The sequence below is a fragment of the Poromitra crassiceps genome, assembly GCF_964638095.1.
Source record: "Poromitra crassiceps genome assembly, chromosome: 17".
NCBI lineage: Eukaryota > Metazoa > Chordata > Actinopteri > Beryciformes > Melamphaidae > Poromitra > Poromitra crassiceps.
The window spans coordinates 30,807,055-30,879,143 of NC_139635.1; the positions used below are offsets into that span (position 1 = coordinate 30,807,055).

The 72,089-nt window shown below is 42.6% G+C and overlaps 5 protein-coding genes across 5 annotated transcripts; 1 reads left to right on the forward strand and 4 right to left on the reverse strand.

Moving 5' to 3' along the window:
* Nucleotides 1-19,272: 19,272 nt before the first annotated feature.
* On the reverse strand, nucleotides 19,273-35,456 carry snap47 (synaptosome associated protein 47). The gene is made up of 6 exons (XM_083653714.1): nucleotides 35,337-35,456; nucleotides 34,697-35,220; nucleotides 33,532-34,031; nucleotides 32,726-32,850; nucleotides 22,566-22,753; nucleotides 19,273-19,671 (listed from the first exon to the last, which is right to left on the reverse strand). Exons 2-5 carry the CDS (start codon nucleotides 35,191-35,193, stop codon nucleotides 22,607-22,609), a joined length of 1,269 nt encoding a protein of 422 aa, XP_083509840.1. The 5' UTR covers nucleotides 35,194-35,220; nucleotides 35,337-35,456; the 3' UTR covers nucleotides 19,273-19,671; nucleotides 22,566-22,606.
* A 600-nt stretch (nucleotides 35,457-36,056) lies between these two features.
* Nucleotides 36,057-38,158, forward strand: jmjd4 (jumonji domain containing 4; the record flags this gene model as incomplete). Its single annotated transcript, XM_083653337.1, has 6 exons — nucleotides 36,057-36,309; nucleotides 36,417-36,582; nucleotides 36,693-36,818; nucleotides 36,913-37,180; nucleotides 37,559-37,705; nucleotides 37,823-38,158. The coding sequence occupies 6 exons, from the start codon at nucleotides 36,057-36,059 to the stop codon at nucleotides 38,156-38,158; spliced, it is 1,296 nt and encodes a 431-aa protein (XP_083509463.1).
* Nucleotides 38,159-38,529: 371 nt separating this feature from the next.
* iba57 (iron-sulfur cluster assembly factor IBA57) lies at nucleotides 38,530-40,819 on the reverse strand. Its single transcript, XM_083653507.1, has 3 exons — nucleotides 40,510-40,819; nucleotides 39,399-39,748; nucleotides 38,530-39,007 (listed from the first exon to the last, which is right to left on the reverse strand). Exons 1-3 carry the CDS (start codon nucleotides 40,689-40,691, stop codon nucleotides 38,616-38,618), a joined length of 924 nt encoding a protein of 307 aa, XP_083509633.1. The 5' UTR covers nucleotides 40,692-40,819; the 3' UTR covers nucleotides 38,530-38,615.
* Nucleotides 40,820-46,133: 5,314 nt separating this feature from the next.
* LOC310791738 (putative transferase CAF17 homolog, mitochondrial) lies at nucleotides 46,134-49,556 on the reverse strand. Its single transcript, XM_083653394.1, has 3 exons — nucleotides 49,163-49,556; nucleotides 47,665-48,014; nucleotides 46,134-47,270 (listed from the first exon to the last, which is right to left on the reverse strand). Exons 1-3 carry the CDS (start codon nucleotides 49,519-49,521, stop codon nucleotides 46,879-46,881), a joined length of 1,101 nt encoding a protein of 366 aa, XP_083509520.1. The 5' UTR covers nucleotides 49,522-49,556; the 3' UTR covers nucleotides 46,134-46,878.
* Nucleotides 49,557-60,037: 10,481 nt separating this feature from the next.
* gjc2 (gap junction protein gamma 2) lies at nucleotides 60,038-61,282 on the reverse strand (the record flags this gene model as incomplete). The annotated part of the gene is made up of 1 exon (XM_083653341.1): nucleotides 60,038-61,282. The coding sequence occupies one exon, from the start codon at nucleotides 61,280-61,282 to the stop codon at nucleotides 60,038-60,040; it is 1,245 nt and encodes a 414-aa protein (XP_083509467.1).
* Between the last annotated feature and the right edge of the window lie 10,807 nt (nucleotides 61,283-72,089).

A 72,089-nucleotide genomic window follows, 5' to 3' on the forward strand; every position in this document is an offset into this window, starting at 1 on the left:
TGAAATTGGCTGTAGTGTAGTGTGAGGGCCTCAAACCCAAGGCCGCCCAGGAGAACGCTTTCCTCACAGACTTATTAACTGGGGGCAGTGGATTCAAATCTTCCTCCTGGTTGATGGATGCTTCTCCACTATATCCGCCTATTGCGAATATACACACAATCACTAGAGAAGCCAGCAAAGTGATTGCTTTAGTATCAGATGTCAGCATGTACTTGGAAAGTGTTGGATTCTCCCATTGCAGTCCAACATGTATTCCCGAAATCATTCCTAATAAATGATTTGATTACAGCATACCGTATATATATATATATATATATATATATATATATATATATATATATTATTATTTTATATTATATATATATATAATATAAAATAATTTCAGGCATAAGGCATTGTGTGGCTGTTGTACCGGCGCTATTACATCTATGTGCACTTCCCCAGTGGCATCGTATAGCCAGACTCTCAGAATAAAAAGCATGTGAGGGACAGGCCGGGGATCAAGGCAGTCTCCAAGGTCTCCCAACTGCCTGAATCTAAACTTAAGGTCATTCCTCTGCTGCTCCGCCAATTACGCACGCACGCAGCTCTGCGGATTCTCAGCCAGACGCTTTGGCTGAATTGTTCCAGCACATCCTCCTGTGGGTTTACATTGGAAATATGGGCTGCCAACGACTGACATTTTTTCATCAACCACCAATACACAGAAGAAAGCGGGGAGGACAAGGTACGGCGCTAGGGATTGATTCTGCGCATGCCAGTTTAGTGGCTGTCTGATATAAAGTTGCACTGTGGCTGGGGTTCGCTACCTCTTTTCTTTCCTTAACCCTTTCCTTCCTTTTCATTGCTTTGCAGCAATATTTCTATGTCACTTTAAAGCTGGAAGTGCAAAGGTTACTCTTGTACATCTGAATATTGAACTGAGATCAATCACAGGCATTCATCATTTATCCTATAAGCGTAGGCTAAATCCTTTGATGAGGAAACTGATTATTGTAGACTATTCAATTACTTTTCAAAGCTCGTAGGCCTATGTAGGCCGATGTCTAAAACATGAAACTAATGTACGTTAAAGGGCCACTTTGGCCATTTTCAACCAGCTTTGTGTCATTACAAAATCGTAGTATATAGTATATGCAAATTAACCATTTTTTACTTCCCTCCATCTTGCCTGGACCGAGAGCTCCCCGTTCATTCACAGAACTTCCTGGTCCAAATGACGTCATGGTGATGTCATTCGGAGCGGTTTTGCCATGGCGTCACTATTACTGTCACTCTCACTATTGCTACTGTATCACTATTGCTATATCACTATCATTAGTGCTCTCTCTACCTTCATTTGCAGGACCCAGGAAGTTCTGCGAATGAACGGGGAGCTCTCAGTCCAGGCAAGATGGAGGGGATTTAAACGTTGTTCACTTGCATACTGATTCTGTAATGAAACAAAGCTGTTTAATCATTTCTGTATCTTTGAGGAAACCGGTAATTACTCTCTGTTACTTTGTAATGACTCTGTTAGTTTGTAATTACTCTCTGTTACTTTCTCAGGCATTTTTTCTGACATCAAGCGCATTAGATACTGTTTGGCTGGGTGAGTCATCTGATTGGTCAGTATGTGTGTTCCGTAACCCCTGCTCCCTGTAGAGAATCCCATTACAAGGAAAACGGCGGTGATTGTTTTTTGTGATGGGAGGAGGGATCGAGATATGTCAAAGCAGTGAAGCTCAGACGCACACCATGTTGGAAATTATGAGGAACACCTCCGTGTGGAAGTGATATTAATTACCAGACATAACCAAATAGACTGCTGTGTTATTCATGACGTCAATCCAGCACAACTGTCAGAGGTACGCTTCTGATTTTCAAAATACATGCACAAACCTCTTATCTTATAACACAAATATCTATTAGATTACACTCTCATATCTGGCCTTCATTTCAAAAGCTTCCAGTAACTTGATCAGAAACGGCAGGAGTCCAGGGACCATTGCACTCTATAAAGTACTGAAGAACGTCATGACCACAGATCTGAGACCAGTTTGTATGGTAAACTGAGAAGGTCATATGAATTGTGAAGAGATCCTAGATCAGCCCTCTAATTTTTTGGCAAATTCATGAATACAGGCTCAGGGTATGATGAGTGGAATTGTCGTCATGCAGCGATCATTTATATGCACACAGTTGATCCTGGACAAATGTAAGAATGTCCTGGACACATCCTAACTCTCCACAAACTGCAGTGTTGGTTTGGATAAAGAATGATTCATTTGAGTTGTTGCTTTGTTCTCAGATTCTAGAGTTTGTTCCCATTATTATTTTTCCGTGCAACCGCGTTTTAACCAATGCTGCTGAACCCAATACACTTTGAATCTTTTTTGTGCCCAAGATAAAGTTGGACAAGAATGATTCTCTTCCCATCAATGCAAGGCAACATTACTGTGTCACGACACCATTCGTCTCACGTGGTCAGACCCAACGTCTTACGTCAGCGTGCACGCTTCCAGCGACGGAGGGTCGCTGGAAGTCAGCATTTCCGGGTTTTGCCGTAGGAATTCCTACGCTAAAATCAGATTGGCTGGGCTGTTATGGAAGTCCGGCTCTCTGTGTGCTTTGTTGCATCGTTCAAAATGTACCGCCCGAGTCCGTGGTTGGTCAATTTATATGTCTGTCACGCAATTTGTTTTGGTCTTAGGGGGTGGTCCTTAACCACTTTTCAAGAGTTGTGCACCAGACGTAGATATCTACGACTAAGAAGAGTGGGATGAAGGTTGTTAGTTGGGAGGGCTATAGCTTGTCTCTCGCCAGCTCGCGCTCCTTGGTTCACCAGTGCTCCATCTTGGCGAACATTCTCTAGCTCAGCTTAAACATTGAACATGCATAACTCGAAAACAAAAGACCGTTACAAACATAGGAAACGTGATAAACTGTTGACTCTGCTGTCCCACCTGGCAGTCGCCATCTTTGCTATAGGGTTCAGAGATCAGAGAGGGTGAACTCCGACCCGGACGTCCTCTATATCGAATTCAGCATCCCTAGATGTATATATCTATGTTGTCAGCATCTACGTAACTACGATAAGCTTCACCCACTTTTGATTGACAGCCATTAAGACCAATCCATTGAGCGAGATTGACCATGACAAGTCAGGTGGCATCGAATTATTAGGGCCTAAAAAACAAAACAAATAACAGTCTTTATCAACTAACAACTACTTGTCTCCAATTTCCAAGTCCGAATGAATGCTCAAGTCAAGTCCGAGTCATCAGTGCTCAAGTCCAAGTCAAGTCACAAGTCCTGAAAATTAGTTCAACAAGACTCTGATTCGAGTAAGAGTCCTGGACTCGAGTACTACTGTACAACACTGCTACACTCTGACATCTGCCATTTTTCTGTGTAAAAGTATGTATGCTAATGCCACACACATTTGCTCTCACAGGTAAGAACATGAGCTGACAACGAAGTCAGTCTTTTAATAGGCTACATGCTGTCACTGTCAAGGAAATATTTAGGTGCCATTCAAGAGGATTTTAAAGGATAAGTTCACCAAAAAAAAAAAAAAAATCAGTCATTACTCACCCCCATGTCGATGGAAGGAGGGGGTGACGTTTTTTAGTCCACCAAACATTTATGGAGTTTTACAGCAAAACACCGTTGCAGAATTCTCCTAAACAATTGAAGTGGATGGCGTCCAACTCTCAAGTTGACTTGAAAAGACGTCATTTACACAGAAATCTTCATGGTAGCCAGGTTCTTCAAGAACACGGGTGGCAGATAGGCCTATTGTAGCCTGCTACAGTGAAGATTTCAGCTAAAAACCAGAATTATGCCAGGTGAGCAGTATGGAGGCTTAAAAAAAAAAAAAAAGTTAGAAAGTTGGACTCCAGCCACTTCAATTGTTTTCTGGAACAGTGTTTTGCTGTGAAACTCCATGAATATTGTTTTGTGGACTAAAAAACTGCACGCAACCTTCCATCGGCATGGAGCGAGTATATGTAGATGTAGTAGATTGTCTCCTCCATTCCTCTGTCCAGTTTTAAACATGTTCTATCTGAAGTCCTTACTTCAAGCTGCTCCTGCAGTAATGTCTAGTTTTTACCTTGCCTTTCTCGGCCTGTTCATTTGTTTTTAGGTCATATGTTTTTACGTTCTTGATCCTGTGTTATTTATTACCCTTTGATGTGGTATTTATGATGTATTTGGTTGTCCTTGTTTTTTGAACTGTTTCTGCTCTTAAGTCCTGTTTTTATGTTTCCCTTATGTGTACTGTAATTATGTGTACTGTAACTAGACTTGCAACTGCTACCTTCTTGGCCAGATCACATTCGCAAAAGAGATCTTGTATCTCAAATGTTTTTATCTGGTTAAATAAAGGTAAAAATATATATATATATATAATAAGGACTGAATTTTCGTTCTTGGGTGAACTTATCCTTGCAGAAAAAAGTCTTGCATGAGGCATATACAGTATACTAGTGTAGCCTATATGTGAAGTCAAATCCATTGGTGCACAAAAAAAGTTAATTTCAGCCCCCATTTAAAAAATGGACATGCTCTGTCCCTATTGACGGCCCCCAGACAGACTGTGTCCATTTTGATTTATGGAGAGGAAATAGTTGCGTTCTCCTTGCGGGTGGGCCTGTAAAACCCATGTCCCCCTCACTCTGGCCTGGCGGCCTTGTGTAAGCTGCAGCGTAAGCCCAAATCACAGGTCACTATCCCCAATAGTCAGTTGCAAGTCTTAAATTACGGCTTGGTCACTGCAGAGAAATATTCCCAGATGTAGCTTCAGTTTGAGGAGTGAACCAGAGTGAAGACACTTGATCACCCCAAAAACTCCAAGGAGGATGGACTGTTTTGTGTGTGTGTGTGTGTGTGTGTGTGTGCGTGCGTGCTCCTTTCAGTGGACAGAATGGAGTGAATCTGTCGACTGTTGAGAGACTGACCTTGATTAAAGCTGGAAAATCTATTCAAATAGCAAATAAAATGCATAGCAGTTACCGTGGCAACAATCTCCAGTTGATACTCCCAGCCGATGGATTCGACTCTAAAGCAGAGAAACTAATTACAGATATTGTTTATTAAGTGGTTGAATTGGTTTAAGCTATGTTATGTTATGTTTTAATATATTAAGTTAAGTTTATGCTTTATCTTCGTTTCATCTGCCAAGGATCTTGGCTGACAGCCGAATGGCCCAGACGCTAATTGAAGATCACTACACACCTACTTAGGTTGATCTACAAGACAATGAACATGAAGTATTCAGATGTTATAGGGAATAATGTGCGAATAGATTATGACATATATAATGTAATAATAAAACCAGACATAATGTCATAGTTGAACACTCATTTACTGCTTTCCCGGGTTCGGAGTCCATTTTCTATGGACTGTGAAAAAGCAGGATGTGTCCCGTGAATTCCCATAATCGATGGTGGTTATGACCTCCCCCAAGACCTGGAGGAGAACATATCAGCAGCAGGTGTGCGCATATAAAACCTCATTCTGAAATCACAGCACATGACTTCGCAAAATGAAGAGACCAAATAACTTCATTCAACACCTGGAAAGAATTACAATAATACAGCACAGTGGGCATATGAAACTAAAACAATCATCCGAGGAGGTTAACAGGGGTCTATAGCCACGAAGAGAAATATTATCGTAAAGCGCTCCAAACCGGTTCAGATGTTGCGCGTTGCCTACAACAAAGGAAGTCATTTCCCTCATATGATCAAGTCCAAATTACTGCTTACACAAAGCTGTGACATCTATCTTGGCCCAATTGTCGGTGAGACGTGATGTAATTGCGATTAGGTGGTTGGTTTTGGTATCACCTCAGAATAATGTTCTCATGCCGTCATTGAGCAATGTGTTTGTGTGCTCCTATAGGACCCCGGACCCTAACGGGAGGAAGCCGCTTAATAGCTCTGTAACTGATCTAACAAGCTCAAAATTTATTTTTCATTTTCCCCTCACAAAGGTCCGTCATATCTCTCCGGAAAACAAATTGTGAGGACCAAACTAATAAATTCTAGTTTTTATACATCATGAAATGTTAAACCGCTATAAATCAAGTTAACAAACTCGCGACAATGGGTGTGAGCAAGTGACCCACCAAAACTCTGGTGTTTCACTTATTGGAGTTCCACTGGAGTGAATTGAAGTACTGTACTTTAGGTGCAGTGTATACTGTATCTGTTGCACTGGTGTGTAGGCTAACTGGGTTTTAAAGCTAGAGTATGTAACTTTTACATATAAATGAATGTCTGTTACATTCAAGCCATTGCCAAACGAGTTCCCACAATGCTGATTAAGCCTATCACCGAGATAACTCTCTCTGTATTCCACAGTCAGGGCCGATTTTACCAACGGGCTTACCGGGGCTGAAGCCCCGGGGCCCGGGACATCAAGGGGCCCCAAAAAAAAAAAAAAAAAAAAAAAAATTTACATTGAAAGTGACATTGTTAGAACATTGGACTTCACCACTCTAGTCAAATGCTTTGCCACGGCAAAAGTCAGGAAGAAGACATTTCAGGTACGAACAGACTTGAATACTGCTTGATTGATTTGTGCAATAATTGAATAACCATTAGGGCTGTGGCGATTCACTTATCTCCCGATTCGATACTATCACGATTCTTGGGTGCCGATTCGATTTATATTGCGATTCTTAAGTATTGCGATTCTACGATTATTGCGATTCGATATTACGATTTATTGCGATTTTTGTTTATTTTTTTCTTTTATTTTTTCAGTTTGTTTGCTTTTTTACACTAGATTAGAACATGGTAAAAGTTGAATCATACACTAGAGACTGTATATTATATATCATGAGTAGGGCTGGGCGATATAGTTAAAAACAGGGGCGGACTGGGATCATAATTCAGGCCGGGCATTAGATACCAAGCAGGCCAGGCCGATATGGGCCAACGCGCGTGAAATTTGGGCCGTTTGAAGCCAGATTTGGGCCGTTTGAAGTCCAATTTTACAATGAGATGCACCCACTTTAACCCTGAAGTGTAATTATTACTTCAGACTAACTAATAAAGTAATAAAACCACTAGTAAACCAGTAGGCGGCGCCTGGCCTGCTGTTCAGTGAGTGGCCTGACTGCAAGCACCCAAAAAAAAAAAGTTTTTTTTTTTTTTTTTTTTTTAAATTTGCGATTATCGATTCTGGAATAAAAGATCGATCCAAAAAATCGTGACATTAAAAATCGCGATACTTAGGTGAATCGATTTTTTCCCCTACCCCTAATAACCATGTGTGTGTGCACTGTAATAATAACAGCAATAATAAATACTAAATAATAATAATAAAAGTGCTTGTTGTGACATCTCAGTGGCAATGTTTTCTTTCCAATCAGGCTGTTTATGAAAGAACATGATGGCTAAACCTACAGTTTGTGTTTGTAAGTTAGAATGCTGACAGGAGAGCAGGTGGTGACATGAAAGTTAGTGAGAAAAGGAGAAGATACTGAATAATGACATCACAACAGTATAATCCTAATGTTGATTTAAAATTAGATATTCCTTTAAATACGGCTAAAAAAGGTAAAAAAAAAACACTCAAATTTTTTTCGGACACTCCCTTCCGCTTGAGGGGGGGGGCCCTGCAGAGATGAATAGCCCCAGGGCCCATGAAGTGTAAAATCGGCCCTGTCCACAGTAGACCATGTTCAATGTGGTATCGTCCAGGGACATTCCCGCACTGCGCACCAAGTTACGCCCGGCCGAGTCGGCTAATTTTTGGTTAGCCTTCTGCTAACCTGAATGGGGATAAATAATTCAGTTGTGCGCCTCTCTAGAGCCCTTCCAAATGTTATTGGACCGAATCTATCAATTTCTGAAGTGAAACGACTAATTTCGCTATTTTACAGCCTTTATTTTTGATCCACTACTGTTTAAAACCCATCCAACTAATTCACTCCAAAGTAGAGGTTTGCCTGGTAGGTTTTACTCAAAAGTGGCAATGTCAAGGTACCAGTCTGCTGTAGAAAACTGGTTGTGGGGACCTATGCATGCAATAGGTCCATGCAAATATCTTTTATATATAGTACATAGCATGTATTATATCTATATATGTATATATCAAAATGCTGCTCGTGCAATATACTGCTGCTACTTCTCATAACGTTTTACCTTATTTTTACTCTTTTACGTATCTAATTATATACATATATATTATTTTTTATATATAGTACATAGTATGTATTATATCTATATATGTATATATTTAAAATCTGCTGCTCCTGAAATGAATGCTGCCACACTCCTCGCACTTTAATGCCGCCAGCTGTGAGCGAAACAAAATGAACTTTAAGTGGCTCCTTGTTGAGTGAAACATGCACCTTAAACTGTTTTCCTTGCTCTTACACCAGGTATTATGTTGTTTTTATGATGTCTCTAATTTATGTTTTTATATTGTTTTCCTTTCTTAGTACTCAGTTGTTTTTATGAGATTTTATGATTTATAATATCCTAGTTAATCTAGTTGATTTATCCACCAGGACCTTGAGTTCATATTTCGTTCCCTCTCATGTTTCATGTTTTGGAATGACAATAAATATCCTTGAACCTTGAACCTTGAAAAGTACAAAAAACAAACAAAAACAAACAACGCCCAAAAAACATATTTTAGATGCTTTCCTGTCAAATATTTCATTGTATCCTTGGTATCTCATTGCTTGCACTGTCTGCTGTTTTACTCAAGGAAACATCTTGAAATAGAGAGTAGGATCTGGTCCACATACCAATCACGAACTTTTATTTTATCATCACAATCATGTTGCTATGTAGACTAGATTGTCATGTTATTGTTATAATCGTCATAACAGATTATGTTATTGTGTAAGAGGTCATGCATGGCCTAATGAATAGATTGGTCACACTCTGAATGTAGCTCATAAAATACATAGAAACCAAAAACACACCGCTGTATAATATGTATGGAAGTTCTCATCCAGAATCCAGATGAACAGTTGAAACAGGTGTGTAGCCTATAAGATGAGATGCCTCCAGGGATTTGGCTTGAGTGATAGCGCGATAGATCCAAAGCATTCTTTTATATCAGTGATACTCAACCCGAGGCTCTAGAGCCACATGTGGCTCCTTTATGGGTAGTTGTGGCTCTCTTAAGTACTATACTTTAAATAAATAAATAACTAAAAATCAAATAAATTAATGGGAGGAAAGGGACTTTTTTTGGATTGTGGCTCTTGCAAAGCTTTTGTTTTTGTCAGTGTGGCTCCTGAGTAGGGCAAGGTTGAGTACCACTGTTTTATATTGTACTGCTCTTTATGCTTATTCTTATTCTCAACCGTTTTCATATCAAGGACCCCTAATTTAGCCCACATTAGGGCCACAGACCCACATTTGATGAGACCCAAATCTGAGAATATTTTTTATTGTCACATATGATTTAGAATTTAGAATTCCATGACTATGATCAAAACAGTCATTCTTCTGCATCGGTGTTGTTGACTTCTTCGAAATGAAATAACGGAGAAGTTTCACAATTCATTCATTTGCTGGGGAGTGGGGACCCCTTGGAACCGCCTCAAGGACCCCCTGGTGGCCCCCGGCCCCCACGTTGAGAACCACTGCTTTTAAACTAATGGACATTGCAAAGGCTTAATATGATCATATCAGAATAGTCTCCAGTCACTCAATGGGAATATGGACTACACGGCGGCCAGCTGTCCATTGAGAGGGAAACGGTCATCCTGTTTTTCAGATGTAAGCAATATTTAATGATTTAGCCCTCTAATTTGGAGATTAAAGCTGACCACTAATGGCAGCACACCGCGCCGTGACTTATAGATCTCCCCGGTCCAGAAAACCACAGGGGAGGAGAGGAGGGAGGAGAGTGACGCACTTTACCATATATATAGGCCGGGTGATTCCACCTCTCTCTCACCAGAATGGAAAGAATGCCTTGATAGATCCACCCCATCAAACACACACACGCATGCACACACACACACACACACACACACACACACACACACACACACACACACACACACACACACACACACACACACACACACACACACACACACACGTGTGCACATGCACAGAGGGGGGGGGGGGGGGGGGGTGAGGACTTGAATTAAGATCATAAAATGAATGTTCAACTATTCAAGGAAAGCTTATTAAACATATGCATTTCATTAAAGTCATCAAATGAAAATGTGAGGCAAATAAAAAATTACAGTCACTGTGATGCAAATAAATTGACATCGTATATTTGTTCAGCATCCATCCCATACGACAACAATATTGCCGCATAATTGTCAGCAATGCTATGACATAACACGCAGGATGCGTCAAAAAAAGGTTGACGCAGGCTGCAAAAACAATGACACAATATCCTTGTGCAATCTGCTAGCACTCAATTCTGACATGGGATGATCTAATCAAAGAACCTGGCATGACTTTATTATGACCGCCGATGCAACACTGTGACGTCTAGTGGCCAGCAGAGGGGAAGTGTTGGGCTTTCATGTGAAACGTTGTGTGTTCAAACCCAACGGTGGCTTCTTCTGTTTGCACACAGCACCAGAATGCCAGTATGTCATGGTCAGTTTATGGTCAAATGGTTCATGATGAATGACAAATGATGTTGCACTATGAAACCAAGGGCTGAAAAACTCCGAACCACCATATAACTCTATTGTCCCAGCCGACCTTATACGGTCAGACGCAGTCTGGGATTTGTTTTTGGGATAAAGTTGGACTCCTCCTCAGAAGAAAAGAACGCAAATATTCAATGCTTCTGACTCTCAAAACATTGGTCTACCACAGGTGCAAGTTTTCCATACCAATTAGCAAGTGCTCCACCCACAAATTTTCCATCAAAATAAACTGGGAACACATAAAAAATGCACATTAAAATGGGAGTGATTGTCTTTGATATTCAATGCTTTAATTGAAACCAGGCAGCAGAATTACAGAGCTCTGTTTTGACGGCTCCATGGTTTCCATCAGTAAAAAGGGGATTCCTGACTGATATCCTGAGGAACACTACATTTCCTTTCGAGGGAAAGCACGTCATTGTTTTCCATTAGCTTCATGGTCAGTCGGCGTGGCATTATAGTCTTTTTTTTTCTACCTGTAATGGACACTGGGTCAAAGGTTCACACTCTCCTTCTGTCTGCCACTCACACATTTTGCACATAAGTTCAGTAACCACCTCACATATGGCAGGGCTGGGTAAACATCTGGTAATCTTTGTTTCAGCTTCTCAATAGCTCACCAGGCTATGGTCTCTCTGTGTGTACTCAATCTTCTCCAATTACATAGTTGCTGGCGGCTCCCCTGAGGTTACGTGGACAAACCGTTTGGGATTGCGGAAGGAGTTTCCGCAAAATAGGTGTTGTCCAAAAATTCCTCGCAGTTATGGAAATAAACCCACAAAAAGAGAAAGAGATATAGAGACTGGGAAAAATGGAGAGACAGGGAGAAGGAGCATGTGTGCATGCCCAGTGTTGGCCCAGTATTTGGGTATATCTATCAAGGAGTTCTTTTTCTTTTTTGGTCTTCAAACTCTAGGATGAAGTGAAAGATCTCTAGTGATAAAATCCTTCAATAGGCACTCAAGTAAAAACAGACAAAGAACATATGGGAAGAGGGAGTGAATTAGGGCAATAAACATCAAGAAATGCCTTTTTGAGTTCTGATGATAAAAACCTTTTAACAGCTGCTATGTTTGTCACTGTGCTTAGGGCAGTGGTTCTCAAAGTGGGGTCCAAGGACCTCCAGTTGTCCTTGAAGGGGTTCCAGCGGGTCCCCAGCAAAAAGGGGAATCATTTGTTTTCACTATAATTCCATCCATAAGTAACAGAATGTATGACTATTTCAGTCATGGGTTTCATACACTTTCTGTAATAAAATATCTAAAAGCAAAAATATTAGATGGGGTCCCTGGAATAAATTCTGATCAAATGGGGGTCTGTCTGTGGTCTAATTTGTGACAGTTTAGGGGTCCATGGTTTTAAAAAATTGGAAAACCACTGGCTTATGGAAAGAGCATATGAATTGAGAGGTTTCACTCTGTTCCTAAATTAAACCCATTTCAAGCCCAAAGATGGTTATAACTATTGGTTCCGTTTATGGTTGTAGTCACTCGAAAAGTCACAGCCAATGCTATTAGGCTGGCGGCTTCCATTTGGAAGTTCTCAAAAGCCCACGTCACAATTATTCCAACCTGACCTTGCTGGTCCGCACCCTCATTACAGCCCAACTCTATTGTGCTGGCCCGGTTTGACAATGTCAAACATGCTCTGTCTCGCGTTCTGTTGAGACAAACCTGTGACCGGCTCTGTCTTTTAATTCATTTGCATTTTGAGAAAGCGGCGCATCTGGACAATGACTTCACAGGTCCCACTGTCGAGGCTGTTCTTACCATGCTGGCAGAGAGCCAGGCGAGGCTGCCGGCTCCAGGGCTCCGCTTCCCCAGTCCCACCCAGACGCTGCGTGCGCCGTCATCCTGCTGAAATGTAAACCCCAGATTCAGCTGTGTTTGTTATGATTGCACCGGCCCTCAGTGAACACACAACGCTGTCACAACGTAGCTATAACAGCGGGGCAATATTTCAACAACAATCTATTTGGTCAGCTGCAATTACATCACTAGGTGGTCAAACGCATAAGTTTGCAGGAATGATAATTAGGATTATTTCGCCGGGCACTCTTTTAGCGAGGCAACGACTCGCACAGTGCTTATGCCCTAACACCTGGACATTCAATACAGAAGTTTAAAGTCAAGTACTTTTAAGTATGTTGTCACAGTGTCGGAACTTGACCCCAGTGGCCTGTGTTCACAGCAGCGCCGTCGCCGTCGTCGTGCAGAAACCTTGTATCTCCAAAAAGAAAACAATTTTTCACAGGGAAGGGGGGAAAAAAACATTCCCATTTGAACATAGTGTTATAGTAATAATAACATGTAATAACCAGTAACATAACATCGTTCGCTGGTCCAAAGTACCTGAAACTTTCACAGGTTATTTTTGGGGAGCCCATTTATGGGGGGGGGGGGGGGGGGGGGGGGAATAAAAAAAAAGAGAAAAGGAAATGGCCGAATTTGGAGATACAAGTTTTCCGCCCGACAGCGACAGCAGGGCCTTCTGTACAGCATTGTCTCTTTTAATCACGCAACTATAAACAATCGTTTAGATTGAATAGTAGCGTTGCCCTTCAGATCACTGGCCTGCTACACTAATGGCTATTGACTTTCCAGAGAAAATCTATTTCTATCCCGAAACAACCCCAGTCTCAACCCCACGAGGTGAGGGGGGGGGAGAGGGCACATCCTCAACTTTAATCCCACCGCTGGCCCAGCAGACCCAACTCTAGTGCAACAACCTTTTATTCTCCGTCCTCATGTCAGTGCGTGACTCAAAGTCACCATTGCTCATTTAGAGCGGACCTAATATGAAGATATTCAATGTATCGCCTGTTGTGTGCGGCCGAGCTGGGGGTCTCTGCAGCGTGGCATCACTCGGGTGGGTAATTTATTGTGGGAGCTAAGTGTTTCCATTTGCAGCAAGAGCCACTAAAAACAGTCTCGCCGAAGGTTTCTGGGGGGCCCACTCGTAAAAGTACTGATGCGGTGTGAGCTGGCTCCTGGCCTGACAACCTGTTTGGGGAGCTGTATAGATGGGATTTTAATGAATACATAATCCAGTCATCACAAAAAGGACTCCTCACACTTGCCAAAGGTACACTTCTCGAACCATTGTGTTTTTATTCACCCGATGCAGAGGAGTGCGATGCATTTTTTAGTAGAGGTTTCTGAAGGAAAATAAGACCTGCAAAGACATTTTTCTGTTGGCGGTTTCCATTACTATGCCTTCTGTGAATTTCCATATGCAGGGATTAAAATGTGGGGCAGACCTTTCACTTTAACTCATGACTAAGACAAAATATATGACCTTGAGTGCAGTGAAAGTGAAGAAATGGAGAAAGAAACACTAATTTATGGATGGATGGCTAGCTCTACAAATATAGGCCAAAAATGTATAAACAGGTATATTGTATATTTATAAAGTACTTATTACTCAATACACAGCACAATATCCCAGCTAATAGCCACGTGTAATTTTTTTTACTTATCTTCACAAGATATAGAATAGTCAGAATGTATTGAAAATTTTGAAATAGATGTATGTTGTTGTTGATGATCAATTAAATCTCACTATCAGCAACTCACTAGTCACTACTACCCTCTATTGAATCTAATGACCACAGGAGTCCTATAAGAGATAAATCCTATAAATATATAATATATTCCTATAAAGAGTATAGTCATTACAAAATAATAATGTTGTATGTTGTAAGGCAGGGGTTCCCAAACTTTTCAGACAAAGTACCATGTACCAAACCAAATTGGCCAGGGACAATTTCCACTGCGGATACCAACAATCCCCCCATAAATACAATTAGATGATTTAACCATGCAATAGCATCAGAAAGGCTAAATAACAACATAAGGCTGCGCGCATGCACGCATGCACACACACACACACACACACACACACACACGCCAACCTTCGCCAAAATTATTATTATTTAGTCACTTTCCTGATAAGCTAGCATGACATGGTTGGTACCAAATCAATGCCTTAGGTCTTCTAGTTTCATATGATACCAGAAACTTCACTCTGGCTTTAAAATTGAGCCCAAAAGTAGACTTTCAAGATCGTGATATTTCCCAAATATCACAATATTTCCTAAAATCGACCCAAGCCTACTCCTCAGGGTCAATGTGTATAATAAAAACGGTTGTCTGCAAATGCATGTAAACAATGCATCATGATTATTTGGCAGTGTTTCATTTTTCTGCTGAACCTGTCTTGAATGTAGACCTACTGTACATGCACTAAGGTAGCAGGTAATACAGTATACTACTTATACTAGACAAACAACCCCTTCCATAGAGTTCAGGTATGTTCTAATATGGAATTTCACCTGGGGTTGATTTGGCCTGAGACAGATACTACTGTATTAAGCCATTGCCCTAGGTTTAGTTTGGCTGCCTAGCTGTTAACTCTGTCGGACAGAAATGAGAAAAGTTTGTGAAACAAAAACCAGAAAACCAACGTGCACCTCAAAGACCAAAGAAAACATAACAATAATGATATCATCATGCTGCTCAGCATCTGGGAAAGTACCATATTATCAGCCATACGGAGGGGCATTTCGGGTTCGACTGAGAAGAAAAAAAGAACATATTTCAAGATTTCAACAGCTTTTCCCCCGCAACAACACATGAATGAAGGATGGATAATCCCTATGAAATTAAAAGAGTCAAAAGTTACAAGTCCACAGCTAAACGTATACACATCTGTCTGTAGAGCAGGGTGCCCAAACTTTTTCATCTTGGGACCCAAAAGATACATTTTGTGTCTCCCTGGTACCCAAACTCACAAAAAACAATACGGTAATGAGTTGCCATGATGACCAGTTGGCGACCCACCCCCCCCGTAGTTTGGGAAACACTGCTGTAGAGTAATGATGATCGCTCGCTAAAGAAGAGAGAATAATCACATGTGGAAATGTCACTACACTGATAATACTGTAACATTCAGATCACAATCACAGCCAAAGACTAATGTCAAAGTGGTGTGTCATAGGCCTATCGCTTTCTGTGTGAGACTGCATACGCCTCCCCTGGTTGGACCCAAGCACCTTCCTTCCAAGAAGGTTTTCTCCCAGATCTAACATTAACCAACAGGCCTGATTTCCTGAAACCAGAAACTCCCTCAGCAAAAAGGGAACCCAGCAACACCTGCACCAGTGGAGGCCAGCCAGGACGTGAGTCAAAAAGCAGCCCATTACACTCAGACATGCTCTAATAGTACGCTGGAAGTGAAAATATGTATTTCTCCGATTTCCAGTTCATACGTTTCAGGTCCGCTGCAGGAATCGACAAACTCCTCGTGAATTGAGATGGGCAAACTGATGGATACATACTGCATGCTGCTGTCCAATATATCATCAAAATAAATACACAAGCCGACTCTAAAAGATCAGCGAGGATAATCAATCAACTGTTATATAAGCAATTCCCCGCAAAACAGAATTATCCTCGACAAGAGGAGGGAAGTGATTTAATTACAATTAAAATTGAGTGCCGCTTTCCCGGGGATGACAAATCTAACCGGGTTTATATTACAATCACATGGCTCCTTATTTTGGAGCGGCGCGCAACCCACATCGTGCCCTCACATCCCACAGACTCTGAGCTGCCTTTTCCCAGAGAGACTTGATTGATTGGCCATCAATTGAGACACGCTCCTCGGATGAGAGCGGTCACCGCAGGACCATCGAGTCAACAGACTTGGAAGTCAAGGCCAGCAGAATCCCTTGTGTCTCCATACCATCCGTTAGGAAGGCAAAGCCGGATCTCATGTATCTGTGGTCAGACAAGACCGCCACCACTTCCTCGTATTGCAAGGCTGCTTTCAAAACCACGCCAGTGTGCACTCTATTTCCCTAACCTTTTTTTAGGGGTTTGGAATTCACATAACCATGTGGTATGCTTCTGGAGTTTGGGACTTCCAACAAATCTGACTGTTTATCACTCAAATCAACAAAAAATAAACACTCCACGGTGAAAACATATTCAGCCATAGTGGAAGATCTTTCCATAATGTCATATCTAGGCATCACTTTCATGGTGGGCCATGTTTATTACGAGCGATAAGTTCATACTAACTGGGACCAGACCGTTGAGCGAGGCTGTCGGTCTTCTTTCAAACCCCTTTATGTAAGCTTCTTCCTGATTCATAATTGAGAGTGCCCAACCGGTTGCCAAATCAAATGAATCTGGTCCAGTGTTGACACTGTAGTCCCCCCTCGTGTGAAAGTGGTCCGACAGCGGTGGTCAGCACATGCCAAGGTCCTGGTGCCAACAGGATGTTATAATAGTTAGTTTACAAAGCAAGCCACTTCCATGCCACGGCATGCACGGCAGCTGAAACAGTAAATAACTTCCGTTTCTAGTTTGCATGCGTTTTGATATTCTCTATGACAATTTGTCACATGGGACGCCTTGTTGTGACGAGTGTTGCCTATTGCCTCTCTGTGAAGATGTCGAGGAAATGACACATTTCTCATGTCGGTGTTAGTAAAACAGAGGTCAAAGAAAATACTTTCAAATGATCCTAAAGTAAAGGGACCTAATGTGCCGCCGATTATATTATCGTTCATTTATTAATTTATTAATGAGGCCATCAAAAGTGGTACAGTAAAACTTCAGTTAATTCACACAGCGAGTAAACATCGAAGCTTATGGGGAAAATGCATAAAACAACATAAAACACAAGCAGGAGATATATTACTTTGTGCAGGGGAGATAAAATGCCTCATCTCAAAACAAAGACACAAAAAAAGAGTCAAAATATTCAACAAAGACACATGTGGACAGAATCTAAATGACAACTGGTCAGGACACAGCATGGTAGAAGCAATAGAATAACAATAAGATCCATAAAGTGCAAAAGGGAGTTAAAATAAAGTGAAAATAGCCGTAAGACAGGAAATTAAACCCTAGGGGGCAGTCATGTGTGGTAATGAGTGTGAGTGTGCCTGCAATAGTAGACAAGTAGGGGGAGAGAGAGAATGTGCATGTTGAGTTGCTGAGGCAAATATATCAAGCGATTTGGTTCCTCACACAGGTTCTAAAGATTATATGAAACAGCCGAGGGAGATAGTTTCATTGTCAATGTCAATCTACAGTAAATGATGGTGACTAGTAAAGTACTTAGGAAGGTGCAGCTTGTCTCCTTAGTGATATATGAACTTGTGGAATGTATGTATGAAATTTTGAAGGACATGGGAAGGGATTCTGGTTGACTTACCGTATGTATTTTAAAATCAAATTAAGATTTGGTAGATTTATGCCGTTGATATTAAGTTGACAAAAGGGTGGTGCTGAATAATCAATTGGTCCAACTAGTCAAAGTGGCTCATGTGAAAACCTCTAAGTATAATCTATTCTCTAAAATATGGATCCCGAGGAGATTGGGAGTACAAGCAATACATCATCGGTAAGCGTATATCAAACTATAATAGTGTTAAAAGACCAAACCAAAAATATTATGATGTTCTCATCTAATCTGATTGTAAGTAGTAAGTAATAAGTATAATGTTTCATTACTTCTAGGAATGTGGCTGATAAAATGTTTTATTTTTATTTTTTATTATATAATATTTCCTTCAGCATTAAGATAAGTGTTTATGTGTCAAGATAAGGTTGGTATAGAGTGCCAAAGTGAACATCACTTTCTGCTTTTCTCAGTGTACCAGCGTGTGAAAAAATATGAATGGTGGTGAATGGAGAGATGCAGTACTTTTTTGATCCCGTTTCAATTGTGCCACGGGATACACAGGTAAAGTTTTGTCAATTTAAAATATAACTATGCATGTCAAGAAAGTCGTAGTTTTTCCTGAAACTGAAACGTAAGGTTTAGTTTTGTCAATCAACTACATCTGGTGTCGCACATTATACGTCACACCATCAACAACAATGGACTGGCGGGAGAGACGTCACTTACGCGACTGGTTGTGCGTAGTCTTTCTGATTTATAACTTATAGTGCCACAGTTTTACCACAAACTGCGACTTTCTCAACTTGCAGAGTTATCTTTTACATTGACAAACATGACATGTGTACTCCCGTGGCACAATTCAAACGGGATAAAAAAGGTAGCGTATCGCTCCGTTCACCACCATTCATATTTTTTCACACGCTGGTACAGGGAGAAAAGCAGGAAGTGACGTTCACTTTGGCTCTCTATCCACCTTATGTAGAAGAGACAGTCTGGCTTGAGAGACTAACAGGAAGTGTAAACACAAAATCTGAGGTTCCGATTGTGTTTACACTTCCTGTGACTCATAAACCTAGTCTGACTCATATATGAGTCAAACTAGGTTTGACCAGGTGAGTCAGACTAGTTTGAGCAGGTAAAACAGCCGGAGTTTTGAACAGGAAGTCGTGACACAATCGGGTCAAGTGGGCGGGGCTACATAAGGTGAACAATCTGCAACAAGCACAGATCCTGTACAGGCCCCACGGCGTGTATTCCGCCCTCTAGAGGCCATCTGACGAAGCGTATTACCTCACTAAGCGTTACCTGCCTGCCTGCCTGACCTGAATTTGACTCGTGATGACCTCGGCTGCACCGTGGGGAAAAAAACAAGACGCAGGATGCAGCAGCCAGGTGATTAATGTAAAACAAGTTACATATATTTCAAGTTCGTTAACAGTTCATTACAAGTTCACAATCATAACAGACCACAGTAAAATTACACAATTACAATATGAATAAATACGTATGTGCAAGTCCTTTACAGATAATACAGAATTATAACAATACCAACCATGCTGGAGGTATCAATCTCTAGCAGTACATACATTTGTACCATTTACCATATAGTATTTATGTTTAAATAATTAAGTAGAGAGAACATGTGTGTATTGTGTCCTGTGTTTAAATAATTAAGTACAGAGAACATGTGTGTATTGTGTCCTGTGTTTTTAAAGAGTCCCAGGATTGAGTTACATTTCCATTTGATGCAATACACAGCAGCAATATTGAGACATGCAACATTTCAAGCCATACCAGTGTCCAGGAGGGATAACAGACACCTGGGAGCCGTGGACCTGAGAGAGAGAAGCATCAGGCGATAAAATGAAATGAAATGAATCAGAAACGGGGATGTTAAAGTAATACAGCAGTTCAAATTTTGTTTTAAGTCTAGCTCTATTTGCTACTTACAGCACTAATGATGATGTTGATTGGTAGAGATATTTCTCAGCACAGTCCATGGGGTCACGCTTCTGTATGTACAAGCTGACTGAAGCTCACTAAAAGCTCATCCACACACACACACACGCACACACACACACACACACGCACACGCACGCGCACGCGCACACACACGCACACGCACGCGCACACACACACACACACACACACACACACACACACACACACACACAAAGTACATTTCAGTGAGCTTCAGTCAGCTTGTACATACAGGAGCATGACCCCATTGACCTTGCTTTCATTTTTGTCCAACTTTCCAGAGCTACTATGAGTGCGTTTACATGCACACCAATAAACTGATAACTGTGAGCAATCAGTTTATGGCAATAATCTGATCTCTGCGTTTACATGCACTTTAATAATCCGACAATAGGAAAAACCCGGGTTTACATGATTCAGTCAATTAGTCGGATTTCTCTCCAGAAGGCGGCGGTAATTCAACTTTTTACATGCAACTTGTACATGCGCAGATGTATACACCCACAAGAAACCTGATACGCTGTATACAGGCACTCAAAAGACAGGTTATTGGCCAAAAACCTAGGTATGTTTATCGGTTTATTCATAACCCGATAACGGCCATAAACGGATAAAGCTTATCGGTTTATGCTGTTTACATGACCATTTGAATAATCAGGTAACTCCAGAAATCCGCTAATAAACTGTTTATTGTCTGCATGTAAACGCACTCAGTGTCATCATTCATTGGCAAGTATCAAATAGCGCTAGACTTAAAAAAAAATGTGAACTACATGAATCCCTGAATGGCATTGGCAATCTTAATCTATCAGTCTATCTAACTATAAAATTGAGTATGTGGGCAACGTTTGTTTGTCTGTTTGTGTTCGGGCACAGCTATGCCGTTTTACCTGCGATTGGGCCGAAACCTTCAGGGTGTGTAAAGGTCACCCGTGCGGGTGACCTGACGGAGCCGGATTTTTAAATTATTAGGCTAATTAGCTAATTATGTGTGATGTCATCGGGGATGTCATCAGTGATGATGTCAAAAGTGATGTCATAAGTGTGCACACACACACTGAGGTGATCGTGTTTGGCCCCAAAGAACAAAGGCTTAAAATCACTGCACGCCTTGAGTCTCGATCCCTGAAGCCTAAGGATCAAGTCAAAAATCTTGGAGTTATTATTGATTCCGATCTCAACTTTAACTCCCACATTAAGTCAATTAGAAAATCTGCTTTTTATCATCTTAAAAATATAGCAAGAATTAGGGGATACATGTCCAGACAGGATCTAGAAAAACTAATTCACGCCTTCATTTATAGTAGGTTAGACTACTGCAATAGCCTTTTTTCTGGTCTCTCCAAAAAAGAACTTAGGCAACTTCAACTCATTCAGAATGCTGCTGCTAGAGTTCTAACGAAGACTAAGAAAGCTGATCATATCACTCCAGTTCTTAAGTCCTTACACTGGTTGCCAGTGTGTCAGAGAATAGATTTTAAAATACTGTTATTAGTCTATAAATCACTTAATGGCCTAGGCCCAAAATACATAGCTGAATTGCTCCCACGCTACGAACCGTCTAGAACTCTTAGGTCAACAGGGTCCAGCTTATTAACTGTCCCTAGGATCAAATCAAATCACGGGAAGGCTGCATTTACCCACTATGCTTCTGCTAGTTGGAACAAATTGCCTGAAGACCTCAGATCTGCCCCAACCTTACTTACTTTTAAAAATAGACTAAAGACTTTTATGTTTACCGTCGCTTTTAACTGCTGACAGCTACTATGCAAACCCAATGAGTCCTCTATAAGTTTTAGCTCTTTCTGCAACTGCCGCGCCTGTTGCTTATTGCACTTTTTATACTCTTTTTTTTAAAGTTTTGTTGTGATGCTTTTAAATGTCCATTTTATTTCTTCTTTTCGTTTATTTTCCTGTGTGCTTAATGAAGTTGCTTAATGCACTTTTTATACTCTTTTTTTAAAGTTTTGTTGTGATGCTTTTAAATGTCCGTTTTACTCTCTTCTTTTATTTTATTTTCCTGTCAACCATTTTATGTGAAGCACTTTGAATTGCCTCTGTGTATGAAATGTGCTATACAAATAAACTTGACTTGACTTGACACACACACACGCACGCACGCACGCACGCACGCACGCACGCACGCACACACACACACACACACACACACACACACACACACACACACACACACACACACACACACACACACACACACACACACACACACACAGAGAGAGAGACAGACAGATGATGTCATCAGTGATATCCAGGGCCCGAAATATATATATATATATATATATATATATATATATATATATATATATAATATTTTTTACCAGCCAAAATAATATATCGCATTTTTGTCACATATACATCAAGGATTCTGCTAGGCCTTTTTTCAGACGGCCAATGCAGCCGGTAACGTTCCAGAATTCCGGCCATATCGAATATTTACCGGCCACTATTAAACAAAGGACGTTATAAAATAATTGTTTAAAGAATCCATTTGCGTCACGTGTGGTGTTTTTATTATTATTATAATCATTTGTATTGATCAATTAGAAATTTCAGGTGACCCCATTTGAATTCCATGCGACCCAACCTTGGGGTCCTGACCCCAAGGTTGGGGTTAGCCTGCCATAAGGAGAAGGTTGGGGTTAGCCTGCCATAAGGAGAAGGTTGGGGTTAGCCTGCCATAAGGAGAAGGTTGGGGTTAGCCTGCCATAAGGAGAAGGAAGAAACTTACAGTGCATTTCTCAGGAGTGACATGTTGCCTGCTTGGGGGCGCTAGAGCAGTCTCTTCATGCGGCAGGTGTGCTTGTCTATGTGCATGGTGGCCTGGTCTGTGGAGTCGCTCAGCACGTCCAGAGCCTCATCTTGCCGCTCCAGCTCCGTCTCCGCCTCCAGAGCCAGGCTCTTCAGCTGCATCAGCATCTGGGCACAGAGACACATACAAACAAAATGAGCTTTCGGACTGGAGGAACTTTCTCATAGTTCTAAGAAGGAACTAGGAACGATCATAGTTCTTACAACACTGTTTTGAGGGACTTTTTTTTAGCTCCTACTTCAGGGTAGGTACTCTCTAGTGTCAGCACAAGAGGAACCTTTTCAAACTTCTAGAAATGCCTGGGGCAGTTTAGCCTGGTAAACCAGCCGGTTCACGTGAACTCACATTTCATTTGGTTCTGCGGGACCGTCTGGCCTCAAGCCCTGGGAGGGCTTTAAGCAGAAACTGCAAAGTGGAAGAACCAATCAGCGACTGCGCTCAGTGCCCTGTGATTGACAGCGCAAGTTGGCCAATCAGGAACGCCACTAGCACTGCACTAACAAAACAATAATGGCCGCCTCCTTGCCAGTCCGTCTCGAGGAGTAATGTCAATGTTTGTCAAGTTTAAACAGCCATAAAGTGCAGTTATTGCAGACAAGAGGGACCCAAACACAACGCACACAGCGCTGAAAAAAGCCGACCTCCGCGTCTGCAGTCATATAATGATGATATGGGTAGAAAACGGGAGGAAAACTGTCTATTTACATGGAGTAACATCACGCTGCCATTTGGCCCCGACGGAGCGCCATTCAAGGACTGGCTTGGACACTATTTAGATCACAGCAACGCCTAGGACGCTCAAAATCGCACCGGAGAACACTGGGTGAGTCGTCAGATAATAATTAATGTGAGGAGAGGGCTCCAGGTAAAAAAAAAACGAAATTCTCCTTTAACTCATTGAATGCCAGCCACTTTTGGAAAACGGATGCTCCCAGTGCCAGCCCTTTCAGAGCGTTTTCAGTGATTTCTCGAGGCCCACAGAATATTGTGTGATATTACTATGTAAACACCGAACACGCCCAAAGAACGATGAGACTCTATTGTATCATCAGCAAAAAAAAGTTTATTGATATCATTTTCCGTTCTTTAGTTATCAGCCGGAGAAGATAGGTTGATTTCACCAAAAACAGACGTTTCCATCTAGAAGCTGAGATAATGAGCCTTTTGTGAAATGAAGCATTTCAAGCAAATCACTGACTCTGAAGCTAATATTTTCTGACCTGAAACATCTGAACAGTAATTTCCTTCAATAAAACAGCACCCCCACCCCCCTCAACTGCAAACTCCTCCTCCGTGGGAGTGTCTCTGGTGGCTCTGCTCGCTCTGCTGCGTGTGTCAGGCGAGTCCCAGCTTTTTCACAGCGTTCCGCCGTTTTTGTCGCCGGCTCCCAGCGCTTCCAGCTGAGAATAATGTAACTTTTCAGAAAGACGCTGGTGTCGGCAACTAATCATGTGGAGGGGCTATCGCAGCGGAGACGGAGGGGCTCAATTGTGGCAGCAGATTGGCTGCTGTTCACAGGCACAGCTAACGTTATGCTTCATGCATATCGATGCATACCGATGCGGTTTCCGTTTCCCCATGACTTCTTCTCTGTTTTTCCCTCACCTTTCCCTAATCTGGAGAGCACTGTCGCCACCTAATGGGTCCGTAAAATAGCTTATACACATTCGACATCGCCCATATTTTTACAGGAGATGCATCTGGCTTTGATCCACGTCCCACCGTCAAAAAACGCAATTGACGACTTTAGTCGTCATTGGCACTCTACGTAACTATTTGAATTGATGACGATAGTCGTCATTGGCACTCAATGAGTTAAGGAGTTGTCTGTCAAGGCAAGTACATCCGCCCAACCTCCACCCACTGCTAAACACTGGGAGAAAGCTTGAGGCCAGACGGTCCCGCAGAACAAAATGAAATGTGAGTTCACGTGACCGGCTGGTTTACCAGGCTAGGGTCGGTTAGTATCAACACTAACTTTAACTTGCTACCTTTTTTAGCAAGCTAACGTTAGCTAGCTATTTGTTAGCCAAAGTGCTGTGCAGTGGTGTGAAGGTACTGGCAGTTAGCATGCTAACCCCTGGCCTGGCTTACGTCACTTCAGCGTTCCTATTGGCAGTGCAAATGCGAACAGGAGAAGAAGAAAAAAGCCCTTGAATGTATGTAGGTCTCGGGGGAGTGAGTCACTGAAAAAGCATGCTGGAGTACCTGCAGTCACGACAAGATGAGAGGAGGGGCCAAATTCAAAATAGACCAATGCAAAATGGAAAGAGAGCAAGACAGCCAATGAAGCTGCAGCACTAAGAGACCAGCAGGGCAGGGCTAAACAGGGCGAACACATCTCCACGCAAATGTTTCTGTTGTAATGGGCAGGGACTGTCAGGGAGCCCCCAAAACGGTTTGGTCCGAAATAACCTAATGTGTGTATATTTGTATTTTCCTGTTGGTGATCACCATTGAATATATACATACGGTATACTTAAGCAATATAGCATGAGAGCAAGTGTGTTGTGGCGAATATATCCCGCTGATAAGCTGTTATCCCACGAGGCCGCAGGCCGAGTGGGATAACAGCTTATCAGCGGGATATATTCCACAACACCACGCAGCTCGAGTGCTATATTGCTTTTATAAAACGGTTTCCAAGTATAATAATATAATAATAATAATACTATAAGTTCGACTGGCAAGAACGTGCGGGTGATTTGATTGGATCGTTCTGGAGACTGAAGTTGACATTGGCCAATCCTGGCGCTTGCTGAGAAGCTGAGAGCTTTCTGGAAAGCCGACAGGCAGCTTGAGCGCAGCGCTGCATCCTCAGCGCTTGCTGAGAAGCTGAGTGCTTTCTGCAAAGCCCGACACCAACTAACGTTACGGGGTTAAATGCGGGGTTAACAGCCTTTTTTTTGCAAAGAAGACATTAGCCCGCATCTATTCTTGTACAAAACATAATTTTCTGCGAAGTATTAGTAAAGTTATAAGCGAAGATCGATTCACAAGGATCTGACAGCTGTCTCCGCCATTTGTTTTTTTTGAAGTAACCAAAGGCTTTTAGTAAGAGAGTTGCCATGGCAACCAATAACCCATGGCCATGGGTTATTGGAGTGGGTTATTGGAATTATACAATGGCTGTGAACCAATCAGATTGCTTGATTTGAGAGAGCCGTTTTATAATATGTATTATTAGTCCATGGGCCAGACCAGATATCGGTACCATCTGGGTGGGCAAAACCTTACCTATAGTAAATTGTTTATAGGGTCAATATAAGTAAATTAATATATGATAGCCTTTCCACAGGAGTAGCTTTTCATATTTTTTTTTACATTTTCTTATTTTCCCCTATTAGCGCCTGTAGGAGATTTTGTTGCTGCTTTGTTCCTATTCTTGTTTTATATATATATATATATATATATATATATATATATATATATATATATATATATATATATATATATATATATATATATATATATATATATATATTAAAAAAAGGGTGTGATCGAAAGCATGCAGTATATTTGGAAGCCTATTCCACTTTTGAAATCATGAACACAACACTCTTTTTAAGGTGATGTCTATGTCTAGGTTCCCCAGATTCCATTTGTAGCATCTCTGTAGCACGTGAGGTGTGTGTTCAGTGAGGCTGGTGACTACTAGGACCATTATTCTGTGACAGAGGCCTTGACCTCGTAAGTCATTTTGTTCAAAGTACTTCAAGAAAAGTCTACACATCACAGAATAGAAACTGTTTACCACCGATAAGTTAATTAACTTGATGAATTAGCTACTACTAAGTAGCTAGCTGTGCACCTAGGCATGAGACAGGCGTCTATATTGTAGTTATATTAATGTAAAAAAAAAAAAAAACATAGACTCATTGGGGTTTTTGATGGTGACTGTTTTAAGTGGATGTGGAGGAGTTACATATTACATGGTAAGGAGGATCATCTAGCTCAGTGGTTTTCAAACTTTTTGTGTGCCTGAGGCACACCAAAGGGCAAGACAACATCTCAAGGCACACCTATATCCATGCAAAATAGCCTCTATAAATGTGTTATCACTCTTATAAATTATTTACTAATGCCAAATAAAATACTTGTGTAAGTACTTGTGAAATATTTATTAACTAAATAATTGAGGAATTCACTTGAAACTTTTTTTCTAAAAATTATAATAAAACAAGCGATTTATTGGCTCATCCCCTCGGGCCACTGCCATGGGCCCTAGCTAATGGGGATGGATCTCTCCGCAAGACAAACAAGGCAGCTCTTGCCAGAGAGTTGGAGAAGAGTGTTGCTCCAGCAGAAGTCATCCCAGAACCTTCAACAACCATCATCGATGGAATGAGCTTGGTACAAAAGATGAAAGGGAATGACAAGACATTTGCACAGCTGGCAGAATCAATCCTAGCCAAGGTCCTGCATGAAGGAGGTAAGAGTGAACGCATAGATGTTGTCTTTGATGTTTACAAGGACATGTCGATCAAAGATTCAGAAAGGGCAAACAGAGGTGCAGCCTTGGGGATCCAGTTCAAGAATATTGTTTCTGGCCACAGCATCCAGCAGTGGAGGAAACAGCTCTGCAGCGCTGCCAGCGAAGCCAGTCTGATAAAATTCTTGGTTGAGGAATGGAAAGGACCCAAGCACAGAGATAAACTAAATGACAAGGTCCTATTATGTTACCTGTGAAGAGGTCTGTTTCAAACTCAACAAGAAGCAATGGGAGGAGGTAACACAGCTCAAATCCTCTCAGGAAGAAGCGGACACTCACATGCTATTGCATGCTCTCCATGCAGCAGAGTCTGGCTTCAAGGCAGTGATCATTACGGCAGATGACACAGAAGTTCTGGTGCTGAGTCTGGGTTTGAGCAAGGACATCCCATGCCCAATGTACCAGAAATGCGGAACACAGAACAGAACAAGGTTCCTGGACATCACCAAACTATGCCAATCACTTGGTGATACTATTGCTGGTGCCTTAATTGGCATGAAGGCGTTCACCGGCTGTGACACTGTGAGCGCATTTGCAGGACGTGGGAAAGTGGGCACCCTGAAACAGTTGAAGCTAGACAGAACATACCAAGAAGCATTCATGGAGCTCGGCCGTGTTTGGGATGTCTCTGATGAGCTCTTTCAAAAGCTGCAGGAAATCATGTGTCGAATGTATGTACCCTCTATGCGCACTACAGATGTCAACCTCCTTCGGTACCAACTTTTCTGCACCAAACGTGGGGAGGTCGAGTCCAGCCAGCTTCCACCATGTGAGGATTGCCTATTGAGGCATTCCATTCGTGCAAACTATCAGGCTGCAATCTGGAGACGGTCTCTTCAAACCCAGCCATCTATACCAAGCCCCAAGGACCATGGGTGGACCACAGATGATGAGGGGCATCTTGATATCCAGTGGATGCGTGGTACCCCAGCACCAGATGCCATCTTGCAGTTGCTGTCCAGCAAGTGTGTGAGGTCATGCAAACCACCAGAGTGCACATGTATCAATACTGGTTTGAAATGCACAAACCTGTGCAAACTACAAACATGTGCCAACCAACACATTGAAGAAGAGCCTGCTCCACAGCTGACAGACTCAGATGTGGATGATGATGATGATGGTGCCATCGTGGGAGGCATGGTGTCTCAGGAAGGGTAGATTGGCCTATTGTCCTGAAAGACTGGAAACTAGTGCTGCACGATTCATTGAATGGCAATCGCAGTCGCAATCGCGATGTTATGTAATGTTATGCGTTTGTCGGTACAAAAGAAATAAGTCTGCAGATGCACGTTACCTCGCCTCTAAAAAAAAGAGGTGTCGTCTCCTAGCTAGCCAGTCACATGACGCCTTCATGGTCCCTTGATAAAGTCTGCAGATGCACGTTACCTCGCCTCTAAAAAAAACAGCACATTCCTAGATACTGTTTATTATATCGCAATCGCAAATCGCAATATTGTCCACCATAATCACAAATCGCACCTTTCCCCCAAATCGGGCAGCACTACTGTAAACATTTTGAATGTAGCTGTTTATATACCGTAACACAAATAAAACTATTTTTGAATGAGAAGCATGCCAGTTTACTCTCTTTTTGACTCAGAAATGTGCCAATTTAGTAGACAATTAGGTATAGTATATCTATCTAGTATAGTATAGTATGGTATGTATAGTATCATAGTATGTCTATATCTAGACATATAATATTAACAGTCAGTAGTCCATACACACCCCAGGGAGAAGATATAATGAAAGAAAGACGATTCCAGGGAAGGCACTTTGCCAGTTTTGAATGACAGCAGTCCATAATTTAAGAGGGGATAAGCACTAATAAGCTACCAGTCAAGGTCTATCATATAAAAACATAATCTAGGTATGTATATGAATTAAAAAAATCAAATCACAAATAGAATTTGCCCACCCGGATGGTACCGATATCGATATGTACAATTTTGAGCTGTGTCCCATTCCCTCGAGAAGTCATTCTTCTACCTTAAGGGCCAAATTCACCCCTCACGATGGGATAGCATGGGTACATTATACCTTTTCTGAATCCTTATAGTCCTGTGAGTATCCCAGTGTTTGTTGTTTGTATCTCTGATGTTCCTAGATGCCACAGTGCTGAAATAAAGACTATAGTTTAGACGAAAATTGTGGAAAAACGAATGTCACTGACAGTTTGAGGAGCTCCTGTGACCTCTGTATTTGTCAGACAGACACACAACTGAGCTTAAATGAAAGCTAGGAAGCTACGCTTTAAAACTTTATCAAACATGTTCTCATCAAACATGAGTAAAGGTCCTCAAAACGAGCCTAGAATAGGATATGCATCAGCACCTAGAATCCAAATTATTGTAGGGGCTGGCTAACTTCATGAGCTGATAACCGTGAGAAAGCTACCATTCTGCAAAGGCTATCATACTAAAATATCATCTATGGATATATACATGTTCAAAAATCATGATTAGAATTTGCCCACTTGAGTGGTACCGATAAGTTAAATTTTGGGGTTTGGCCCATGGACTATATGTGAGTGTATCTGTGATAATTATTGAACACCATGCAACTGACTGACTTTGGTTAGTCCGACTGTGTGTTGTGCATACATACTTACATTGTGTTGATGTGTTTACATGTGCGTGTATATAGGATGGAGATCCCCCCCCCCCCAATGTAACTTACCACCAGGGATAGCATTACTATGTGTATGGGTGTTTGTATTCATATCCGCTTACTGTGTGATTTTCCGACTGGTTTTTCATGTCAAGTGAGTGGTTTGATGTCATGTGATCGTATCACGTGACTTGCATCATGTGTGTATTTAAGATGGCGTCATGCCGCCTTGTCACTTTTGTCTGATGGAGAGCAGTGGGTTTGCTCGAAACGTCACCTCGGCGCAATAAACAAAGTCACTTTGGTGAAGCCCTGCAGCGTGCGAGCGTTTTGACCCCTCTTTCATGTTTTGCTCACTTTGGGCTCGGCACCTGTCATATCTGGCCAGGATGTGCATGCTTGTTCTCAGCTGACACACAAACAAACACAAACAAACACACACACACACACACACACACACACACACACACACACACACACACACACACACACACACACACACACACACACACACACACACACACACACACACACACACACACACACACACACACACACACACACACGCACACATACAACTAGCATGAGAAAGTACACATCATCAATTTGAGTACTTGCACACCGCCCCCCAGTGAACTTGGACAAACAAGGAGCAGGCCAGGAATAAAAGAAGAGGAGATTCAATCTGGAAATCTATGGAGAATGGGGGAGCAGTTGGGAGTGTGGACCTGAATGGGGGAGAAGTTGGGAGTGTGGACCTACTGCTTTTGGACCATATGAGGAGAGGTGTATTAAGCTGGGGTCAGTGAGTTAGAAAAGGAATATATATATAGAGAGAGAGAGAGAGAGAGAGAGAGAGAGCAGTTGAAAAGAAGTCATTTTATTTGCAGTTCTCTCTTGCAGCCTTGGCCACAGACAATGAGCAGCTGCTAAATGTCTGCAGACAAGACGGCAACATTACAATTCAACACCGAACCGTGATGCAATAGCGGCTACTCATGTGGCAGGTATATGATAGTTATGATTTCCAGTGTTTGATACTTGAGAATATGTTTGAGGAGAGAGGTCTTGGCTCGTCCGCGGGGCTCATTGATATCAGACGGACAATAACGTTTGTTTTCGACTTTCTCCGGGTTCAAGGAACACAGCTGCGTGGTCCGACAACTGTGTATGTTCTGGTTGATGGAACAACTTAAATACACCAAGATGTGCCAAGCAAAACCTAATAAACACTCACTCCAAACCCCACCACCGTGGTTTCTAAACTAATATTATGTTATCCTACACATGCTCACACACACACACACACACACACACACACACACACACACACACACACACATTGACATTATGGCAGTTTTCACTGGCGAGTAAACGCGGACATTGCAACTGAGCACAGGAACCGCTCCAGACAGCAGTTAGAAAACAGATAGTATGTCAACACACACCGAAGGGCAACTGTATTCAACTTTGTAACTTTTGCAATTTAAACCAGGGTAATATGACCGAATCGTGCCCAGCAGTTACATTTAGTTCTGGTGTGTCATAGAAAAAAACACTGACAATGACTATTTTTAGCTGCTGCTTATACAACGGCTAGAGGACTTAAGTCATGTAGAAAACCGCCAAAATTAAACATTTAGGCTAGATTTAGTAGAAAAATATATGATCTAAAACTGCCCGTGTCGTGCGCACGAATGGGGTAATTTCGAATAACTTATTTTTAGGGACTGTGAATTTAATACACACACAAATTAATCAAATAAAAAATAAATGTTTCATCCTACTGAGTGAAGCAGTTAGGAAAATGTTAACGACTAGGAATGTTCAACTTCAAACGATAATCCTCATTTGCATATGCTTGGACAAAGGGGGATATTTGCTAAAGCACTTAGGGCAGGACGTTAAACTGTGAGAGCCTCTCTACAACTTGCCTCACTGTAGATCCTAATCTTGACATGAATTACATTAAGAGTAGGGTGTGTGCAAAAGTGTAGCATTAAGTCAAAATTGGTAGCCTTTGAAGTTTGAACTTATCGGCAATAGACAATACGGCATTGATATAGAAACAATGGACAAGCAAAACTGCATGACTGACCCGGCACTGTCATTGCTATGATGAATTTGTTTGATAAATGATTATATAGACAAAAACGATAGTGAACTACACCAAGAAAAAAAAAACATGTTGACATTGTTATAATGTACAATAATTAACTAAGGATCAGTCATAAAGTGCCTACAATGCCTCATTCAAGATAGGTTTTATAGGTCTGCATGATATAGTCTTGCAGAATTCCTAGTAAGGAAATATTGGCATTAACTACTGTAGTCAAGCTTCAAGCTAAATATGTGATATTTATGTAACCATGGTCTAATGAACATAGTCATATACAGAAAAGGTTTTGCACAAAGTATCTTCATCTAAGCAACCTGTGCTGGTGTGCTAAACAAAAAAATATTGTGAGAATTTTCCGTCACTGTCTAAGTCTCAACAGTTACAAGCTTCTGAATGGAAATACTTTGTACAGTCTGACCAACTAACTGACCATGTCTCTTTCCCTCTCTTAAACCCAATACAGACTTTGGTTTGTGGTCTCACCAACTAACAGTTAAAACATAGGATGACAAATAAAAAATCATTATGCTGAATTGTGGTTTGGACTGGAAATACTATATAACATTCAAATTCCATTTTCACATGGAATAGAGCTTATTTTTCTAAAAAACGTATTGTAATGACATCAGTTCTACACTTCATAAAAACAACTAACCGTCAAAATATGTTATTGAAAACGATACGGTAATTTACAGTAACAGCAGCCGCGAACTGAGGCAAGTGTCGGGCAATTTGTCGCCCGTAGACATAACATTTGTATTACCTGCCTTGTACATACAAATATGAACACATCTAAATTCATCAACAGTGCAAGTCATACAGCGACACGGGCACAGCCAGAGCTATGGCGGACCTCACCTGTTTGAGTTCCTGGGCCTCAGCCTGACTGACAGATGGCTGGAGAACATGCACCTGCAACTGGGACAGCTCCCCTGCTGGGACCTCCACTGGGAGTTCAGTGTCTTGGCACCTCTGCAGCAAACCTGACTCCATGAGCGGAGATGGGGGGGTGGGAGTGCAGAGTATGTATGAGTATATGAGGAGGCCAGACAGTAATCTCAAAGTACAGCAACCGGGGCCTTTAGGATGAATTGACTCTTATCAAAATATATTTCTTTCAGGGAAACATTAGATCCTTGCGCAAAAGGCATGTGCTTGAAATGTTTTTACACGTGGTTGCACACTGAGGAAAAAAGAAAAGAAAATGCAGCGGTAGAAGCATGGAGCTTTACTGCCACTTGGTGGTCAAATTGATAATACGATGCAGTGCATTAATTACACAGCAAGTAAACAGTAAGCACAGTGCCTTTGTTGTAATGATTACTGTTTAATGATGAACCAAATTCATGACCGTTTCAGAATTTTAATCATCATTAAAACTATGTTGGATTACAGAGCTTTGAAAAACACGGTAAAGACTATCCATCATCAACCAAAGTTTGCAACAGTCTCCCAGATGCAGGAGAGTAGGCTGCAGCCCACATCTGGGTGTGAGCTTTCAATGGAAAATTTGGTGACATTATTTCAATGAGTGTATCAGTACTCTCTGAACATTTACAGCACATTTGAACAGTACTGCGATAATACTGATAACCGTGATCATTTTGGTCACTATAATCATGATATTAAATGTTCATACTGTTTCATCTCTATATGTTCCTTACCTTGATTCCAAACTGAGTCGCCTGTGTCACACGGAGATGAGCCTGGAGTCGTCTTGAAAGCGGTATATTCGCCGGTGTACTCCACCTTCTTTTTGTACTGCATCTCCATCACTGACATGGCCTCCGGCATCTTGGCGGACAGAAGCCGGTAGCATATATCTGGCTTCCCGATAAACCGCTGCCTAACGCTAATCTCGTATGGGTTGTGCACCTTGATCTCGTCCACCTCGTTCCGTTCGAAGCGGTGAAGGAGCTGGTAGGTGGTGTCTCGCACCTCCAGCGAGGACACCAGCACCAACAAACATCCGGGCTTCAGGTCCGAGTCCCCGCCTTTGGACACCACGGCCGGGACGCTGGCGATCACCTTGTTCCTACCTGAGCCCTTCCCAGCGGCACTGGCCGCAGCTCTTGCGGCGTCCTCGGCCTTGGCCTCCTGCTGAGCTCTCCAGGGGAGTTTACCAAACGGCCACCAGGGGGGAGACTCCAGTTCAGACAGAAGTCTGCAGACAGAGGAGACAGGTATCAGGTAAGGTCAGGCTTATTATTGTATTGTAGCTATGAGGTTTTAGCAGCTAACAAAACACTAACACTAACAAACAGCATGTCTCAACAGTCACAGTATACTACATCATATATCTACACACACACACAGACACACACACACACACACACACACACACACACACACACACACACACACACACACACACACACACACATCGTATACATACTACACATTTTACTAGATTAATATACATACTAACACAAACACTGCATAATCGTTAAACTGTGGGAAATCGGAGCACCCGGAGGCGACAGTGCTAACCAGTGGGCCACCGTGCTGCTTGCAGATAATCGCGCCGCACATAAGCCTAAAACATGAATTAACATACATTATTTTAAACAAAATGTGTTCAAAATGGCATCCAGTCTGATGAACTCTGATGGGAGGTATATATGGATAATGGATTATCTAATGACTCTTTCTACTTGAAATGAATGCAGTGGATGTTGATGTGTTTCGCTGTCTGTCTGTCGTTGTTTTCATAGCACGCCATAACAATCTGCCAGTGCATATATCAGTATCAGCAATCTGCCAAAAGTGTTGGAAAAGATCAGCAAAAGAAATCCAATATCGTGCATGCCTATTATTTGGGTAATTTACTTGTCAGCCACGCCCAGATCGGAGTCAATCTTTTCCAGTCCCTGCATCATGTTGTCAAACTGCTCTCCCTGATGGCTGAGGACACTGCCCGTGTCCTCCAGTCGTCTCTGGGCCCCGGCCACCAGGTTGATCAGCTCTCTGCCTTTGGACGACTGGGACTCTGCACCCTGTGCCTCGGTGGAGGGGGACAGAAGGCGCTCTCTCCAGAAATGCTCCAGGACGTTGTAAACCACCACCCTGTTGGGCTTGAGTGAGCCAAACCAGTGTTTCACATTGCCCTGTTCCAGCACCGTGAGGGTGCTGAAGATAAAACTGGACGACTCCATCTTGATCTCCATAATCCTGGAGAGGCGGAAACTGGCGAGACTCGCCTTGCTCTGCTCAGAGGTGAAGCGCAGTGTGGTTCTGGTGAGGGCCAGGGTGCCGTTCTCCCATCGTTTCTCACTGTTGATGTAGTAGGAGCCAGGCCAGCTGTGGATGGGAACGTCACGGCTCATTTTGGAAGGAGTTGGAGATGCACTCACCTAGCAGAGGGACCCAAATCAGATCCAAGATTAATGAACCAACCACATAAAACCACTGTTACATTTCATCTGTTGTATTGACTCATCATCCCTGTCTAGCTACTGAACATACTTACAGAGTAAACGGCTCCAGGCAGCAGGTTAGCTCAGCTGAGCCGTCAATTTCACTCGTGAAGAAGCAGCCCACTGTCTATAAGACTGTCATTATAATGCTATGAATTATTTTAACAGTTATCACTCCCCCCTAGCAAAGCATAAAGGTCCCACACATTACTCGAGTACATTATCTTGTTCGGCTGAGCGTGACGTTACTCTCAAAACAGTGTTGTTTACACGGAAGTGACGTGGCGTAGGTGTACAGTAGTATTTCTGTCCGACTAGAAAATATTGCCAGCAAAATGTAATGACTCGATAAGGTTTTGTAAAAAAAAATAAACGGACTAGAATTAAGATAATTTGTAGTTTTAGTATTAATTAACGCTAAATAACAGCGTTAATACATGCAGGGGTAATATGCGTAAATAGAAAAATAGTAACGTATACATACGTAACCTTATGTGATTCTGATTCATTTCGTTCGTTCCCTGCAGTCATCGCGATGAAATCAAATGGAGCGAGTTTTCAGAATAGCAATATTGTATTTGTTGCCTAACGTTCGTGTTCGGCCTTGAATAAGCGTAACATTGGACAACAAAGCTGGAAGGAGATGCATAATCGAATCTCAAAACAATTAGCCTGCTAGCTTTTACTAGTTCTTGCTACTCGAGTGACAGCAGCTGCTAGCTAGCGTTAGCTAGCCAGCCAGCCAGCCAGCCAAGGTTTTGTTTACCATCATCATGGACGGGGAATCATATCACACTTGCTGCAGCCTAGTCAAAATACCCAGACAATCCTATGAGCAGTTTTGGTCCTCACATTTTGTGGACTACATTGACAAGGAGCTGAGCTATTCTAAATTCTTCAAGAAGTACTTACTTCCCAACCATCCATGTATGTTTTCAAGAAGGTTTACTGAGGACTGGAAGTGTAGAAAACAGTGGGTGACTGAGGAGGGAAAACCACATTTCCAGAAACTGCTGCAAGAGTTTGGTAAGTAAGTAAGCAGTAGTACTACTGTAAATATTATCACACATTATTGTCAATGCATGCAAATGATACAATAACTGTTGTCATGTAAATGTATTTGTTTATTACAGATGAAGCACCAGTTCCTGTAGCAAACTGCAATGCAAAGGAATACAATGCAAACCCCAAACAAATTATGCCTTTTAAAGAATTCATACACTACTGGAAGGAATACATCCAGAATGGCCACTCATCACCTAAAGGATGTCTCTATCTGAAAGACTGGCACATGTCAAGGTCTCACAATACTGATTTGACTTTATTTTGTTTTGTGGACATGCAATGTACAGCATCAGTACCTATCCATGATTCATATTTTTTGGCTTTTTTGTTTGTTTTTACTACAGGGACTTTCCAGAACACAATGTTTACACCACACCAGTGTTCTTTTCCTCTGATTGGCTCAATGAATACTGGGATACCCTTGAAGTGGACGACTACCGGTTTGTCTACATGGGACCTAAAGGCTCATGGTATGTAAAAGTGAGCATTAATACAGCCTACAGTCAAAATGTGCACTAGCTCAACATTTGTTTCTTTGTATGACATGTACTTTCCTGTCACTAGGACCCCGTTCCATGGTGATGTGTTCCGCTCCTACAGTTGGTCTGCAAACATCTGTGGCAGGAAAAAATGGCTCCTGTACCCACCAGGCCAGGAGGACTTTTTACGAGACACTCATGGCAACCTCGCTTATGATGTCACTTCCTCTGACCTTCGGGACAGAGGCCTTTTCCCACACTCTGATGAAGCCTGTCAGCCTCTTGAAATTATTCAAGAGGCAGGTGAAATCATTTTCGTGCCCAGTGGTTGGCATCATCAAGTTTATAATTTGGTAAGAACTGTAACAGTATGTTATCAACTTCCAGTAGAGCTTACAAATTCTCATTATTCTCATTAACAAGTAAAAGGGTAACATTTGATCCATTTTAAACTACTTAATAGTTGGTAACAAAATGACATCAAATGCCTAGTTAAGATTCACACTAAAACAGAATGCACATATATTCTGAAGATCGTGTGCAGAATATTATAGATTGTGTACATTAACAAACACAATTTGGATAAAATCATCTACCAATTGGAATATGTCATAGTTATGTTATGATCAAATAGGGACATGTGAATTCTATTATTATGGATGTAAAACAGTGCATTTCATTGATGTGAACAATTCATCATGATCCTGACTTGTTATTTCCCTGTCTTGCAGGAGGACACCATCTCCATCAATCATAACTGGCTGAATGGCTGCAACGTTGACATCATGTGGCAGTTCCTTCAAAATGAGTTGTCTTCTGTCCAAAGAGAGATAGAGGAGTGGAGAAACACCATGGACTCATGGCATCAGCACTGCCAGGTACTACAGGGGAAAAGACTGCTCAGTCTATCTTATGTCTAGAATTACTATGTTGTCTTGAAGTGTATACACTATTATGTTTATGTCAGATCATTGTTTTGTGTGTTTCTTTCCCAGGTCATCATGAAGTCTTGCTCCGGTATCAATTATGGGGAATTTGCCTCGTTCCTGAAAATCATTGCTGACAACCGCATGTCTTTCCTGAGCTCGTGCTCATCGGGGGACCCCTCTGACTATCCAAGGCATCTGTCAGAGACCCTCGCCACACTTGGACCTCACCACGCTGCCTTTGACCTACAGAGAGTGGCTCATATTCTCCAATGTCTTCTCTGCAACGAGGACTTTAAGCGGCTCGATCATTCAACACTCAGTTCACAACCTGAAAGCTTGTTGCAGCAAATTCGAGACACCATACAGTCCACAAGAGGGCAGCATCTCCTCTACCAGGAATAGAATATGGTCAGTAGTCTCCCTGGGATGTAAAGCTAACCTGACAATGGCTTGAATAAAAACTGTGCCAATTTGTGTGGTCTGTGGTGTGAATTACATGTTGATAGAGTAAGGTAATACTACACATTTGGTCTGAGATGTATTGCAGTCTCAAATGTGGCTGTGAATGTGAGGATATTGAATTGAAAGATAGAAATGGAAAAAAATAAGGGTTTCTGGATTGTGTTTCTCCATATTTATTTAACAACAGTATATCAGTTATGTAGTACATCTGTTAAATAATATAATGCTGAGGTGTAAATATTAATTTTAAATTCTGGAATAATCACAAGCAGAAAATGTTACTGCAAAAAAGAAAAAGGGGGAAAACATCAAACGTGGATTAGTGCCAAACAGCAGGAGTACAACAGCAATGCTTCAGAGTCCTGTGACTAATGTCAACTAGATGTCTGTCACTGGTTCACTTCATTTTGAAGTCTTTAGGCCACCAGTCTGGCACACAGGCCTTGAGTGTTACTGTGATGTCATCAGACGATTTGAGCGTCAGCACCTCTTTGGAGTGAGCCATGCGGATGAGGCTCAGACCCAGTTCTCCGACTCCTGCCCTGTGTTTCCCGGCTGCCTTGCCCGAATGCGTGTGTAGTGAAGCTCCTTCCTCCAGGCCTTCGACCGGAGCTGACAGGCACACTGGCATCAGGCGTTTCCGCACCACCCCGGTGTGATGAGTCCTGGCTGTGAGCTCCTGGCCGATGTAACAGCCTTTGCTGAAGCTGATGCCCTGCATGAAGACGAGATTGGATTCTAGTGGGAGCGCCACACCAGGAGGAAGGTCCTTCACTCCCTCAGGAAGCCCTAGACAGCAATGAAAAATGTTTTGAAATGTCACAAAATTTCCCAAGGACATGTGCACACTAGAAATGGGAAAATATAAAAGTCAATATTTTGCAATACAAAAATGTGACCATATGTATTGTGGGGCAGAAAAATGAATCGCGATATTAACTACATTTTATTCTGCTGTAGTAATCACAAATTAGATGACTTGCACATCACAATTTCACAAGCTCTCCAACAAAATCATATGATTTGTGGTTGCATGATGATGCATCAAATTATGAACCCCATATCGCACATAGAATCGTATCAAGCGAGAAGCATATCGTCCCATCTCTAGTGCATACAAAACCTTCTCTCTCCACATGCCTCTTACAATACGGATGTACTCTAACCTAATTGGTCTTACCTATTGCATAGCGATGTCTATGGTACTCCTCTGTGTCACCTTGCTGACATGATGCAATCATATCCAAGGGGTCAACTTGACTGTCCAGCACCAATCTCCAGCCCATGGCTTCAGTTCGAGGATCAACCCCCCATACTAGAGCTTTTTCTGGGGCGGAAATGCCAGGTTTGACCACCTCTTGACCTGGGGGTTTCTGCTGGGGGAGCACCGCCCACACAGACAGCTCTGGACAGGGGCTTAAGGTTACCTTCCGGCGGATCTTGTACACCTTCAAATGTCTCAAGATGGAGTCCGTCACCGTGCTGTCACACTCGAGGAGAACACCGCACCCTGCCTCCGCTTCCTTCAGACTGAAAAGGAAATAGAAAGTTAGAGCCTTATCCACCCTCAGATACACAGTTAGATTTCATCCATTTGTGATGTTTAGTGTGTTGCAAATAAACTTTTTTGTGTACCCACTTTCCCTCTACTTCTACTTCTACTGATTTGATTTCCTGTTGGCCGTTTCCCAGAATGACTTTGAACAACCCCTAGAGAATGTGTGTAAACCTATACTGCTTTCAATCAAAGTGGGTTTATGAGTCCATGTGCTGGTGGCCAATTAATCCTTTGCCAAATCAAAGAGATACACTCTCGATATTAGATTGTAACAATACATTTTTTAGCTTTGTACATTTGCTATTGTGGAGAAATTGTTACACTCAGCTCAAACACCACTGGTTCTTCTGGGTAATAAACACTGTTTCGCCCTAGCTACATCTACAAAATAAATACACAAGAAGTATGTTAACATGAAGGGAGGTATGATGGGAAGTTATCCATGGACATTAGAAAAAGATGCATCACCAAACATCACACAGAAATCAAATTGGTACATCGCTATAATATATATTTTTAATGGTGGATCTCTCCTTTAATTTGAAATGAGCCAAACTGTACTCAGTTCTTTCCATTCCTGACATGCGCCTCTGTAAAGAGCATGGCAGCTGCATTACATAGATAAGTGGCCCCACACCCACATGTTTACAGTGAACTATCCTGAAAAAGTGCTGACAACGTGGGTAAAAAGAAACAACTATTAGAAAATACTATCAAGTGTGCAGTGAGTTACCTGTACAACATGATGTCATATAGTGTTCTTCCTTGCACGTTTAGCATGTGTGAATACATGGCTCCTCTGTGTCCAGGCTCTTCGAGTAACCCCATGTCGTTGGTTATAATCCCTTGGAGAAACGGATTTGTGTCTTGTCCTTGGATTTTGAACACGGTCCTGTGAGGGAGATTATAGCACATATACTGCCCCGGGGCGTCTCTAGTCTGTTGGCTGTACTTCTTGATGTGGACTCCAACTGAAAGTGAAACACCACTGAGTGGACACAAATAGCCACTGGTGTACTTGCTAGCACGACGCGCGTAAACACCAAGCCAGTTACTGTAAGTAACCGCTCCCTTGGCTAAACAGAAACCCCCCATATTATAGATTAGGACGAGCAACTACGACACCGCTACACAAGATATGATCAGATATGACCGGATATGACGATTTTTTTTTTATGACACGAGTGACGAGGAGTCGAGACCGCGTGATTTCGAATCGCACATAGGTTACGCAAGAACCACGTCCTGTGCCCGCCTACGCAGCAGTCTTTCAATATCCTCATTGCAGCCTCGCTGCAGCCTCGCTTGGTGTTGCTGCTTCTCACAGGAATGATGTCCCTGTAACAGAGAGCCCAACATGAGCATGATCGCCTGGCCAATCCCGGCGCTTGACTACTGCGTAGGCGGGCACAGGGCGTGGTTTTTGCGTAACCTGTGTGCGATTCGAAATCACGCGTCGAGACGAGACCTTCGTCGTCACCATAATACCCAGACTGCCTTGCGGCACCGGAGGAGGATCTTCCGTCCGTGTGTGCTATCGTTCTTGATGGAGTAGCCGCGAGCTATGGTAGCAGTAGCGTATTTCCGGGTTATATCCATCCTCGGTACTTCAGAAGTTTAATTTACAAACACAATACTGATGATATTATCACGAATATATAAAGTGGATCCGGGACTCCGTGTAACTCTGAGGGGAAGAAGACGCTCCTCTCTTTATGGGACTCAGGTGAATGGTTTAGCTGTGAAGCTAACGTTAGCTTAGCTGTGAAGCTATTGGAGCTTGGAATGGTATACCATACGTTATAACGTTTGTCAGTAAAATAGTTCAAGGGGAAACGTTCCTGTCACTGTGTGAAAATGAACATGTCTGAAGTCCAGAAGCTGCACAGGGAAGCCTTGCGTCCAGACACCCAGCAGCTGTTGGTCATTAAAGAAGAGGTTCCCACTGAGCAACAGGAGTGGAGCTCCAGTCTGGACCAGGAGGACCCAGAGCCCCCACACATTAAAGAGGAACAGGAGGAACTCTGCATCAGTCAGGATGGAGAGCAGCTTCAGGAGTCTAGAACCTGGCTCCAATCTTCTAGTTCAAAAACAATCAAGCAAAGTGTTTTCTATCCTGTAGTGTGGTTCACTGCTGTCCCTGTGAAGAGTCAAGATGAGGAAGAGAAACCTCGGTCCTCACTGCTTCATCAAAGTCAAACTGAGGAGAAGAGAGAGGCAGAGCCTCTAGCCAGCAGCTCAACTGAACAGATGAAAACAGAAGCTGATAGAGAGGACTGTGGCGTATCAGAAACAGCCAGTGCTGGCAAGACTTCAGACTCTTCTGAGACTGAATACAGTGATGATTGGTCAGAAACTAGTAAACCTGAGTCAGGTTTAGACTCACAGAAAAACAGTGAAGTACTTGTGAAGAAAGACATCTGGCTAGAGTCTTCTAGTTCAAAAACGATCAAGCAACAACGAAAGCTGTTGGACACAGTTTTCAATCCTGTAGTACGGTTACATGGAGTAGCCGTACCTCCAGACTTCCAGCAGCTGTTGGTCATTAAAGAAGTTCCCTTTGAGCTGCAAGAGTGGAGTTCCAATCTGGAGCAGGAGGACCCAGAGCCCCCACACATTAAAGAGGAAAAGGACGAACTCTGCATCAGTCAGGAGGGAGAGCAGCTTCAAGGGATGGAGGAGGCCCATATCACCAAGTACCCATTCACCCCTGTGCCTGTGAAGAGTGAAGATGATGAAGAGAAACCTCAGTCCTCACTGCTAAGCCAAACTGAGGAGAACAGAGAGGCAGAGCCTCTAGCCAGCAGCTCAACTGAACAGATGAAAAGAGAAGCTGGTGCAGAGGACTGTGGAGTATCAGAACCAGCAGGGAACTTAGATCCAGCTGCTAGTTTACAACCAGCTAGTGATGAAAAGACTTCAGACACTTCTGAACCTGCGACCAACAACAGTGATGAAGAATGGATGGAAAGTAGTGAACCTCAGTCAGGTATAGACTCCAAGAGAAACAGCGAAGTTCTTGGGAAAAAACACTTGACTTGCTCAGTTTGTGGTAAAATATTTGGTAATAAACCACACTTTAAGAAGCACATGATAGTCCACACAGGTGGGAAACAATTGATTTGCTCAGTTTGTGGCAAACATTTTGCTCATGAAGGAAACTTGAAGACACACATGATAGTCCACACAGGTGGGAAACCATTTAATTGCCCATTTTGTGGCAAAGATTTTGCTCATGAATCAAAGATGAAGACACACATGATAGTCCACACAGGAGAGAAACAATTTAATTGCTCAGTCTGTGGTAAAGGTTTTGGTCATAAATCAAGCTTGAAGACACACATGATAGTCCACACAGGAGAGAAACCATTTAATTGCTCAGTCTGTGGTAAAGGTTTTGGTCAAAAAGTGGAATTCAAGACACACATGATAGTCCACACAGGTGAAACACAATTTAATTGCTCAGTCTGTGGTAAAGGTTTTGGTCTTAAATCAGGCTTGAAGACACACATGATAGTCCACACAGGTGAGAAACAATTTAATTGCTCAGTCTGTGGTAAAGGTTTTGGTGATAAATCAATGTTGAAGACACACATGATAGTCCACACAGGTGAGAAACAATTTAATTGCTCAGTCTGTGGTAAAGCTTTTGGTCAAAAATCAAGCTTGAAGACACACATGATAGTCCACACAGGTGAGAAACCATTTAATTGCTCAGTCTGTGGTAAAGGTTTTGGTCATAAATCAAACTTGAAGACACACATGATGGTCCACACAAGAAAGTAAACATAATTGCTGTCTGTGGTGGAGGGCAGATTTGAGTGTATGTTTGTTTGTTGTGTTATCCTGTGTTTATGTATCACAAAAACAAACTTAACATTATCACACAAAAATCTGGTAAGAGTTTAGTGAAAATGGAAACAATAGCCCTGTTGGAAACCGTTCCCTATTACAGAAACTAGAAATCGAGCGAGCGCATTGTCCGAATTCTCAACTGTTAAGTTGATTCACTATATAGATGGTTTCAACTCTACAATAAACATTCTAATTTCCCCCCAGCTTACTTCCTGTTGCAGTGTTTGTGAGAACAGCTGACAGGACCTAAGCTAGGTTCCAAACTGTTTCCTGAGTGAGTGAATAAGTGAACGATTCTAAACACAGCTAATGAGTCACATGAAAGTGAAACCAAGACCATAACACGTGTCTGTGTGTGGTATGGCATGTTCAAGTGTCCAAACCAAGACCATAACACATGTTTGTGTGTGGTATGGCATGTTCAAGTGTCCAAACCAAGACCATAACACGTGTATGGCATGTTCAAGTGTCCAAACCAAGACCATAACACATGTTTGTGTGTGGTATGGCATTTTAAAGTGTCCAAACCAAGACCATAACACGTGTTTGTGTGTGGTATGGCATTTTAAAGTGTCCAAACCAAGACCATAACACGTGTTTGTGTGTGGTATGGTATATTAAAGTGTTTGTGTGTGGTATGGTGTATTAAAGTGTTTGTGTGTGGTATGGCATTTTAAAGTGTCCAAACCAAGACCATAACACGTGTTTGTGTGTGGTATGGTATATTAAAGTGTTTGTGTGTGGTATGGTATATTAAAGTGTTTGTGTGTGGTATGGCATTTTAAAGTGTCCAAACCGGCCCACAGGATGACTTTGCAAGGTCTGAAAATGGCACTAATGAAATGTAATGAATTTTCATTGAATGAATGAGATTTTTATTTTTGAACATGACATCAAACAATCAAGCATTTTCCACATGGTTTCACACGTTATACCAAGAAAATAAATGACATGCATGTTCAAAAAAGGAGAAGGAAGAAGCTAATGCTTGTGGTTTCCTACCCCTTTTATACATCTTAATTTTTTGACACGGTTACTGTTTGTTTATCAAAAGTACAGTCATTTCTCCAAATACTAAACTCTTAGTTTATCGGAAGAAATAATTCTGGAAATAAAGAACAAAATATTCTAGAAATAAGTACAAGAAAATACTGGGAAAAAAGAAGCAAAATATATGTCTGGATATATGAAACAGACAAGCAAAAACGATTCAGTGCAACCTCTTATATTTTATAGTTCTCTAGGGTAAACATTTTAAACTGCTTTCATTGGCCTTTGTTATAGAGAAGATCTATTGCTGTCAAATTGTAATGCACAGTTACAGACAGTATACTTGATCATTTGTTTGGTAGGCCTATGGTAGCTGGGACAACCCTATGTGAAAATGTGTTCTTCAATGTTTTCCACTACTTCACTGAACAGAGTATATTGTCTTATCCTTGCCATCCGTTTTTATAAGCATTGTAGCCTAAACATGTTATCAATTGCCAATTGTTGTATTTTAATGTAGTGTGTATATCTGTTTACTTTTACTATTTACTTTTCTTTTAATGTGTCACTCTTCTAGTTGTTTGAGCTGCTGTAACAAGTGAATTTCCCACTTGTGACATTAATAAAGGCTATCCTATCTTAACCTTGTTTTATGGAATGTGCAAAAACTGAAATATAATAATTGAAATTGTACTTATTTTTTCTTAACCCTAATGAACACCTAAAAGTCATCTCACACTATGATGCTTCATTAATAAATAGACTATTATGGTCTATTAATTAAATAAGCATATACAAAAGGGCTGTCGAATAAAATCAATATGGCAATATCGTGATATTTCCCCCCACAATACTGTATCGATATTTCTGAAAAATATTGTGAAATATCGCCATATCATTTTTTTGCACAGCCGTGTGTTCAATGACACAAGAAGAATTATTTTCTATTTTAGTGCGTTTAGTAACACACTGACTCAACACTCGGTAGTTTTGACTCAACCTGGGTGGTACACAGTGACAGCAAGTTGTATTTTTCAGCTAATTATTTTTAAATTTTCAGTAAATTACATAGAGTATTGCAATATGTATTGTATCACAATGAATTGTGATACAATCGTATTGTGACCCATGTATCGTGATACCTATCGTATTGTGAGGTCCTTGCCAATACCCCACCCTAGAATTATTTTGCCTTTTCTTTGCTAAATCTTTTAAGTAACTTCAGATCCCATCAGAGAGACCAAATGTTTATTCATTTTTCAGAATTTAAACCCTTTAAATGCCAGTTAGTTTACGTAATGCAACTGGGTTTTTTTCAGTTTCAATTTTCCACATAAAATGCAACGGGATTATTTTTGGGTGGTATTCTCACAGTGTGGTATAAGTCAAATATTAGACACTCTGAGACACTCTGATGATCATTTTCGTGCCCAGTGGTTCGCACAATCAAGTTTATAATTTGGTAAGAACTGTAACAGTATGTTATCAACTTCCAGTAGAGCTTACAAATTCTCATTATTCTCATTAACAAGTAAAAGGGTAACATTTGATCCATTTTAAAATAGTTAATAGTTGGTAACAAAATTACATCAAATGCCTAGTTAAGATTAACACTAAAACAGAATGCTCACCACGCTGCCTTTGACCTACAGAGAGTGGCTCATATTCTCCAATGTCTTCTCTGCAACGAGGACTTTAAGCGGCTCGATCATTCAACACTCAGTTCACAACCTGAAAGCTTGTTGCAGCAAATTCGAGACACCATACAGTCCACAAGAGGGCAGCATCTCCTTTACCAGGAATAGAATATGTTCAGTAGTCTCCCTGGGATGTAAAGCTAACCTGACAATGGCTTGAATAAAAACTGTGCCAATTTGTGTGGTGTGAATTACATGTTGATACAGTAAGGTAATACTACACATTTGGTCTGAGATGTATTGCAGTCTTAAATGTGGCTGTGAATGTGAGGATATTGAATTGAAAGATAGAAATGGAAAAAAATAAGGGTTTCTGGATTGTGTTTCTCCATATTTATTTAACAACAGTATATCAGTTATGTAGTACATCTGTTAAATAATATAATGCTGAGGTGTAAATATTAATTTTAAATTCTGGAATAATCACAAGCAGAAAATGTTACTGCAAAAAAGAAAAAGGGGGAAAACATCAAACGTGGATTAGTGCCAAACAGCAGGAGTACAACAGCAATGCTTCAGAGTCCTGTGACTGTAATGTCAACTAGATGTCTGTCACTGGTTCACTTCATTTTGAAGTCTTTAGGCCACCAGTCTGGCACACAGGCCTTGAGTGTTACTGTGATGTCATCAGACGTTTTGAGCGTCAGCACCTCTTTGGAGTGAGCCATGCGGATGAGGCTCAGACCCAGTTCTCCGACTCCTGCCCTGTGTTTCCCGGCTGCCTTGCCCGACTGCGTGTGTAGTGAAGCTCCTTCCTCCAGGCCTTCGACCGGAGCTGACAGGCGCACTGGCATCAGGCGTTTCCGCACCACCCCGGTGTGATGAGTCCTGGCTGTGAGCTCCTGGCCGATGTAACAGCCTTTGCTGAAGCTGATGCCCTGCATGAAGACGAGATTGGATTCTAGTGGGAGCGCCACACCAGGAGGAAGGTCCTTCACTCCCTCAGGAAGCCCTAGACAGCAATGAAAAATGTTTTAAAATGTCACAAAATTTCCCAAGGACATGTGCACACTAGAAATGGGAAAATATAAAAGTCAATATTTTGCAATACAAAAATGTGACCATATGTATTGTGGGGCAGAAAAATGAATCACGATATTAACTACATTTTATTCTGCTGTAGTAATCACAAATGAGATGACTTGCACATCACAATTTCACAAGCTCTCCAACAAAATCATATGATTTGTGGTTGCATGATGATGCATCGAATTATGAACCTCATATCGCACATAGAATCGTATCAAGCGAGAACCATATCGTCCCATCTCTAGTGCATACAAAACCTTCTCTCTCCACATGCCTCTTACAATACGGATGTACTCTAACCTACTAATTGGTCTTACCTATTGCATAGCGATGTCTATGGTAGTCCTCTGTGTCACCTTGCTGACATGATGCAATCATATCCAAGGGGTCAACTTGACTGTCCAGCACCAATCTCCAGCCCATGGCTTCAGTTCGAGGATCAACCTCCCATACTAGAGCTTTTTCTGGGGCGGAAATGCCAGGTTTGACCACCTCTTGACCTGGGGGTTTCTGCTGGGGGAGCACCGCCCACACAGAGAGCTCTGGACAGGGGCTTAAGGTTACCTTCCGGCGGATCTTGTACACCTTCAAATGTCTCAAGATGGAGTCCGTCACCGTGCTGTCACACTCGAGGAGAACGCCACACCCTGCCTCCGCTTCCTTCAGACTGAAAAGGAAATAGAAAGTTAGAGCCTTATCCACCCTCAGATACACAGTTAGACTTCATCCATTGTTTAGTGTGCTGCAAATCAACTTTTTGTGTACCCACTTTCCCTCTACTTCTACTGATTTGATTTCCTGTTGGCCGTTTCCCAGAATGACTTTGAACAACCCTTAGAGAATGTGTGTAAACCTGCTGCTTTCAATCAAAGTGGGTATATGAGTCCATGTGCTGGTGGCCAATTATGGAAACCCTTTGCCAAATCAAAGAGATACACTCTCTTTGATTTGGCAAAGAGAGAATATTACATTGTAACAATGCAATTTTTAGCTTTGTACATTTGCTATTGTGGAGAAATTGTTACACTCAGCTCAAACACCGCTGGTTCTTCTGGGTAATAAACACTCTTTCACCCTAGCTATGGACGGCACGGTGGCTCAGTGGTTAACACTGTTGCCTCACAGCAAGAAGGTCCCGGGTTCGAACCCCGGTCCATCCCAGGTCCTTTCTGTGTGGAGTTTGCATGTTCTCCCCGTGTCCGTGTGGGTTTTCTCCGGGTGCTCCGGTTTCCTCCCACCATCAAAGAAAGACATGTATGTTAGGGTTAATACTCCTGTCAGTGCCCCTGGCCAAGGTACTGGCAAAAAGAACTGGAGTTGGTCCCCGGGCACTGCACAGTGGCTGCCCACTGCTCCTAGTTCTAGGAAGGTTCCTAGTAGAGGATGGGTCAAATGCAGAGGATGAATTTCCCCAAGGGGATAAATAAAGGATAACTTTCTTTCCTTACATCTACAAATTAAATACACAATAATTATGTTAACATGAAGGGAGGTATGCTGGGAAGTTATCCATGGACATTAGAAAAAGATGCATCACCAAACATCACACAGAAATCCAATTGGTACATCGCTATAATATATTTTTTTAATGGTGGATCTCTCCTTTAATTTGAAATCTACATTGTGCTTATATGAGCCAAACTGTACACAGTTCTTTCCATTCCTGACATGCGCCTCTGTAAAGAGCATGGCAGCTGCATTACATAGATAAGTGGCCACACCCACTTTTACAGTGAACTATCCTGAAAAAGTGCTGACAACGTGGGTAAAAATAAACAACTATTAGAAAATACTATCAAGAGTGCAGTAAGTTACCTGTACAACATGATGTCATATAGTGTTCTTCCTTGCACGTTTAGCATGTGTGAATACATGGCTCTGTGTCCAGGCTCTTCGAGTAACCCCATGTCGTTGGTTATAATCCCTTGGAGAAACGGATTTGTGTCTTGTCCTTGGATTTTGAACACGGTCCTGTGAGGGAGATTATAGCACATATACTGCCCCGGGGCGTCTCTAGTCTGTTGGCTGTACTTCTTGATGTGGACTCCAACTGAAAGTGAAACACCACTGAGTGGACACAAATAGCCACTGGTGTACTTGCTAGCACGACGCGCGTAAACACCAAGCCAGTTACTGTAAGTAACCGCTCCCTTGGCTAAACAGAAACCCCCCATATTATAGATTAGGACGAGCAACTACAACACCGCTACATAAAATATGATCAGATATGACCGGATATGACACGAGTGACGAGGAGTCGAGACTACTTCCTCAGTCGTCACCATAATGACCATAATAGCCAGACTGCCTTGCGGCACCGGAGGAGGAGCTTCCGTCCGTGTGCTATCGTTCTTGATGGAGTAGCAGCGAGCTATCGTAGCAGTAGCGTATTTCCCGGTTATATCCATCCTCGGTACTTCAGAAGTTTAATTTATAAACACAATACTGATGATATTATCACGAATATATAAAGTGCATCTGGGGCTCCGTGTAACTGTGAGGGGAAGAAGACGCTCCTCTCTTATGGGACTCAGGTGAATGGTTTAGCTGTGAAGCTAACGTTAGCTTAGCTGTGAAGCTAATGTTAGCTTAGCTGTGAAGCTATTGGAGCTTTGAATGGTATACCATACGTTATAACGTTTGTCAGTAAAATAGTTCAGGGGGAAACGTTTCTGTCACTGTGTGAAAATGAACATGTCTGAAGTCCAGAAGCTGCACAGGGAAGCCTTGCGTCCAGACACCCACCAGCTGTTGGTCATTAAAGAAGAGGTTCCCACTGAGCAACAGGAGTGGAGCTCCAGTCTGGACCAGGAGGACCCAGAGCCCCCACACATTAAAGAGGTACAGGAGGAACTCTGCATCAGTCAGGATGGAGAGCAGCTTCAGGAGTCTAGAATCTGGCTCGAATCTTCTAGTTCAAAAACGATCAAGCAAAGCGTTTTCCATCCTGTAGAACCTGTGTGTTTCACTGCTGTCCCTGTGAAGAGTCAATATGAGGAAGAGAAACATCAGTCCTCACTGCTTCATCAAAGGCAAACTGAGGAGAAGAGAGAGGCAGGGCCTCCAACCAGCAGCTCAACTGAACAGATGAAAACAGAAGCTGATGGAGAGGACTGTGGCGTATCAGAAACAGCCAGTGCTGGCAAGACTTCATACTCTTCTGAGACTGAATACAGTGATGATTGGTCGGAAACTAGTGAACCCGAGTCAGCTTTAGACTCACAGAAAATCAGTGAAGTACTTGTGAAGAAAGACATCTGGCTAGAGTCTTCTAGTTCAAAAACGATCAAGCAACAACAAAAGCTGTTGGACACAGTTTTCAATCCTGTAGTGCGGTTACATAGAGTAGCCGTACCTCCAGACTTCCAGCAGCTGTTGGTCATTAAAGAAGTTCCCTTTGAGCTGCAAGAGTGGAGTTCCAATCTGGAGCAGGAGGACCCAGAGCCCCCACACATTAAAGAGGAAAAGGATGAACTCTGCATCAGCCAGGAGGGAGAGCAGCTTCAAGGGATGGAGGAGGCCCATATCACCAAGTACCCATTCACCCCTGTGCCTGTGAAGAGTGAAGATGATGAAGAGAAACCTCAGTCCTCACTGCTAAGCCAAACTGAGGAGAACAGAGAGGCAGAGCCTCTAGCCAGCAGCTCAACTGAACAGATGAAAAGAGAAGCTGGTGCAGAAGACTGTGGAGTATCAGAACCAGCAGGGAACTTAGATCCAGCTGCTAGTTTACAACCAGCTAGTGATGAAAAGACTTCAGACACTTCTGAACCTGCGACCAACAACAGTGATAAAGAATGGATGAAAAGTAGTGAACCTCAGTCAGGTATAGACTCCAAGAGAAACAGTGAAGTTCTTGGGAAAAAACACTTGACTTGTTCAGTTTGTGGTAAAAGATTTGGTAATAAACCACACTTGAAGAAGCACATGATAGTCCACACAGGTGGGAAACAATTTATTTGCTCATTCTGTGGTAAAGGTTTTGGTCATCAATCAAACTTGAAGAGACACATGATAGTCCACACAGGAGAGAAACAATTTAATTGCTCAGTCTGTGGTAAAGGTTTTGGTCTTAAATCAAGCTTGAAGACACACATGATAGTCCACACAGGTGAAAAACAATTTAATTGCTCACTCTGTGGTAAAGGTTTGGGTCGCAAATCAAGCTTGAAGACACACATGATGGTCCACACAGGAGAGAAACCATTTAATTGCTCAGTCTGTGGGAAAGGTTTTGGTCAAAAAGTGGAATTGAAGAGACACATGATAGTCCACACAGGTGAAACACAATTTAATTGCTCAGTCTGTGGTAAAGGTTTTGGTCTTAAATCAAGCTTGAAGAGACACATGATAGTCCACCCAGGTGGGAAACAATTGAATTGCTCAGTTTGTGGCAAAGATTTTGCTCATAAATCAAAATTGAAGACACACATGATAGTCCACACAGGAGAGAAACAATTTAATTGCTCAGTCTGTGGTAAAGGTTTTGGTCATAAATCAAACTTGAAGGCACACATGATAGTCCACACAGGTGAGAAACCATTTAATTGCTCAGTCTGTGGTAAAGGTTTTGCTCTAAAAGTGGAATTGAAGAGACACATGATAGTCCACACAGGTGAAAAACAATTTAATTGCTCAGTCTGTGGTAAAGGTTTTGGTCAAAAAGGATACTTGAAGACACACATGATAGTCCACACAGGTGAGAAACAATTTAATTGCTCAGTCTGCTGTAGAGGTTTTGGTCTTAAATCAACATTGAAGACACACATGATAGTCCACACAGGTGGTAAACAATTTAATTGCTCAGTCTGTGGTAAAAGTTTTGGTCATAAATCAAGCTTGAGAAGACACATGATAGTCCACACAGGTGAGAAACAATTTAATTGCTCAGTCTGTGGTAAAGGTTTTGGTGATAAATCAATGTTGAAGACACACATGATAGTCCACACAGGTGAGAAACAATTTAATTGCTCAGTCTGTGGTAAAGCTTTTGGTTATAAATCAAGCTTGAAGACACACATGATGGTCCACACAAGAAAGTAAACATTTAATTGCTGTCTGTGGTGGATGGCGGATTTGAGTGTATGTATGTTTGTTGTGTTATCCTGTGTATCACAAAAACAAACAAACTTGACACTATCACACAAAAAGCTGGTTAAGAGTTTAGTGAAAATGGAAACAATAACCCTGTTGGAAACCGTTCCCTATTACAGAAACTAGAAATCGAGCGAGCGCATTGTCCGAATTCTCAACTGTTAAGTTGATTCACTATATAGATGGTTTCAACTCTACAATAAACATTCTAATTTCCCCTCAGCTTACTTCCTGTTGCAGTGTTTGCTAGAACAATAACTGACAGGACATAAGCTAGGTTCCAAACTGTTCCCTGAGTGAGTGAATAAGTGAACGATTCCAAACACAGCTAATGAGTCGCATGAAAGTGAAACAAAGATCATAACACGTGTTTGTGTGTAGTATGGTATATTAAAGTGTTTGTGTGTGGTATGGTATATTAAAGTGTGTGTGGTATGGTATATTAAAGTGTTTGTGTGTGGTATGGTATATTAAAGTGTTTGTGTGTGGTATGGTATATTAAAGTGTCCAAACCGCAAGGTGTGAAAATGTCACTAATGAAATGTAATTAAACTATTTTCATTGGCCTTTGATATAGAGAAGATCTGTTCCTGTCAATTGTCATGCACAGTTACAGACACATTTGTTTGATACTTAGGTCTATGGTAGCTGGGACAACCCTATGTGAAAATGTGTTCTTCAGTGTTTTCCTCATGTTATTGAACTGAGTATTGCCTTGCCATCAGTTTTTATGAGCAATATAGCCTAAACATGTTGCCAATTGTTGTTCTAGTTGTTTGAGCTGCTGTAACAAGTGAATTTCCCACTTGCAGGATTAATAAAGGCTATCCTATCTTATCCTTATATATTAAAGTTTATTCATTTTGGGGGAAAAAACTTGAGATGAATCATCTTGTTTTCGAGGGGTTGTTTTATGGAATGTGCAAAAACTCAGATGTAATTGAAATTGCCCTTTTTTCCTAACCCTATCCTAAAAGTCATCTCACACTATGATGCTTTATTAATTAATAGACAATTTCTATTCATTAATTAGGGGTATAATAAGGGTATAAACTTGTTTTGCTTTTTTTGCTAAATCTTTTAAGTAACTTCAGATCCCATTATACAGACCAAATGTTTCTTCATTTCAGAATTTTAACCCTTTAAATGCAAGTTTGTTTACATAATGCAACTGTTTTTTCTTCTGTTTAAATTTTCCACAATTTACTTGTTTCCCAGCAGCAGACAAGATGGATGAGTTTGGTGCTGTATAGGATCCAGGGTCACATCCACTGCATACTGCTGGAGCCTATTCAGCTCAGCCTCAAGCACCTTGTCCATCTCTTTCCTGAGAGTGTCCTCCAGCTGAGCCACAGCTCTCTTCACAGTCCCTGCATATGATGAGCGATGGACACTGACCTCTGTCCAGTCCTTGGCGTGTGGAGGAGTGTATAGATGGGAAGCTTTGGAGGAGGTGGAGGCGGTCTTCTATGCGTGAGAGATGCTCCACCTCAGCGGTTCTCTTCATCAGCTCAGATATTTCCTGTTCCAGCTCTTTGATGAAGCCTTTAGCCTGTTTCTCTGTTGTAACTCAGCCTGGCCTCTCTCCACAGACTGCATCAGAGAATTTCTTTCAGAATTTCAGTCTCTGCTGACTTTCTGAACTGAGCAGCTATCTCAGATATGAAAGTATTGACCCGCAGCTTTTGAAAACCTCTTTACACATAGGACACTGGCACAGGGCATTAATATCCCAGTGCTGTGTGATACAGGTTTTGCAGAAGTTGTGTCCACATGGTGTGGAGACGGGATCAGTGAGCACATCCAGACAGATGCAGCAGAGAAACTGCTCTTCAGAGAGGAGACAGCTGGCAGCAGACATATCTGGACACTGAGATCTGAAAGTGAAAGTGTAAAATAACTACTGTAACAATAAATACATCTTGAATATGTATAGTAGAAAAGATTATTGTAAATTATAAATTAGATTATTGGAATATTATCAAAAGTCAACAGTAAATATGATGTGCTGTACTCACCTGCATGTCTAAGACTGTATTGTTGAGAAAGGCCTGATTAACTTTGATTTATTTTTCTTTTGAGACAGAGAAACTTCTCAGCTGCAGCAGTGCGCTCACTTCTGAGTTCCTTGGATTAAGTGTAGTTGCTTATTTGGGCTTGCTCCCTTGATGTTGTCAAGCAAGCAGATGTTTTCGATAGTTTGTCCTGTTGCAGGATCCACCCATAACCCCGTTCCCTCCACCCCTCCCCTTCACCCACCCTGTTCAGACCTGGGGGGTCCAATCGCCTCACACACCTGGCATTAGAATGCACCTCCACAGTGACCACATGTGATCCCACTCTATATGCAAATAAACACATACAGGAGTAGGCCTACATCATTTCACTGTTTTAAAGGGATTTTATAATAGGCTAGGCCAGGGGTTCCCAAACTTTTCCAGGCCAGGGCTCCCCAAATAGCATTAGCCTTTGGCCATGCCCTATTGTAAGATGTCTTTAAAAACTCATTGACAATACTATTGCAAATGTCAAAAATCACATCCATACAATTTCCAAATATATGTCCTGACTTTTATTAATGTGATAGCCTAATAATTACATTTGTATCTCCAATATTTACTCATTATTTCATATTCAATATTTCTGAGCTTAACAGCAACGTTGGTGCGAACCGTTAGCAGGTCAACAATGACATAATTAGTTTTTCACTGGCAAGCAATTAGAAAGATATATTCATTTTCTTTTATTATAGTTTAGTTTATTACTTTATTTAACAGGGGCCATGCACAACAACCGTTGTGCCTGATTTAGCTATAGCCAAGGGCGTAGGTTTGATTTGGAAAGTGGTGGGGACATTTGGCAGGTGGTCCACAGCCCCCCCCCCCCCCCCCCGGAAGATTTTTTACATTTTAAAGTAAAATGCATACATCTGGTGCACTTCGAAAGCAAAATAAAGAGGCTAGATCTATGAAGAACTACACACATCACATTAATATCCTATTTATTATGTGGCTTTACAATGATCAAAACAAGTATTGTCTCCTTATATATTCTGCGTACAGAATTCAGTCAATTCTCTCTCACTCTTAATTAAGAACATTATATCCAACAACAAAGACTGAATGGACATATATCTTTGGAGGACTCTCTCTCCATTTATTTAATGACCAAACACAGCAGCACAGCAGGGAAATCAATGTACAACCTTATTTCACAATCAGAATTTGAATAACTGTATTCATCCCCGGGGGTAAATTAGGTCATGCTACAGTTGCTCACACTCAGATAGGGAAGAATATGACATTATAGGAAGCATCGAATAGACAAAAAAACAACACACACACACGACAATGAAAATAGAATAGAAGTTAGGTAGCCTATACATGAAAGCGCCTCCTCCTACAATCCTTGTCAAGTACCATTGAATAGAAGTGAATATGTGAGGTACATCATATTATCTAGGTCCAGTCAGTAAAAGAACATTCATAACAGTGTGGATAGTTGATTATTGCACAAATTGCAGTATTTAGCAGTTATTGCATTGGGTTTTATTGCACAATCAGATACATTAAACTGTTGGTGTGTGTGTGTGTCCCCCCCCCCATAGACGGGTGGAGTGAGTCCATGGCTATGAATCATGTTGACTGACTGAAAGTGTCTGATGCCCCGAAGGAGGAGTTAAAAAGTTTGACTTCCTGTGGCGCTCTGTGGTGCATCTGGGTGGAATCAGTCTTGCACTGAAAGTGCTCCTGTGTTCGACCAGCTCGTCATGGTGGAGATGTCCAAGATGGAACATAAGTTGGACAACATCCTCCTCTCTGACACCGCTGTCCAGCCCCATGCACAACGTCCCTGGCCTTGCGGATCAGTTTGTCGAGTCTGTTGGCGTCCGCTGCCCTCAGCCTGCATACTGTACTGTAGCTTATATATTCAGAATATCAGAACCACACATGCAGAACAGCGTAACTAAATCAGAGCTGCCCAAATTCTTTCGCATGAAGGGCCAAAAATGTATCTGGATGGAGGGCCGTGGGGCAAAAAGAAATGTTACGTGAAATTAAATTAGATTAAAATGTATTATAATTTATAGACAATTTATGTTCTAAATCTAAAATTAATTCTCAAAATAAAAAAAACGTTATCAGACCCTAACCCTTTGATTTTTGATGCTGTTGCTCAGAAAACATAGTAGTGCTGATACCGTCGTCTCTCCTGGATCATTTGCTGAATTCCTTTCAGAATTACTACTGCTGCAGCCATCTCAGATAGGAAAGTATTGATCCGAAGCTTAGGTCTTCTTTCGAAAACCTCTTTACAGATGGGGCACTGGCACAGGGCATTAATATCCCAGTGCTGTGTGATGCAGGTTTTGCAGAAGTTGTGTCCACATGGTGTGGAGACAGGATCAGTGAACACATCCAGACAGATGGAGCAGAGAAACTGCTTTTCAGAGAGGAGACAGCTGGCAGCAGACATATCTGGACACTGAGACCTGAAAGTGAAAGTGTATAAAAGGACAATACTGTAACAAATAAATAAATCTTGAATATGTATAGTAGAAAAGATCAAAGTTAGATTATTGGAATATTATCAAAAGTCAACAGTAAATAGGTGCTGTACTCACCTGTGTATGTCTAAGACTCTGTATTGTTGCGAAAGGCCTGAGAAACCTCAGCTGCAGCAGTGCGCTCACTTCTGAGTTCCTTGGATTAAGTGTAGTTTCTTATGTTGTCAAACAAGCAGATGTTTATATAGTTTGTCCTGTTGCAGGATCCGCCCACAACCCCGTTCCCTCCACCCCTCCCCTTCCCACATACACACAGACGATTGGATTATCCTGGTGAGTGAATCAGCTGACATTCCATCCAACATTCCATCATTGCTCAATGTTGATTTTGGATGCTGTTGGGGGGAAAAGTAGTAGTACTGATACCGTTGGAGCATGCAATCGCTGTGTGTGTGTCTGTGTGTGTGTGTGTATGTGTGTGTGTGTGTGTGTGTGTGTGTGTGTGTGTGTGTGTGTGTGTGTGTGTGTGTGTGTGTGTGTGTGTGTGTGTGTGTGACACCTGCTGTGCTATGAATAATTGGCCGTTTTTGGCCATTTAATTGGCCATAATGACCTAATTGATATATCCAGCCCTGACATTTAGGTTGCCCATACCAGGATCCTAATGAAAAGGTTAAAACTGATTCAATAAGGGATCTGTAAAACAACACCACCAGTTTATGGTCAACCTTCAAATTAAGTCTCCGTAAGAAGTGGAGGCTTTGTTGGCCTTTCTTGCAGATTGCTGCGTCGCGGTGTTCAACTCAAAGTTGAGTTTATTATCGATGATTGTGCTGAGATACTTGCAACGGTTTGGGAGGGGGGGGGGGGGGGGGGGAGTGATGTTGATCTTCTAAAGTCAATGGCCATGTCTGTTTTGGCTGTGTTGAGCTTCAACATAAGAATGAAAACTGCTCGCACACTGCAGGGCACCAAAGATAGTGACGTTTCGAGCTAGACGCTCTTCATGAGACTACACAGCAGGATCACTGATCACTGCTCCGTCTATGGACAATCATACCACCCGACACCTTTGAAGAAAAGCCTCCCTCCCTCTCTCTCAGCTGAACCGTGTTCGCCGTATATGCAGCTCTGACTCTGACTTTAATCAACATTTGACTGACCTTGAACTGAGATTCCTTCAAAGGTGACTGAAGAGTGGGTGACTGAAGCATCCAGCCCTTTCTCAAACCTCACACAAGCTGAGTGTTTAAACAAGACCAGGCACCGCACGCTTGTTCATTTTCATAAAGTATGGGTTAGGGTTAGGGTTAGCTCCAGATACTTGCAAATGAGGTCCGTGCCCTGCGCCTCCCCGGCCTCCCGAACTCATATCCGATCTTTAAAACGAACCGTTTTAAACCCAAAACAAAGGCAGAGGGAGACACTGCATGGCCTACTATAGGCATCAAATGCATCAGAAACACATTTCGCGGAGTGATTTTCCAATACAGGAAGGAAGAGAACATTTCAAATTTGCCGCCATGTTTCCCCCGCATCAACACGCTGTTCGTCCAATCAGGGCCATAGACGGCCCTGATTGGACGGACGCTGTTGTTCGTCCTATCTTGTACCACTGACATGATCAAACTATTCCAAAGGGATAGCTTCCATACTGCTCACCTGGTGTAATCCAAGTCTCCACAAGCCCTGAGATGCCAAGTTGACTTGAAAATACATAATTTACACCCAGTTTTTAGCAGAAATATATAGCCATATGTGCAGCTGGACGTCCCCTTTTTATTCTTCCTCGAGCACCTGGCTACTATTTCATCTAAAAACAGGGTGTAAATGACGGCTTTTCAAGTCAACTATGCATGAAAGGTATTTCAATTTTCTTACTCTTGCACAGCCTGGCTTGCATCTCTGTGTGACAGAAGACAAACAAGAGGAAAATTGAGAAAATACCATAAAGCAAGATGCCAGAGGTTTGTTTCAAATAAGTTTATTTCATCATGAATAAAACACTGGAACAATCTTAAAAAGTTTGAGGCACTTTGGAATATGATAAGTGAAGGCAGTATTAAGTCTTACTATGAAATCACTTTTAGAAACATACTGATTCAATGACAGAAAACATAAATGCTCATCTTCAAGACAGAACATGCCTAAACATAAGATAAATGTTGATTGAATAACTAAGGATGGGTCTTCTACTGTAGCCTCTGTCTATACTGTATGTGCCCATTTGTAAAGCATGCATTATCTGCTTCAGATTACAGGAACTGTATTTAGTTCACAAATATTCAAATTTTCCAAACAATTCACTTACCTTTTCCCCTTCACATATGACACTGCAAGGCTTTGAAACGTATGGAACAAATTACTGATTTTTGATCATCCCACAGAGAGCAGATCTCAACAACATTGCACTATTTTCATAAACATATTTCACTTATCTGAACTGCAGCAACACTCACACACACATACTCATCCAAAATACTTCTTCAAATATTACACATGCATCTTTCCCAAATATCGTATCAAATCTTCTGTGAATTTTATTTGCCCCCTGTATTCTGGTTTAAATGAGGACTGCCCATATTGTAAACAATTGTGCAATTTTGCTGTGTTTTGCACTTTTTCAAAATTTGATTTAGGCTACAATCACACACTTTCAAAGTTAAATTTCTTCAAATTATCCAGTTCAACAGCAGTCAAGGGTAGATCAAATAAATACCTCCAAGGATAGAAAGTCTGTTTAGAGTCTGACATTTTAGCTGGAATTAGAGATGTTTAGCTATATGTTAGACATGCCCCAAAGCTATGGTAAGCACAGAATGGCACACTACAGTAACAAAGAAGATTGAGCACTGTATGGTAAATGTATTTTTTTTTCTTATACGTTTTCTTTCCCCCCAATACTACTAAATATCATTCCAATGTCACATGTGGATCTGTGGGTCCACCATCAGCTCTACGTTACAGTGTGATTGATAATGTGTTTTGTTGTCCAATTTAGCGTCACTCACACACATCCTCCAGTTGTCTTACAGTAGTCCTGGAGTTTGACAAGTTTATATTATTTATTTAGCATATGGCATTCATTTCTAGATCCAGACAGACGTCTTTCCGTTTTTTACAATGGTCGCAGTTCTCTCTGTGGCTGATTTTGGCCTGGCTCCTTGTTTCTCCTGGACTGTGTTGACCCGATTTTGCTCTGCCATTGTGCCTCCAGAAACAGGACTACTGGTTCTGGAGGTTTGCTGGTTGGTTTTGGTGTTGTATGTTTGGAAGGCCATATCCAACTGCTCTTGAGCGACCCGTAAGTGGCGGTGTAAGCTGGACAGATTGGAGGGGATGTTCTCCTCTGGGCTGGTGCACTGCTGCTCCTGGGCCACGTTGGCCATGTTCTGCTCATGGGTGATGAGGCTGTTGGGGATGGGCTTGTCTGACTTCATGACAAGGTTGTACCCTGGAGGCGAGGCTGGAATGTTGCGAGAGAACGGATAGCCGTAGGACGTCCTTGGGCCCCGGTTCCTCCTCTGGCGGAGCGTGTCCCGAAATGTGCCGATTCCCAAGTGAAACATCTCGCACACATTTAGGATCAGGCAGAGGAAGCTTACCACATACATGATGAGTAGGAAGATGGTTTTCTCTGTGGGCCGAGAGACGAAACAGTCCACCTTGTGTGGACAGGGGACCCTATTGCACACATATGAAGGGTTGACACGAAAACCGTAGAGGAGATACTGGCCTGCGAGGAAGCTGATTTCAAAAACGGCTCGTGACATGAGTTGAAGAACGTACATTCTCATCAGTCCTTCTTGCATAATTCTTCGGCGGCCATCGTGTTTTTGTGGTTCTCGGCAGGTGCTGGCTGCTGCTTCCGGTTTTGCCTCCTGCACCTCCAGTGTATCCTCAAAGATCATGGGCTCAGCTTCGTCGTCCGCCCCTTCCAAGACTTCCTCCAGATGTTCGGTCTCCCTCCATCTGGCATGAGGCGGCTTCTTGCGGAGCCTGTAGTGCTTCCTGCGCTCCTCCTCTGAGGTACGGGCTATTTTGTGGATGGCATAGCCCAGGTACATGATGGAGGGGGTGGAGATCATGATGATCTGGAAGACCCAGAAGCGGACGTGCGAGAGGGGAGCGAAGGCATCGTAGCAGACGTTGTCACAGCCCGGCTGTTTGGTGTTGCAGATGAACTTGGTCTGCTCGTCTGAGTAGATGGACTCGCCGCCGACCGCCGTGAGCACAATGCGGAAGATGATGAGCACCGTCAGCCACACTTTCCCCACAAAGGTGGAGTGGTTGTGGATTTCTTCCAGAAGACGTGTGAGAAAGCTCCAGCTCATGTTGGTCTTACAAGCTTTTCAACTAGAATCTGTGAAGATAAAAACATATAATTGATTAGGACCTAAGGACTTAATCAAGACTTGAGTAGGATTTGACAAGTCTTTTTTTCATTCACAATGTACAACAAAAACAGTTTGTGTGCTTTTGATTTGGACTTTAACGACTCTTAATTCCACTTTCTCTGTTCTATAGGGAGACACCCGTTGACAGACCCCCCCCTCCCACACACACACACACACACACACACACACACACACACACACACACACACACACACACACACACACACACACACACACAAACACACACACACACACACACACACACACACAGGCCACTGTAGGGCAAGTGGATGGAGAACACTCCTCCTTCATCGGATAATGCCCAGCGGTGAGTATTCTCCGTCTGCTTGACACAGGATCTCAGGTGACCTTTTTGCCATTTTAAGAGTAAGTATAGACTTAAATAAAGACGGGTATAAATTGGCTTAAGTTGAAAGCAGCCAATGTAAGATGCAGTATGTCACTCTGGTCTGGATACTGAAGCTGATGACGAGATGCTCATGCAGTGGAAATCCCTCAGTGCCAGCCACTGGCCAAGGTGTGCCAGGTGTCCTCCCAGCAGATCTATAATGACCTTGTTGCAGCAGCTGGAAATTGCAGTGTGTGCCCTCCAGTTGCACCAACTGGTCTTACGACTGGTCTTAACTAAGACTGACGTAGGAGTTACGACCAGGCATAGTTAAGACCAGTTGGTGCAACCGGCCCCAGGAGATTCCAGGGGGGGACCTCTTCTGGACGGCTACCACGATACAACCACCTTACTGCACAGCAGCACATTAAGATTCAGAGAAGGCAGATCAGCTTTCCAACAGACTAGTGCAGTGCTGGACCGAATACCGACCGGCACAGCACTGCCCTCCCGAGAAAGGTACCGGCCTATTCCACCTAACCTTTATCAAAAGCTGCCTCCTGGTGGCACACTTGGTAGCACGCGTACGATGGAGGCTCGGTCCTTCGCGCGTCTGACGCAGGTTCGAATCAGACCTGCGAGGTCCTTTGCCGCATGTCATCCCCTCTGTCTCTCCCCACCTTTCCTGCCTGCCCACTGTCCAATCTAAATAAAGACATAAATGCCCCAAAAATAATCTAAAAAGAAAAGAAAAAAAGAGCTGCGTTCCATGTCTGGGAACATGGAAATGTATCATCGAGGGGAGCAGTAGTCCGTGGGGGGAGCAGTAGTCCGTGGGGGGAGCAGTAGCCCGTGGGGAGCAGTAGTCCGTGGGGAGCAGTAGTCCGTGGGGGGAGCAGTAGCCCGTGGGGAGCAGTAGTCCGTGGGGGGAGCAGTAGCCCGTGGGGAGCAGTAGTCCGTGGGGAGCAGTAGTCCGTGGGGAGCAGTAGTCCATGGGGGGAGCAGTAGTCCATGGGGGGAGCAGTAGCCCGTGGGGGGAGCAGTCGTCCGTGGGGGGAGCAGTAGCCCGTGGGGAGCAGTAGTCCGTGGGGAGCAGTAGTCCGTGGGGAGCAGTAGTCCGTGGGGGGGAGCAGTAGCCCGTGGGGGGAGCAGTAGCCCGTGGGGAGCAGTAGTCCGTGGGGGGAGCAGTAGTCCGTGGGGAGCAGTAGTCCGTGGGGAGCAGTAGTCCGTGGGGGGAGCAGTAGCCCGTGGGGAGCAGTAGTCCGTGGGGAGCAGTAGTCCGTGGGGGGAGCAGTAGCCCGTGGGGGGAGCAGTAGCCCGTGGGGAGCAGTAGTCCGTGGGGGGAGCAGTAGTCCGTGGGGAGCAGTAGTCCGTGGGGGGATCAGTAGTCCGTGGGGGGAGCAGTAGTCCGTGGGGGGAGCAGTAGTCGTGACTTGCCCCCATTGTCCTGGCAGTTCTGTGTTGACTAAATTCCCTGACACAGAAAGACCCCTTGCCACGCATTGAGCAGTCTCACCACCCTGTCAAAGTCAGAATGCTGTTTGTCTCTAGACCTGCAGGCTATAGTGGCTGCTGGCAGCTGGAAATGGACCCCGCTGACAGAGAACAGACAGTCCTCTCACCACTCCCGGACTATTTGAGTGTATGCCATTTGGGCTTTGTAATAATGCCCCAGCAACGTTCCAGAGAGGGTAATGCAGCGCTGTTTTGGATCCCAGGTGACTCCCTTCAGATTGATCTTGATGACATTATTGTGTATTCTGAGAGCTTTAAATAATCTTGAAAGAGCACTCCATCCATTGTAATAATCTGGCCTGTCCTTATGTCTTATCCTTGGTCCCAAGGAAACCCCGCCCCCCCCCCAGGAAGAACCAAAACAGGTCAATGGGTCCCCTCTACCATTTTCTATCAGGCTACAGTGGGTGCCAGGCTAAGCCCAGAGAGACCTCAGGCTAGAACCTCCACAGGAGGAATCCAGTAGCTGTTGTGCCAGAAGCCATCACGTAATCAGAAGGTGACAGTCCCATGAGACCATCAGTCATAGTGGACCTGTCAGAGAGCCCATAGGGGGCTGATGTACAAGCTGTGACTCTTTTAATTAGAGCCCGAGCACCGAGTGGTGCGAAGGCCCTATTGTTCTCCAAAGAGTTTTTTTTTATTATTTATCTTGATTTCTTATTTTTATCAATCAAGCGCATTCTTGAAAGGCTAAAGCAGTAGCTACATGGTCAAATCTGCGCCACACTTCACATGTTTGATGAGAGTCCGGCCCTCAATCTATAGCCTCTATGCCAGCTGCTGGTTCTCAACCTTTTTACACCAATAATTGCTTGTGTTGATAAAGCACGTCAGCAGCTGCTAATCCATCCCAACACACAGCAGGCAGCAGCATCTCTGATGTGTTTACTGTTTAATGTGTTTGAGGGAGAAATGTCTGATTCCATCCAAACAGAGAAATCACTATTAAAGCTACACACATAAGCCTTCCTGCTAACAATTCTTGTTGTTTAGCCTAAATACCATTTGGTTAGCATTATTATTACTAATATTATGCTGCATCTCCTAGTTCAGAGTGTCCTGAGGCTGAGCCAAAGTGCTGAACACTCCAAGAGGGTGACATCATCGGGAATAATTGTGACAGATTAAAGGAACACTCTGCCCATTTTCAACCAACTTTGTATCATTAGCACATCAGTAGTATATCAGAAAACTGTAAACTGTTTTGAAGTCTGTCATTTAATTCGACAGTTATTGAGTGTTAAAGTGTGGACCAGTGACATCACTGGTCCACACTAACTCAAATTAATAACTCATTAACTCAAATCAACTCTCAATAACTGTCAAACTATTCATCATTCATCTAGTTTGACAGTTATTGAGAGTTGATTTGAGTCAATGAGTTATTCATTTGAGTTAGTGTGGACCAGTGATGTCACTGGTCCACACTTTAACACTCAATAACTGTCAAATTAAATGACAGACTTCAAAGCCGTTTACAGTTTTCTGATATACTACTGATGTTCTAATGATACAAAGCTGGTTGAAAATGGGCGGAGTGTTCCTTTAAAATCTGCGTTCTTTTTATTTACGAAAAGGCCACTTGAGAAAATGCTGTGCTGAGCACTTCCTGTCAAGGGACAGGCATGAAAAAAAACATATGACATAAAAACCAAGAGGCTGTAACATCTATTAGCACATGGTCCATTGCATAAACTCAGACTAAGCAGGGGTTGTGTGTCTGCATGCAATCATTAAGTCCACTAAAAAGCTTTTACTGTAAACATTCATGCTGTTTAATGTTGTGTTGTCAAGTAGGAGATTGTGTAACTGTAACGTAACAGGCTCTGCTTTGTCTTCAGGTAAAAAGAGGAGATGGAAGCATCTGACTGATAGGAGGGGAAGAAGAGCCATAGCTATGGAGGAAACTCCCAATGTGAAGGTCTGTCTGTGTGTTTCTACTCAGGTTTTTCCTAATCCTAGCCCCGTTGTGACTCTTTCCGGGTAGACGATGCTATACCCTACAAGAGTCCCGTATCTGTACTTGCCTGCGACTCTTGCTCTCAAGTTGCATAAATTAGCAATATGCACGTCATTCATTCATTATTTTTTACTGAGCTTTCGACCAGAGTGGCGCTGTTGAGCGCTGTGACAGCTGGGAGCTCTAACCCGGAAGAAATTATATCACCACCACAGAATTCGGATGAAAAGAATGAGCAGCATCGAGCTTTCAAACCCCTCCGTCCTGAAGCAATGAGCCCTTTTGCTCTAGTAGGTGGTTTTGAAATGTTTTTGTGACACTTGTAAATATGTGCGTATCGCTGATTTAGACAGCTGGGGGTGAGAGTCGCAGGCGAGCTATGTACGGGGCTAGGTTTTTCCATGAAATCACTTTAGTTTCTCAGTTTGTTGAACATGTTACATATTGTTGTTACTGTTGTTGTTGTTGTTATTGTTGTTGTTATGTTACACAAATTGTTACATACATAATTGGCAGGGGGTCTGCGGGTAACCTGATGCTGCCAGATGGTTTGTTTTCACATAACCATCTGAGAGCGAGTCGCTTGGGAAACCGTTTCAAAGGGCAGGCACTTTCACAAAATACCTGGCAGGTGATTGGATGAACCATCTGTCTATGACGTTTATTATCACAGCCTCGCTTCTCACTGGCGTCACACCAAAGCCCGCCCGTAGCTGCCTCATAGAATGCTGATTGGTGCGAACCACTGGTGGAATTCAAACGAATAGATTGGAGCGTGGCAAGAGATGTATTTGTTGTGTGATCATGATCTTGTGATCTCGTGATCTTGTCGAATCCAGCTACCTCGCAACGTTACTCTGGGGGTCCGACCCCAAGAAAAAAACAAGACTAGGTAAAAAAAAATAGCATAGCTGACCCGGTAGTGTTCCCAACTCTTTTCCAAGGAAGGTAATAGTCAGCCGACAGCCACCCTCCTTGCACCCCCTCCTCCCTCCACCCCTTGCTCTCAGCTGCAGCAGCCCCTCCCCCGGCCCTGCATTTCAGTCATCAGCATTTCAGTCACTCACTCACTCACTCCCTCACTCACTCACTCCCGACCTCCCTCCCTCACTCACTCACTCACTCACTCACTCACTCACTCACTCACTCACTCACACATTCGGGAATGTAGAGCTGCCTTGCCATCATGGGTCAGCTTCAAGGACCACAATGGAAACAAGCCCTTTATTGTGTTTAATTCCTTTTGATCAATATTTGTTCTTGTATTGTCATGCACAATCATGTATTTATTGAATCAATAAAGATATCAATCAATCAATCAATCAATCAATCAATCAATCAATCAATCAATCAATCTATCAAAAATAATTTAGACAATTTCCTACATTTCTACACCATGTAACCTCTTGGAGTAAGGCCCTGTATAATGTTAACTGTCAAGCCGGGGAAGTGACCGTCAAGCAAGTGTGCTCATTGTTAAGTAATGTCCAGGTCACGGGCCACCCCCAAACTCAAAGCCCCTCTCTCTATATTGTGTGAATGGAGGAGATGCCTTCCCCTGCAAAACATTGTTATTCGTCATTCATGATGTGAATAATTATTGAATCTGATTCGTTGTGTGGATGTAACGCCCTCACCACACCTGGGCATAATTTCCTGAGTTAATCCTGCCCATTTTACCCTTGCCCACTTGCACAAATGGGCAGGTGAGCGCTGTGGACGATACCACAACGGTTTGGACATGCCTATAGTGCACTAGCGCCGAGCGTTAATTGCGACTGCGACACCACTGCGAGGAAAACGGACGATATGGGCCCAGGTCTCTCATGATGGGTCAGGAATACTATGGCTCCACCACTCCCACTCCTTCTCCCTATAGTGTGACTTTGACCTACTTAAACCTCAGACTGTTATTACGTTCAGGATCACTGAGAAGTCCCAAATTTTGTAAACAAAGCAAACAAAGGGGGGAAGTCATACGTATAGTAATAAGGGCTTTTCACACTACACTTAGCCAGGGTTAAGTCAGTCTCTTAGCCTGGGGCTAAGAGAGCTGTTAGCCCAGGGCTAAGAAAGCTCTCACACTTGCACAATCCTGGCCCACTCCAAAGTGAGCTAACCCCGACTTCAGCCCCGGCTAGCTGGCCCTGCCCAGGAGCAGCTAACCCTGACCTTCCATCTAAACACAGCAGGGCTAAAAGTTGCCAGTGTGAAACGGGGCCAGAGACGGGCGCAAGGAAACAATGTGAATCGCATAGCCCTGGTTTTAGGTTAACCTGGGTTAACAATGCGTGTGTGAAACTCTCTAGTGTGAACTCTTAGATAGCCCCGGGCTAAGCCCCCGTTCACACAGGACGCCGAAGCAATGCTCAACCTAAGCTCTACCTACGCTGAACCCACAAGTTTCATTTAGGCGTCCTTGTTAACAGGCGAGGCCGTTCACACCACCCGCGCGCGTGTCACACTGAAGCCTCGCCGATGCCACGCTCATGCCTTGCTCAAGCGATCGTTCAGGATTCACGCCTATTTTCCAAGCGTGACGCGTGAAGCCAGGCATGAAGTCAATGGGAGTTGTGGGCGGGTTCAAGGCGTGAGAGTAGGCGCTGACAGGAAAAGAGAAGGCTTCTTGTGTGAACGACAAGACGTCTGTTCAGCTTGTGCCTGCTTCAAGCTTCAGTTCTGCTTACCTTCGGCGTCCTGTGTGAACAAGGGCTTAGAGCATGTAGTGTGAAAAACCCTATATACTGTAGGTGTATAACCTATAGATGGTTTTCACCAGAGCGCAACCCCACAGCACTTACTTTTTCTCAGCATTCGGCAAACTGCAGAAATATTCACTCGACATTGTTACTTTTGTTTTCGCCGCTCAGCTGTATAGACGGTTTTCACAGAATGGTCAGTCCTGCACTTGAATGTTTTTTTTCTTTTATGTCCATAGCAAACACTGCAACAGGAAGTGAGTGGGGGTTCAATTTAGAATGTTTTTGTTGTCAAGTTAATAATATAATATAATCCGCAGAGCTTTCCATGGGAGGGATATTGTCAAACTAATTATTCAACCAAGATCACAATGCTGCCTTTAGTGAGGAGCTTTTCTATTACAGGTGAAGAGAAATAGACTGAAATCCAAAACCAATCAAGATCTCTCTTGCAAACGAGTAGCCTACTCTCCTCACGCAGTCACTGCTGGGGTTGGGACTGTCAGTGAAGCGGTGGTGAGGAGATAGTGTTAGTGCTTCTGTCCCTTCTATCATGGGGCAGACGTGAGCAGTCAGAGGTGGTGTTGATCTCATGACTGTGGCACTGTGTTCCGTGGCCTGGGATGTGCCGCCTCCCCTGCCATCTGAGTGAACAGGCGAGGCTTGTTGCTGTGTGACACGCGGCCTCTCCCTGCAGATCCAGCACTGAGGACACTGGGGAGAGGTACAGCCACACGGAGACAGATGGTGGGCAACTCATGTCCGCCTCGGGATGGCATGACATGAGGGCTGCCTCGCTATTTTCCCAGAAGTTTCAATGTCGTCATTTGACTGACTGTGAGATGTCTGCCTGCAATTTATGAATTTTGCATCATATATCTCTATATTGCATCCTTATTCCCCTGACTTGCCTTGTGGCTGCCATGTTGCCCCTGCCCCCACACCCCCCACTACCCCCCCCCCCCCTTTTAGCTACCTCATTGGGATTTGCCTGGTGAAATAAAGGTTACATTTTTGAGAAGATTTAGGATGACACTGTTTCATGCAGAGAACCCTAACTAGCTATATTATTACCAGTGTTGGGGGTAACTCATTACAAAAGTAACATATTACATGTAATATATTACTTTTAGCAGTAACTCAGTAATTGATTTTTAAATGTATGAATAATCTCGTCCCAGCCGTACTTTCACCATATGTCACGAAAATAAACAGCAACAGAATTGCCACAAGGGGATCGGCGAATGGCAATTGTAGAGTGGCCCAACGCAAAACTACTTTCGGTCAGTCATCCTTTTCAGTAAAAGGGATACACATATGGAATTCCCTACCAACAGAAATAAAAATGCAAACTAATGTGAAAAGCTTTAATGAAAAGGTGAACAGCAGCGACCGTCTAGTTTCAAACTAAAAAACTATAAAAAAAATCAGGCATACGTGCTACGGCTTTGCAACTTTCACCGAAATGTGGCCCAAATGAGGAGAAACTTTTGTACGCTGCAACCTATGGCCAATTATGAAGTCTAAAGACCGCAAAACTGCAAAAACTGTAAAACTAATTAAACCCTACTCCTCCCACATTTTTTCTTCAAACAACACCAAACTGCATCTGCATCGTTAGACTGTCCTACACAAAAGTATCAAAACAGATTTTCATAAATCATAAATCTTAAATCATAATGGGATGATTTACCCACCATATTATGGTGGGTTCACATTTGCACAAAAGGACAGTGTTTAATGTCTGTAGCATGTCATATAAATAAAGTTACCGTACTTAAATAGGAAAGTAAAAGGCATTCGTCATAAACTCTTGTTGAAATAGGGAAACACATGGGTTAGGTCCAGAGCCGTGTAGATAGAAGAGTCCCGACATCTCCATTCACTCCAATGGACCAGTTTTTTACTCCCAAGAATTCCAGGAAGTAAGGTCCTGGATTAAGCAGCACTGTCGAGTTGCAGCAAAATAGACAGTTTGTGTTGTACTCTGAAAGGGTTTTTCATCCCTTTAATCAAATTGTACATTATCAGCTTTATTTTAGCATGCAAAAGTAGCGCGATGCCCATTCCTGGCTGTTCATTGGCTAATGAGTCTCGCATTTTGGTCCTCCGCTGACCTGACGCCACTCTCTCTCTAGAGGACACTAGTTAGGTCAATATAGGGTGACCAAATTATTTTGGATTTAAATCGTTTAAAAATATATGTCTCTGAATAATAAGTATGCTACTGTAGGTGCAATATATTTTGTCTTTCTTATCTGATAGATTTATCCATTCAAGGATTTTGAATTGAACAAATAACCATGTTACTGCTTAATAGCAATGTAATGCAAACAAATGGCAGTGTAAACTAGAGACTAAACGTATTTTATTTGACTTCAATTTTAATTCAATTCAGTTGATATATTTCAAAATTCATTGCACACTCACACATGTGTTTGGCAATAGTAGCAATGATAATAATTATAATTTAAGTACATGGGGTGGGGGGGATGCACAAATAGGCTTTGCTGGCATAAAACAACCATCCTCTTTCAGAGCGGAGGAGCAGCACCTTCATGTGTTAGTGCTATAGTGCAGGCCTGTAGCTATGTTACATCATTAAACTTACATATATATATATATATATATATATATATATATATATCTGTAACATCTTTTGCAAGATGCATGCAGTTACACATCAACAGGTTTTGAATGAAAAACACAGATCACAAACAGTCAGCAGTCGAATTTCACCGACATGCAATATGCAACTACACTGATACGACACAATAACTAGAAACACTCATCACAATGTTTCATCAGGAATTGCCGACATATGTCAATAACTGAAAGAACCCACCTGGAAAAGTTGCACATGCATTGCCCATCCTGAAGGTTGTCCATATCGCCTCTGCTCTCCCTAGAATTCCCACAGTCTCCTCCACAGAAGACCACTTCCATCCTAATGTCCTGCCACTGGCCGTCGTGTTAATTACTTCCAAATTGGCAAAAATGAGAAACGCTGACACAACTTTTTAGACTCGGCAATGCAAACGCTTCTTTTGATCCTGTTTTCTGCATGCAGAAGTGAGGTCTTGCTGCTCTGAATGCCTCACATTCTGACTTGTGTCTGGTTTCTATTACACCAGCCTGCTGCCCAAGAAGGAAGTATATAAAAAAGAGAGGCTGAAAAAAATCCTCCTCTGGCAAGTGACCCTCATCCAAAGGGGTCAGAGTGGAGGATGTCTTAGTGCCGATTGCAATGAACACCCCACTGAGGGAGCGTGGTCATCGCAACACAGTCAGCCTCCCCCCTCGCCTCATGTGCGACACTTGTAACACAGACGATGACTTCTCTCCCCCCCTTTCCCTCTCTCTCTCTCTCTCTCTCTCTCTCCCTCCTACTGTATATGTCTCTTTCTCTCACGCAGTCAAAATTCAAAATTTGGTCTCATCTCCTTGCAAGCTTACTGGTCTCCTCCCATCTACCAATGCAGTAAAAGTGATAGCTCAAGGTCATGTGGAGAGTTGTGGTAATACCTCACACACATTTATAAAAATCCAACCGTTCATACGCAAAAACAACCCCATGGTGTGTGTGTGTGTGTCTCTCTCTCACTCACTCTCACTCACACATACACAGACACACACACACACACACACACACAGACACACACACACACACACACACACACACACACACACACACAACTATGATAGATGCAGATCGGTAATCCCTATATTATCTGTCAATTGCATAACAGTTTACAGTGGGTGGCTTATGAAGAAACAACATTTGGGCAGAGGAGGACAGGGAGTTTTAAGGACAGAAGTGTCACAGAGACATAAGCCACCTTGCCTCTGTGCAGATCCGCTAGAATGTATCCAACAGGTACACTCCGTCATATCAAGTGTCATAATATTTACAACTTCCATCCAGGCAAGTGGCCAGATATTAGGCCAGTGGACAGGCCGCACTCTGGACTCCGCTACATGTCTTTTCCGATTGGATGTTTATACTTCAAGCTTTCACCTCGGTCTGTGGTGGAACGCAGAGTAGCACACAGTGTTACTCGAGGCGTGTGTCATATTTTTTTTCACACGACGACAATAGCGGAGTAATAGGAGTCACACACACACACACACACACACACACACACACACACAGACACACACACACACACACACACACACACACACGCACACACGCACACACGCACACATACACACACA

Coding starts and splice junctions, on each gene's coding strand:
- snap47 (XM_083653714.1), bottom strand. CDS start 35,193: ATGAGCCGTGACGTTCCCATCCACAGCTGGCCTGGCTCCTACTACATC. Junction 34,032..34,696: donor GATCTGGGCGTGGCTGACAA/GTAAATTACCCA, acceptor CTCTGTCTGCAG/ACTTCTGTCTGAACTGGAGT. Junction 32,851..33,531: donor CGACTCAGTTTGGAATCAAG/GTAAGGAACATA, acceptor TCATGGAGTCAG/GTTTGCTGCAGAGGTGCCAA.
- iba57 (XM_083653507.1), bottom strand. CDS start 40,691: ATGTGCTATAATCTCCCTCACAGGACCGTGTTCAAAATCCAAGGACAA. Junction 39,749..40,509: donor TATGACATCATGTTGTACAG/GTAACTCACTGC, acceptor TTTCCTTTTCAG/TCTGAAGGAAGCGGAGGCAG. Junction 39,008..39,398: donor TAGACATCGCTATGCAATAG/GTAAGACCAATT, acceptor ATTGCTGTCTAG/GGCTTCCTGAGGGAGTGAAG.
- LOC310791738 (XM_083653394.1), bottom strand. CDS start 49,521: ATGGGGGGTTTCTGTTTAGCCAAGGGAGCGGTTACTTACAGTAACTGG. Junction 48,015..49,162: donor TATGACATCATGTTGTACAG/GTAACTTACTGC, acceptor TTTCCTTTTCAG/TCTGAAGGAAGCGGAGGCAG. Junction 47,271..47,664: donor TAGACATCGCTATGCAATAG/GTAAGACCAATT, acceptor ATTGCTGTCTAG/GGCTTCCTGAGGGAGTGAAG.